We start from the raw sequence: 72,089 nt of genomic DNA on the forward strand, positions 1-72,089 counted from the left end.
TAATTAATTTCCTTGAAAATAAAGATAAAAATATGTCAGTGGCTTCGTGATTGTACAGTTTTTTTTGTGTCACAAGTTCCTTGTCAGCCAACTAAGATAATGTACATATTTATATTAGATACGAATTCAATATTTAAAATTATAATTTTTTAGAAAGCATTTAAGTTAATATTACAATAATAATAATTAATTTTGCAGTCACATGCATATTGTAGCCTCGGGTCAACATTATTAGGTTTACCGAGATTTACATCGATTTACTTTATATTTTTCGCTTGCAATAATTAGTTGAATGTCAAAAGAGAAAACAAACCGGTCTTTTCGTGTAACTTTTATTTGTTTAATATTGATTTAACATACTCCTAATAATAAAATGATAATTTTATTATATCACATTTGAATATATTAAATTTAATAAGTATTTTTGAAAAATATTTATAATAAATAATAAGAATAAATTAGGAATTAGGTGAGATCATCATACACAACATGTTGGCATAAATATATTATAAACAATAAAGACCAAAATCATTTTTTATTGTGGACTTTATTATATTGTTGTGTAATGTATAAGTTATACGTTACAAATGCCAAAATAATTTCTGGACCTGGTTTAAAATGTAAAAGAAAAAATCATAGAATCATATAATGAGTTTTTCAGTTTATGAAATCTTAATAGCTCAATTAACTTAGCCATTTAAACTTTCATCTTTGTTCGTGAGAGTTTCATTCCTCTCATTATGATCTTTTTTTCATGTTTCTTTCTCCTATCCCTAATTTTTTATTTAAAAAATAAAATAAAATCTTCTACCCCAATTACGAGACGTTGATAACAGAAAAACGTAACAGACTACAACAAAATACCACCAAACAACTATTGCTAATAGAATAATTAAATGTTACTTTTTCGAAAAGAACATTAGGGTAGGTGGATAATTAAAGAAATGCAACGTAAGTTGTGAGGTTTTGTAAACACTCTCCCATTTTAAAAATATTTATTGTAATTTTTCTTTTTAAGAATCTACCGATATGAATTTTGATTAATATTTAAAATGTATTATTTCATTGTATTAAAATATTTACAAACCTTTTGCTTATTAAGTTTAAAACATATTTTCAATATAAATATAAGATTAAATATAAGCTACTGAATAAATATTTTATTCAGAGAACGTTTCTCTTTTATATAAATCAAAATCACATGCAATACGAATATGAACTGTATTTTGCTTGATAAACTTTCAAGAAGTCAAAAAGCTTTTTTTTCTTTTATAATGATATTTATTTTAAAAAAAAATTGAGATCAGTTTTTTTTTGCGGAATAGCCAAAAACTATTTTTAGGTTTTCATTAGAAGTATTTTTGAAATCTTCACCAAACACAATTATACAAATTATTATTCTAATATCAACAAAATATTTTTTAAAAAAATAATTAGCCAAAATACAAACAACGAATTTCCAAAATAAGAAAATTTTAAAGCTTGACTCCCTTCTTCTCTAATTATCTATTATGATTTCTAAAAAAAGTTATTTTTAATTATTGTTACTTTAAAGGTTCATGACAATTAATTAATTTTTTTATTCTTAATAGGAATTGTTCTTAAATCTTACAAACTTCTCAATCGAATATTTAATGAAGTAAAATTACATAGTTAAAATATAAGCAAAAAATAAATTAATTAAAAATCCTCTTAGCTAGTAATTTAAGTAACGTGTAAAAAAATCCAACAAATAATTTAAGACAGAAAGAAGTATTGGTCAGAGAAAAAGTAGCATTTAGCAACCTCGTAGTGAAGGTATTGAACTTTGCCAAGTAATATTTGGAACAATATCTTTGTCAACATCAATTTTATTTTTAATATTGAAGCATAATTTGTTTGATTTGTGATATGTAGAGCCTATTTAGGAAAGTATTTTCTATCAAAAAATAATATATATATTCATAACTAAATATCAAAATCTTTGATTAAGGGGAAAATAATCTCATTTGATGCCCCCACATCTTTAATGACACCAATTTTTATTTTATTATTTAATTGTTTAATTCGGTATTTTTTATTTGTATTGAAACGTGATTAATTTAGATTTTTATTATGATTTTTTATTTAATTAATAATATATAAAGCAGGTGATATTTTAGTCATTTGCATCGAGCTCAAACTTCCTTTCAGAGTAACGGGTTGAGTACTCTAGGCTAAGCTTTTAGTGAAAAACGAAAGCATGATTTAACAATTCATTACGTTCAATCAGCCCCTAGCTACCTTCGGTTCTTCAAATTTACTTACTCGTGGTAATCTTTCAGCTACTAAAACCTATTTATGAAAGCATGTTCTATCAAATTTTTTATATTCATAACTTAAAATTAAAACTTCTAATTAAAAAAAAGCATAATCTCATTTGTTGTCCCGCATCCTTTTTTGTTGATCCTTGTCAACATCACTCATTTTCCCTTTGTATGGTTTGGACCTACATCCTTTTTCTATAACTTGAATTGCTACCGATATTTGTTAAGCAAACTTAGCTGTTAATAATTGTCCACGTTCAAACTTTCTACACCATTAAATAATCTATTTTTGTATTTTATTTAGTATATTCTCTTTTCGAAAGTCTTGACTTTTAATTAAGATCAACATCCCTAAAGTTATTTTTCTTTATTGAGAATTAAAGTTACTTTTCATTATTATTATTATTATTATTATTATTATTAAATGAAAAGATTCAAATTTATTGTTGTACTACTCAAAATCATTTTATTTTATTTATTATTTTACTTTATAACAAATTATATTCTTATTATCAGTAAATCACTCCATATTTGTTCCCTATCATAAACTTAGGTCCAAGATGGATTACACATGTCCAATTGAGAAAAATATATATGTAAATTTACCTTGCAATTTTTCCTATAGTTTAAAATTGTCTTTAAAGTACGAGCTCGATCAAGGGTTAAAGTAAAAAATGAGTCTACTTTAACGTCATGATAATATTAGATAAAAAATGTAATGAATATCAAAATTGCTTAATAGTTAATTGTAGTAGTATACTACACCAACCAGAGGTCTTGGTGGAGTGATACTCCTTAGTCCTTAATTTGAGATTTTCAGATTCAATTTTTAGTAGGCCTCAAATTCAGAGTGACATTATCAACACTTGTCATTAAAACATAATAGAAAGAGAACAATGAGGACCAACAAGGCCATCACACTCAATTATTGAAAGAAAATAACTGGATCGATGAGATCGCAATAATATAAATTACATAATCAAAAGACAAACAAGGACAACTTACCTGATAAAGATCTAGCAAGCCTACAAAGATACAACTGAAATCATATATATAAGAGCAACTTTCACATATTGCAAAAAAAAAAACCATATTTGTATGCTATAGCAAAGTTTGCATAATTGCGCTCCATAGCAAACATATATATGTATAATTCACTATACATATACAATTGAAAGCTGTCTATTTCGCTATACATGTATACAAAAAGAAGCAATTGTATAATTCGTTGGCTCTTCTTCAGAATTGTATAATTTCGCTGGCAGACCATTTGTATAAATTGTTGTTAGCCTCTCGTTTGTATAAATCGTTGACAAACATAAATTATACATTATACAAGCATAAAACTGGGCAGGGGAATATTTTTATTGTATAATTATAAGTGTATAGGACGAATATATATGTATTTGCATGTGTATATACAATTTTCTTGCGCTTTATACAAACAGAAACGCAATTTATACAATTCTGTTGTATAAAACGAGAAAGAGAGAAAGACAAAAGAGAACTGGGCAGGGGAATATTTTTATTGTATAATTATAAGTGTATAGGACGAATATATATGTATTTGCATGTGTATATACAATTTTCTCTCGCTTTATACAAACAGAAACACAATTTATACAGTTATGTTGTATAAAGCGAGAGAGGTGAGCACAGAGGGAGTGAGCGAGAGAGGAGAGTGGCGAGCGAGAGTTTGAGGGAGAGAGGCGCTGGCAAACAGTTTGCTACAGGACACAATTAAATCAAAGTGTGACTATACCATTTAATTTGAATTAATAGTTTGCCATTATGTACAATTTTCCCTATATATAATAAGTCGACAAGCTGGCTATAAATGAAAGTTGAGAAGACTCAACAAAGTTTATCCACAAGTTTCTACGAATACAATAACTCAAATGATTGGTAAAAATAGATATACAATTGTTTTTGTTAAGAAGCACTTTGTCGTCAATAAAAAAAATTTCCACGCGAATTTCAAATTAGTCCGACACAATATCGAATGAAAAATTTAAAATAAGAAGTTAGTACATGACAAATTTTTACCACTTACTCTTAATAGAAGTATATATTCAAAGTCATACGTCAAGTGTCACGCTGTTCCATTTATCCTAAAACTTCTGGAGGAGTCTTGTTCTTTGCATCAGGACCAATTAATAATTATTGACTATTAATTTTAAAAAATAATTTTTTTTTTCTGTGGCATGAAAGGCCACGATAGAAGAAAAAATAACAGGAAAAATTTGGTTACATAATTATTTATATATATATAAACGACATAATTTTAATAATTTGAGTAATGTATAAATCAGTCAAATTAAAATTTATTTAAAAGGTGAACTAGAACTCTATGGTATTGTTTGGATCTCATACGTGTAGAAATGAACGTTAGATTTTTTGATTTAATTTGTTTTTTCTATCTTTAATCTTTACTAATGCATATAGAATATGAAATCAAAATAATTAATTTGGTTCGATTTTTTTTAATTTAACTCGATTTGATACTTAGATATTAGTGTCCATCCCGTATTAAATGACATTTGGTATAATATCATGAAAATTAAGAAACAAATAATGACAAATTCAAAAGTAATCTGCATCTTCCATCTCAATTGGCAATATTTGACCATTCTCTTTTTACACTTTTTAATTTTGTTAAACTATTCCATTTTTAAAATTTAGGATTTTTATATCAAAATTATTTTCCATTATATTATAACTTAATACAAAGTACAACCTATTTAATATATGAATAATATTTGAAAGTTCGTGTTTAATCCATTTTTATATTTTTCCATCGATGTTCGAAGCTCGCATTGAAGCTCCGATTAAATCTGAATCATACACTATTGGGAGGCAATGTTACTGCTACATCACAACCTTTGTTGGTCTAAAAATTTAAATCATTTCTCAATTTGTGTGTTATCCTTGCGTATAGATCATGTTAATCTTCTTTTTATCATTTCAAATTTACCGAAAGTCCGGATTGGAACAATATCACCATATGTAAATAAAATGGAGACAGTTATCTTATATTTATTATATTTGCATCGATGACCCTTTAGGCCACACACGAAGATAAAAATATAAAGTGATTGAGTAATTTAATTGATTCCAAAATAACTCATAAAAAAATATGTCACTAAACGTTAAAGAGATCATGATATTTTTTTATATATTTTTTTAGAAGTGAGGTTTAGTGTTATTTTTCTTAAACATTTTTTTTAAAAAAATAAGTAATATATCCCCACAATAAAAAATAATCTTAAGCCACGTGTAATTAAATTATTGGAAGCTACATGAAATTTCCCTATAAGTTTTGTGTACGAACTTCAACAACCCAAAGCATTTTTCACTCCAGAGAATATTCGTTAAGCGCCCTTTTGAAGCAACTACTTTTTCTTATGACTAATTTACCCTTCAATTAATTTGAATTGATAGAAAGACATGACGTTCGTTTGGTACGATGCATGATAATAATAATAAAAAATGTAATATATTAGTAATGCTTATATTAGTTATACTATGATTTTTTATGCGGTGAATGATTTGATGGACCAAAATTAACATGTATTGCATAAATTTTTTTCAAATATTCGTTCACAAAAATATCCTCCACAAATATGATCGAAAGGATGTGAAAAAGATTTTGAGAAAATAATATTATTGTTATTACTCATAATATACAATACTATATTTTTATTAGTTTTAGACTTTACGTAGTACTACTATTTTATGATATTAGTAATATCAACCTTAAAGTCCTTAAAAAGTATTCATAATAAATAAAAACTAATCTCAACAATACTAACTCTAATATTACAATACACCATATTTAATACCAACATAATTAAAATTTTAAAATTCAAACTTCAAAATTTTAATCATAAATTAAAATATAAATCTTTAAGTTTTTCCTAAATAAAATTTATAAATATAAAAACTACATATAATCATCATAATTAACAATTTAAAATATTTTAAATTATAAAAAAAAATAACTCAACTACTTATTCCTTAAATTTTTTTTAAAAATTTCTTATATATCCTATCAAACGATCTCGAATTAATTTCGACTCGGGAAACAGCAGTCAAAAAGCTCGAGCCGCACGGCCAATAGAACAATCTGGAATCATAAATAGGTGAGCGCATACCTCATGCTTAAATAGGTCCTACACAAAACTTTCTCTCACTAAAAATCCCTCATTTTTATCATTTGTTTCTCTCACTAAAAAAGTTGGTTTAGTTTTCGCCGTCACCACTGAACAGATGCATTTTCATCTTCATCTTCATCATCCATAATATATACCAGCAAGCTCTATCTTCTGAGAAATGCCCAATTTAGCTCATACTAATTTCTTGTTCAATACGAAAATCTGAAAAAAAAAAGTTCCGGTGATGCTCGGAGTATTGTGTGCACGTCCTAAGCCTTGGCTATTCGCATCACTCTGCTTATCACACGCCCACGGCTCAACGCCTTCGGGTTATAGCAGACTTATTGCGACGAATACTGCTAACAAATCATCGTTATTGTTAATATCTGGAGGTGGAAGTGGAGGAGGAGGTGGAACGGGAGTAGATCAGAGGCGGAATCATTCGATTCATTGCCGTATTGCATCATCTGTAAATCGAGGTGGTGGTGCAGCGTCGATATGGCATGCGATTCTTCCTGCTGGGAGGAGGAATAAGAAGGATATAAATCGGAGGAATAATACGGTGTTTAAACATCATTATGAGCTTGCTAAGAAAGGGGAAGGGTCGTGGAATGTGAATTGGGATTCTAGGCCGGCGAGATGGTTACATAATCCTGATTCTGCTTGGTTGTTGTTTGGGGTTTGTTCGTGTTTAGCAGCGCCATCTCTTGATCTATTACCAGATGCTAATTTTGATGTAGCTGTACCGATTGATAAACAGTCTGTTGTAAATTCTTCAGATGAGGATGATCAAAACTCTGCCAACTATAGAGTCACTGGTATATCTATTATACTGTTATAATTGCTGAATTTATTTTGTACTCATTATTCTCTGTGCAAAGTCTATTGGAAACAGTCTCTCTACCTCCCGAGGTAGAAGTAGGGGTAAGGTCTGTGTACAGTTTGGCCTCCCTAGACAACACTAGTGGAATTACACTGGATATTATTGTTATTGTTGTATTCCTGTGAAAAATGGATATATGTGGATTAGAGGAGTGAATTGTTTGAATTGAGGAACTAATTTGGAATAGCGAAATTCGGAATTTGATTGATAGAAGAGTGGATTATTTGAATTGAATTGAGGAACTAGTTTGGTATAGCTAAATTTGGTATTTGATTGATAGAGGAGTGGATTATTAGAATTGAATTGAAGAGCAAATTTGGAATAAAGTAATTTGCGATTTGGTTGAGTTTTTCTGGGTGTTTAAGATTGCAAGTTGCTTGATGAATTAACAAATTGAATGGTGAATGTAACAGGGGTTCCAGCGGATGGAAGATGTCTATTTAGAGCGATAGCACATATGGCTTGTTTGAGAAATGGGGAGGAAGCTCCGGATGAAAATCGACAGAGAGAACTTGCTGATGAATTAAGAGCTCAGGTATCTTCATTTTCTTGCACTTTTGCTGTGTGTATTAAAAATATAGATATCGGAAATTATTTTTATTTTTTCATTTGCACAGGTGGTTGATGAGCTGTTAAAGAGGCGAAAAGAAGCTGAATGGTATATGTTGTTTACTTCTTTCATAGTCGGTTCCTCTCGATATTCAGTGTTAGATGTTTATGAATATGTGTTGTTTTATGTTACATAGGTTTATTGAAGGGGATTTTGATGCATACGTAGAAAGAATTGAAAAGCCATATGTGTGGGGAGGAGAACCAGAGCTACTAATGGCTTCTCATGTTCTCAAGTGAGTGATGTTTCTGTTTCATGATTGATCGTCTTGTCACTTTGCACTTATGAATCCAACTATACATGTTTTTTGAGGCGTTGATGTTTTGAAATTCACGATGAAACACAGTAATGCTAATGAGAAAAAGATGAAGAAAAGAAATAAACTTTTGTTTGAGAAGAGAAAGAGTTAAAGAGCATTTTAGTGTGATTCTAAGCTAGGTTAGTAATACAAGATAGCATGAAGTGACATAGTTTATGCATTTGACAAGATCGTTTCTGTTGTATGATGAGGAAAGAATTGGTCCTTCATATGTGTTTAGGAAGTATTAGTTATATATCCATCGACATTCACTTTCACTTTATCACTTTCAAGTCAAATCAAGTAGGAGAACTGCTTTTCTAAGAACTACTAGGATATCATATGGAACTACTTTGTCAATGTACTATGTGATCTCTGGATGACGCTGGTTAAGGCTTCGATTCTAGAATCTGTTGTCCGATTTTGTTGATATATTTCCTAATTTTTGGTTGCAGGTCCTCAATTTCTGTCTATATGGTAGATAGAAGCTCTGGAAGTTTAATAAACATATCAAATTATGGAGAAGAATATAGGAAGGAGGGAGAGAGTCCGATTAACGTATTGTTTCATGGTTATGGTCACTATGACATTTTGGAGACAATTCCAGAGAAGATTCACCAAAAGTTAGAAGAATAAAAGTAGGGTATGATGCCCTTAGAGACGTAGTCTTGATTTTAAATTTTCATAAAAGGTAGTTCGCAACGACGATCAAATTGATAAGAAGTTCAGCTATCCAGTTAACAAAACATCTTCTTTCAGGTCCAGTCAATTTGTTGAGATGATCTTTTCTCTAAAATAGTGAGCTTGTTTCAATTTTGTAGATTCTCTTGTTGCCTTGTCCAGGAAATTAGTCGAAGCTAATAGCATGATTCCTCCGTATTTGTTTATTACCAGATAATTCTGGATGTAGTTTTGTTCAGATGTTTCCTGGTTTGTTTTTTGGTGTCTGAATAGATCCAGTCTGAATATTGATTTATTAATAATGTGCAGCAACGGAAATGTGACACTGAACTCTCTAAATGTTGTTACTGAATCTGTGGTTGTCAAGTTATCACTGGAATGGATTATGGATATGTTTGTGCAGTCTGGATCTGCTTACATTAGATTTGGGACTTTGTTCTGGAGGGAGCTGTTGGCTAGTTAAGCTTCTCTCTCGAACACACTTCTCCCGGATAGTTCCATTGTCTTTAGTCTATAGCCTTTGTGAGCTTCCTTTATCCAGTAGCAGAGTTAGGTGGACGCGAGGAGTTCAACTGAATCCCCTTCATCAGAAGATAATACTGTCTAGGAAAAAATATGAATTTTCTTGCTTATATATAAATTGTTGAATCCCTTTGACATAAGGGAGGATTCTTGTGTACTGATAGTGGTTGTTCTAGTTTACAATTTTAAATCTTACTCGTGACGTTTTACATTTTTCGAGTCTTGTTAGAATTCCTGGCTTCGTCACTGCCTATTCGTGACTGCTCGAAATTTCAGTTAAGCTTGTGTTTCTTGATTAGTATGAGTTCCATCTTTATCTCTTTCGCATTTGAGTCTAGGAGTTTCTCATGACTTCCATGAATTGAATCATTTTGCTAGACATAGAGGCCTTTGATTTTCTTCAATAGATAAATTTAAATTCCCCCTAAGATGCTGTTTGTGTTGTTGAAATATGTTTTCTGTATTTTACTGATAAAAATGGCTGTAGGAATTGGACAAGTCCCAAATAAATGAAGTGTGAAATGTGCATTCATCATATTTGAAACTGCAGACCTTTTAATTAGGTTTTACGTTCGAGCCCTATTGGGTATGAGTTGTCTTGAAGCACGACTATCCGGTACGACTCCGGATCTAGTCGGATTTACTAGACACCGGGTCGGAAACCCAAAAAGATCTACTTGCTGTTGCATTTCAACATTTGCATGAGTGGCTGCATGAATGTTGATTTCGTGTATACGTTTATCGTAGGACCTTGGATTTCTCTTTACCAGACAAATGTATGAATATACAGACTATAGACTCTTCGGAAGCTGATTCAGGTTTTGAAGTTTATGGGTTCTGCGGTAACTTCAATCTAATATACAACAAAAACTTGGTTGACAATTCTATATTTATGAATATTCAGTGAATTTCTTAGTACAAATATATAGTTCAGGGCAAAAGCTATTAGGTTCACGTGAATCGACTGAGGTTTGTCTATGAAATTAATCAATTGTAGAACCAAAAGAACCAAAAGAAAAAATACAAATAAAGCATGATCTAAGCTGCTTATACACATTGTGGTATAAAAGAATATCTAGCTACTATTCATAATTTTACAAACTAGTAACTTAAAACCAAAATTTCACCAACAAAACAAGTCCTGAATTTGAATCAAGAATTTGGAACAAACACACCAACATAACCAAATCCAACAACGAAAAACGCCATAGCTTGGAGTAAGAGGTATACGTAGAACCTGTTCCTTCCAAACGAATAGTCGTACCACCCACAAAACAGCAGGTACAACCCAACGAAAAGCTCAAGAACATGTACCCTGCCATGTTAAACAATATAACAAATTAGTTCTACCAAAACTCTCTGTTTCACTTGTAAAGATTTGGAGAAGGTTTTACCTTTCTCCAACTCGAAACTGAAGTTTCTTCAGTGCTTTTGAGCCCTTTTTGGTCTTAAGAGCATCTCCGAGTTTCTCTGTCACGATCCATTCATTGACTCTCCCTGATTCGAAAAGGCCAATGAACGTTGCTTTTGTCCGATGAAGGGACATTACATTCTCAAATAGGATCCAATAAACCACCAATTGCATTGATCTGAATAAACGCGTACACATAAATAACAAAGAAACCAAAAATACATGTTAATACAAGTTAAACTCATCTTTTTTCTTTGCTCAACCTTGCGGAGCCAAGTATATTGAGAAGAGTGATAGCTGTAGGAATGTATATAGTTCCCCATCTAGGTACTTGGACTTCAGGGATGAAAATCGTTGCAGGAATAACAACGCAATATAAGATGAATGTCACGACGTGTGCTATGATCTTTCGTACAAAGAAGAAGCTGTAAATCAGGTAAAATTTCTTCCATACAGAAACTTTCTGCAATGAAAAAAACAGTTTGTTGTTTTAGTTGTTGAGTTTTTCCATTTTGTCATGTTTTAAGTGAATTTCATATAGCATACCTTGTTAGTTGCAATTTCCATTGCCATTTTTCTGAAAAGATTAGCAGGTCCACAAGACCATCTGTGTTGCTGATTGCGATAGGCCCTGAACGTGCTTGGCAATTCACTTTTCACCTAACACGGTAAAAAAAGTAGGGTAAGATCTGTGTTCACACTATCCTCCTCAGATCCCACTTGTGGGGTTACACTGGATATGTTGTTGTTGTATAGTACTTATGTTTGTCAGACTCTCCTAAAATGTTGTCGCACCAGAGTTAAAATCCTCCAAAAAATGCATTACTTTTGGATGATCAAACAGGTAGTTATTGTCATTTTTGAAGAGCTCGAGCAACATATAGGTAGTAACTCAAATGTAGAATAGTAGAACCATCATTTCATTTCCATTATCATGAAAAAATTCTTCCTATTGATGTGATAAGAAAGAACATTCCTTGACTATTTTTAGTCTATCCTTCAACTTCAAGTTTAAATTCCAATCATTTTGTCTTTCCCAATACTGTAGTTTTCACAATAAGTTAAAATATGTTGATACTTGTATTGTGTTTTTGCAACGTCAGTGTATATAACTTAAATCCTTAAATCGGTATATGTGTGATTGTGTACCTTAAGGTCATCAACATAGACGAATTTCCAGCCGTTCAGACCGGCTCGTACTGCTAGATCCATGTCTTCCACAGTTGTTCTGTCTTTCCATCCCCCTGCCTCATTAAGAGCTGACATTCTCCAAACCCCAGCAGTGCCTGCAGCAATTCTCTAGTTATGTGGGAACTACATATTGCATTAGAGTTGAAAGTAAAAGGGCAGTCTGGTGCACAAAACATCCCGTGTTCATGCAGAATCTAGGGAAGGGTTGTACCTCGGGGCGATGTGATATAGGCAGTCTATCCTGACCCAAGAAGTATGAAGAGAAAATACAGTAATGAAGAAATAAAACGTAACTAAAGCAAAGGAAACAACAAGTAATAAAATCGAAGACTAAGATAGTAGTAGGGAAAACTAGACAACACTCAGAAATCTACTAATCCTCGCCTTCCATACCCTCCTATCTAGGGTAATGTCCTCGGTAACAACATTAGTAATATCTTAATATTATTTTTGGGTGTGGATAGCCTACCATTGAAGCCAAAAAATGCATGAGCTGTAGATCCAACTTCTTGCTCCACTGTGAAATGGTAACCAAATGACATTTCTTGCATTTTTGTCATCAAGCACTCATCAGCATTCACTGCAAAAACCAAATTATCACCTCGGTATGCTGACTATTTGCTCGGTATAATTTTTCGACAAAAGGGATTCAATTGAATCCCCTTCATTGTACATAGCTCCACCCCTGAACTCGATGCACTAAGCTCGAGTTTGAGGTAGGGTCGTACACTAGACCACATTGAGTTTATTGTACGTAACCTTACCTTGCATTTCTGCAAGAGGCTATTTCCAACATGTGGCTCCCCTTCACTTTTCATAAATTAGAGATATTTACCAAATTCCCAACGAGCTTGAACGAGTCCGATTTCAGGATTGTGCACAAGAAACGGGATGCTACGCTCCAAGAAATCGGGCTCGGGTTGAAAATCAGCATCAAAGATGGCCACATGACTACAAAGCTTCACATAATTATGCTTCATTCCTTCTCTAAGAGCCCCAGCTTTGTATCCTTTCCTGTTATCTCTTATCTCATACTTAATGTTAACTCCTTTGCTTGCCCATTTCCTGCACTCTTGCTCCACCAACGCCTGTTGTTTTTTTACTATCAGCGTATTTTAACATGTTATAACAAATTACTAATATCACTTATTATGAACGGTTACATAACCTCTTTGTAGTAACCGTATAATGTTGTCATAGAGAACATAGAAATTGGTTCCAAAGAAAGGTTAGCTATTACAGTGAAATATTGTTATACAGAGATCTAACTGTATGATTGTAATCGCTAATATTACACGATGAGTATACAGAAATTGAACATATTTAGTATTGGACCTTAATTGTAGGGTCAGTAGAATCATCAAGAACTTGGATGAAAATTCTATTGGCTGGCCATGAAAGGTTACAAGCAGCTCCAATGGACAATTGATACACCTACAAAGCAACAATTCATCAAACACCATATAAGAATTTAACAATTAACCTGAATAGTCGTCTATCCAACTGCTTAAACAAAAAAATATAGTCCCCAAGTGTATAAATATGTGTATATTTTATGTATATCGACTATAAAAAGTTATTCTAAAATGAGTACCTCTTTTTCATTGCACATTGGTAATTGCACTAAAACCATAGGATATGAATAATTTCCCAATTCCAAATCACCCTTAAGTGGCTCCCACTTGTACTTCTTCTCTGGTTTTCTTCTAAACAACTTTACAAATGCTATGACAATTCCCATGTAAAGTCTTTCAACAAATAACATAAATGATAAGGCCAAGCAAACATATAAAATTATTCTTAGAAATTGTACAACCAAAGGAGTTCTAGGTTGTTGCCTAATGAATCCAACATGGCTAGTAATGCCACTATGAGCATTCAACAAAGCTTGAGAGGAAGAGAAGATCACGTCCATAAGGAAGGCGATTTGAATTGTCGCGTTTAAAGAGGTAATAACAAAGAGTTGAGAGTTTCAAGTATCAAGAATGAAACTTATGAGGTTTTATAAATGAGTGAGAGTGAATGTGCGTAAGGATATAAAAATGTTGCTTTAAGACAAGAAGAGCAATGATATATGCAATATGTGCTTTAAGTTTTAGTGGGAAGAAGCCTTTGATTTTTGCTTATTTGCCAAGCAAAAACTTGACTAAGAGGAAACAAAGTAAAGAGCCTTTGAGAAAAAACTTACCCCACATAATGATCATTGATTTAAATTGAAAACTTGAACTTTATATACACACAAAATATACTTCTAATTGGTTGTGTTGATACTAGGAATTAAGTTTCTCTAAAAAATCATTTTCAATTTGATGGATCAAGACTCAAAGCCTCATGTATTGTAGGCCAAAAGAAAGGGGAGGGGGGAGGAGGGGGAAAGGGGAATTCTTTATTACTCTAGCGTTTCAATTTATGTCACATAATTTTACCGGACATAAATACTTTTGGAATCAAACGTGTATCCAAGATTATTTAAGCTTTACGAGATTCAAATTTTAAGTTCTTAGCATTGAACTCATTGTATTTTTATAATTATGAGTTTATATCTACTACCTAGATGGAGGATCTTAGTATAGTTCAGTTGATTGATTATCTAAACTTTCACCTTATTTGTGAGGGTTCAATTCCTCACTTTGGAATCCCTCCCCCATTTTCCTCCCCTTTCCCCTAATTTTTGAAAAAAATAAATATACCACTTAGATCGCGGGCGGGTTTGGATGTGATTCATCCGGACCCCCTTCAATGTAAAATAACATTATGTATATGTGATTAAATTGTTTATGTATATATATAATAAATATTGAATCCCTTTTGACTTTTTCATGTATTTGCTTTTTATATTTTGAATTCCTTTAACGAAAAGCATGATTCCGAAACTGAAAATTATAACCTAATAATAATATAAAAAAATTATATATATTGTTAGTGCACAAAAAGTAAATTCAATTACGTATAGCCAAAGTAAGTCAAAATTAACTTCTACAGTCATATTCCAGTGGAATTTTCAGTGTGCCAACTTACTTTATTTATTTGTTTAATTTTTAATGTTTTTTCTTATAATTCTTGTGGTTGTAAGCCAAAAATCATATTATAAATTTCTCAGAAAAATTAATTCTGATTTTGCTGATTTTGCTTTCTTTAATTCTGTTGAAGGTGCCTTTCAAACGTTTAATTGACATTCTTAGTGCAACTTTCATTTGTTTAAGTTTAATGAAAATCCTAATTTTAGTAATTTAAATTTCGATCATTAAAGTCATTTAATTTTTAGATTTGAATCTTACTTGTTCATCTTAACTATTAAGTGTGCTTGTTTCGTATGTTAAAATCACTTACTGAATTTTAATGATTAAGATATGTAACGTCTTAATATCTTTAATATCTTTATTAAAAAACAACAAATACATCTACGTATCGCTCTCGACACTAGTATGAACTATTCTTGCCGCCAACCAGTATTATCAACAACCACCAAACACCGTCTTGGGCCATATATAGCCATCACCAAATTAATTAGCCTACATTACCACTAGCTATTATTTACACACGTCACCATCAATCACCAATATCATTACTACTATCAATCACTATCGACAATCACCATCATTAATCGCCATTATATATTACTAATCATGTCATTATTCACTTCCATTGTTAACTATCACATCATTCACCATAGATATCAATCACTATCATCAACTATCACCATCAATCATTACTGTCAGCTATCATCATCATTGACAATTAATCTATTATTCACAACACGACAATTAGCCAATACCATCCCCAATCGACACATACAATCACTACCTCTAACCATCACCAACACCATAAAAAAAATCATAAGTATTTCGTTGATATAATATTTATTAATTAGGTTCAACTCGTCAAAATTTTGTTAGCCGTCACTGAGTTATGAATAACTTATTTTATGATTACTTTTTTTTTTTTTTAAAAAAAGCAAAGTCAAAAACTAGAGAAAAATCACCTTGTTAGCTTAGAATATAATTTAAAGAATTTATCAATCTTTGAATCAAAAAGACTATTAATAACTTTATTAAAAAATATTATACCCTTTTCAAAAACAAGAGGTTGTAAAATTAAATATACATCTTAATTGGGATAGTAAGCGCAAATAATTAGAATTAATAATTCACCCACTTGCTAATTTTTGTCTTTATACTAATATTATTAGGGAATGCTTTAGTATCTACACGGCTATAAAAAAAATATTAATAAAAATGAGTAATTTGTCTAATCTATTCCTTATATATTCTTTATTTTTTTGTCTATTTACGTGTCTCTCATACCTAAAATAACAAGTATTTAAAAATGAAGAGAACATATGTCAACTATAGACAACTTATTGATTCTCTGACCTTCTATTGAATATCACCTGTTACACCAACTCAGTCACTTTTATAGGTTCCTCCTCTTCTTAAATATCGTACACACTTCTTTTTATGTTAAAATATGACTAAAAATAATTTAAAACTAAAACGACAGTTAAAATTAATGGTACGGAGGAGTAACAACTTTATATTAAAATTAAAAATTAATGTACGACTTGAGAAGTCTTGGTCTTTTCATTTCACGAGATTCTTGTTAATAATGTTCACGAGGTCTCCCTCTTCTATAACTTTAAAATACAAGAAATATCTAACCAAATTATAGATATATGAGAAATGAAAATTATTGCATCGTAACCTAGTTTAAGAAATCGTTAATGTTAAAAGACTAAAATCTCAAATTCATAACACCATTCTCTCAGTAGATTGAGCCTCCTTCAATGGATTGATCTAACCATGATGCTCGTGGATAGCTTATGGCCAATCGTATTTCATTCAACTTTACTAAGGAAATAAATTTTAAAAACCATACTACCCCTAACTAGTCATTATTGCTACAATTATTTTAGTTGAAAGTTGGTTAGAGATTGCAAAATATGATAATATTGTTATTTAAAATAATACATAGGAAAAATATGAAGAACGTAAAGAATTTAAATGATAAAACTCAAAAAATCTTAAGAATATAAATATGTATCTTCAAGACATGTGAACAATATTTGTGAAAAAATGAGAATAATTCATTTGTCTGTAAATTGTAATCCATTAGTCTGATCAATTTATATTCACACTTTCTTATTTCTGTATGTTCTAAAAATAATATCGGATTTACATTTATTCTCATTTTAATCTTAATAAAAGAAGTTATCACCTCGTAAATATCTAAAACTTATTTTATATTATTAAAAATAAATTGATTTCGTGTGACTTTTGGGTGCACTTTGGAGTGCTTCATGCCACAACAAATAGTAACACATTTATCCACATATTGTCACAAGATTCATTTGCATCAAACTTTTTTTTTTAATATAGTCAAAATAAAATACTCAAAATATTAAAGTTTAACTTATTAAAACAAAAGGTAGTACTAGTACTTTTGGCAATTCGTTTTTCCTTATGGTCTGGAATGAAAATGAAATTCAATTGCCAAGAAGATATCTGTACACCTCGACCCGTTCCATGGGATACCTGTCATCTCCCACTAGCAACAGGTACCAAGTGACACTGTCGATCGAGGCTAGGACAAAATCACCTTGTATTTTTATCTCCGCTGAGTTTTGATTAAGTCTAACTTCCTAAACTCCTTGAGCCTGAAGTTTGATCCCGAGTCTGCTAAACTTTTTAAATTTCGATGCTACACGAAAACGCTTGAAGATTAACAAGAAATGATTTATAACGTAAAACATTGTCCATGGAAAACATTTACGTTCCCCCATGAACAAGCTCGAGCAAATAGACGAAAAAAGAGATGATATAAGAAACTAACAAATGATTTCAAATAGTAAAATGGTTATATGCATCTCTTGCAATTCTCCAGTTAGGCTATTCCCAGAACACAACACACCATTGTTACAATTGACTTCCGCTCCAAACACAACATTAAGAACCTTCCATCTAAGATATCTCGAATACATCTACTCTATAACAAAGAATTTTGCAGACGAATGTGAAAAGAAGCAGCACCGTGATGTGGAAGAAGTTTACTATTATAGAACTTCCTTCTATCAAGTTAAATGACACCAGAGGATCTGTAACGATGATGAGTTTGAACTACTTCCGCAAGAAGCTGTGTAATCAACTGCAAGGACAACATGCCCCGTTTGTCTGTGGAAAGAAGTGGGGAGGCAAATATTAGACTATATGAATGAGAAGTTGAACATAAAAAGGAGCACATTCGTCAAAAGTATGGAAAATTTACTCGTAACTCACTCGTAACTCAAAGTACTTTAAAAGCTAACAAGAAAGATCTAATATAGACAACTGGTCAATACCTACAACTACTGTTTTTGTCGATCCATCAGCATATTTATGTTCTGCTTGCATAGCACGATCGTAAAATAGATTACACTAGTCTATATAGCTGCTTCCACCTTGAACTAGACTATTTTTGGGGCAAAGGAGCTGCTATATTGTGAAGCCAAAAGATCAGTACTGCTTGTCTGCTTGACTAGTGGCGAGTGCAGGAGCTGCTATATTTTAACCATCTCTCTTTTAATTTCCTTTTCCCCTTGCATTTGTCCTTTCCTTATTAATTTTAATCCCATTTATCTTACCAGTTATCCTCTGTTAAGGTTCAAATATAACTCGTAGTGAACCAATATCACAACTCACAAACCATTCATTAAGACAACTACAACAAAAACAAAAACATACCCAGTACAGTCCCACATGTGGGATCTGAGGAGGGGATTTACAGACCTTATCCCTACCTTGGGGGTAGAGAAGTTGTTTCCGATGTACCCTCGGTCATTAAGACAGATAGCTTAGGTAATTAGGCAGATCTGGGAACAATATAGAGCAAACTCAATTTTTCAAAAGTTATGTTAAGTTAGATGGGCATAGAGGACTATAAAGTTGCTACAATCCAAATTCTCATTAAGTTAGAAATTATAAGTAGATAACTTCTTGCACATAAAGATCACGGTAAAAAGAGTCTTTGCAAAATTAAACAAACCAAAACGACAACTTATATCTTAACTGACTAATGTATTCCACTCTAAAATGTGAAGTGCAGAATTTACGTTTCAGAGATAAAGACATACCTTTGACAACTTAGAAGCACAAATATCTCAAGCCATGTTATGACCATTTACTGGATCATCAAGCGGTATTCTACAGATTGATTCTCCAACACTCTTCTTCATAAGAAAATTGGATGAAGAATTTGAGCAATCACTGAAAGCCAGTATTTGTGGCTTTCCAGAAATAGATTTTGCAATGGATTCAACCGCATCAACATAACCTGTCTCAGTAAGAGGTCCATCGATGACCTGAAATCCAAAGACTACCATGAGTAATCTCCGAATGGGAACACGTAATGCTAGTGACGTAAATGCCATATATACATCTTGATATCCATCTCAGAGATCATGAATATAACCTCCAAACACCAGTCTGACTGGACCATATAATCAAATAAGAGAATACATGATAGTGGCATAACTGCCAAAAGTATAACATCCTAAATCTCTCTACAAGAGATAACAATGAATAATCTCAATTACAAGGCAAGATTCAACTTTTTTTTAAAATCAGTATACAAGGCAGGACCCAAATTCTCTGTCCACAATTAGAAAAGGGAAAAATCAAGCGAAAATGTTGAAAACCCTGAATGGATCATAACAAGAAAACGTCAAAGTTTAACAGAAAGAGGAAACCAGAGTAATGCCAACCATAGAATTGGAAATAAACCAAACGAGAGAGGAGAGAGAGACCTACAGAAATTTTTTGTTTTTCGATATTTTATCATGTAGGGGACTGGAAAGGAGAAGAGGAATTGTGGGAGTCAAATCTATGCCTATCGTTTGGAGACTGCCACCATAATACTAGCCTTTAACCTGGATAGTCCTCGAGGGATATTAAGTTCCCAATGAAGAGCCTGTTTGGTTTGGATGTAAATTTGATTCTGATTATTGAAACAAGTGATTGTAGAATGACTAATTTAATATCAATTACTTTCACCTAAAAATTATGTGGTTAACTGAAAATGTAACTTAAATGGAATCAGGCAGGCTCACCAAATCAAAGAGGCCCTTAAATCTGGTTGGTGTTGTTTAGAAAAACTTTCAAAACCTTCATTTTCTCCATGCACTAAAAATGGAAAATATGTATTGTATGCTTATATTAGTTTCCTTTACTCGTTTTCCGCAGAGCAATACATAATTTGAGTGCCAGTTTGTCTCGCTATTTACAGGGAAAACCTTATCCAAATTCTGCTTTCTATCTAGATCCGTTCTATTTTAGCTATATGCCAGTTTGTGGTTCTTGCACAAGGTGTTCACTTACCTGTTCTTATTTCAATTTGTTTCTGCAATTCCTTTTGCTTTCTTGAAGCTTACCCCATTGTGAGAATAAATTGTTTCTCTTTTTTCCCCTTACAGAGAAGACAATAAGAAAATTGCTAGGCACTCAAACTAACTTTTGCCAAAATAACAAAACAATTTTTTTTAAATTAGAAATTGTGTGGAAATGGAAAAAAGAGAAGTTCTTGTGTTAACTAGAGAGCACAGTAAACCAGTTTCCACCTTTCACTCCTATTACCTAAATACGAAAACAGTGATAGAAGGACAAAAGATCCAAGATAAAATCAATACATAAGTAAAATGCAAAATAATCAAAATTACCAGGAAAGAAACATCAGAAGCTTTAATGGCACCATGTGAGAGGAGTTCTTGAAGTCTTTCAGGAGTAGAAATAAGAAACTCGGGCTCACAGTTCTTCAGGCTGTCAACAAAAAGTGTAATCATATAAAAACAGGGAAGATAGTGAATTTCTTCAAAAGAAAACAGAAGGCTGGAAAGCACACAAGTACAAAACTCAGCATGTGTAAAAGCAAATGGGAATAAAAAAGTAGTAAGCAGTAGTTACTAATTGCAACTAGAGCCAATACAATAAGGAAAAGAAATTTAGAAACCAAGGTAGGTTACTTTTACAGATCAAGCAAGTAGAAACACATAGCCACATGTAAAGTCACCCAACCAGAAGTTGTTGCAATGAGGGCTAATGGCACATGCACACAATTATTTATCGACCATAATAATAACTACATCTTATTATTAACAGAACAAATCATATGCTAATCAGGGGAAAGTTGGCAATAAGTCAAGATTCTGAAAAAAATATTTTTCATCTTTCAAGCAATAGACAAATAAATCAACCTTGAGGACTAATAGCCTCAACTATATAGAAGTTACAGGGAAATCATACCCCTGAATTTGGTGGTCTATAGAAGCACCAGGATGCAGACTCACTGTATGTATTCCAAGAGCTTTCAGAGGCTTGCATATTTTCCGCACCTAAGGAACGATTGAAATGTCTATTAAGATACCACAAGGCATAGAAGGATACATGTAGATATCCATATAAATTTTCACACATGAACTTACAGCTTAGTGAACATCTACCTAAATTATAATGTAAGCACAGGAAGAATACATGCATGGAGAAGGATAAACTGCTCTGGATAATAAATCTTAATCATTTTACTAAAAGAAGTAGGAGATGCATAAAGAAATTCTGTACAACACAAGATTTTCTAAGGACCTTTTATCCAAAAATCAAGACTTTCTGCTGAAATACTTGCTATCAAAAGTCCAACTAGCTTAAGAAAATAGCTACGTAGTATTTAGCAACCATACCATTAGAAATCAATACAACTTTCACAATGTTGTGTTGAACATATAACAAACAATGGAAGCAAAGAAAATTTGGAGAATATTGCACCAACCTTGACAGCTTTCTCTTGGGAGGGAACAAGGAATAAAAGGAAGGGGTTGCTAATTGATAGACCTTCTTTCTCCTTTCTTGATATGGCATCAGCAGTTGTTGCTGCAACCCAAGCAATTTGCTCAGTTGTAGCATGGGCTTGATTTGTACCAATTATATCTTTGCCACTGGTAAAATATTTCCAGAATTCAATTCCCCATGTATGGACGAAGAAAGGCTTTTCCTCTCCACCATTGAAGGCTCCATCCTGCTGAAGGCCATCCTGAATGGTTTTCAAACAGAGAATTAAGAACTTAGATGGAGCATGCATGTGGAACTCTTCCTTTAATTTGTCAGAATTTTGTGGTAAACTAGTCTTCTTAATAGGGTTCTTGCCCTTCTTCGACAGGTTCTGCTTCTTCTTCTTTTTCGTCACAAGATCAACTTTCCCATGCCTCTCATTGAATGGATCCTCAGGTGTAGGCAAACTATAGCACATTCCCTGTCGATGGAAAGGTAAGAAAAAACAGCAAAATTAACACAACATAAATTAGCACCATTGGGCTGGTTGTGACAAATTAAAATAGGAATCATATATTTATAAATGTGTAGATCCATTCCAGTACCACTTAATCTAAGTCCAGAATTTTCCTCTTGGCAGTTTCACATGACGAAAAAGAAGTGCAAAACTTCGATTGTAACTGGCATGAACATACATGAATGAAAGAGACATGGAGTATTCAATAATCAAACAAATGCAGATACACCACCAACAAGATCACACTAAGTAAATGAATTCCAAGACATTTCTCAATTCCTAACCAATCAAGAAAACAATTCTTTAGAACTTTCTTCCTCAAAGTCCTCACATTTAACAGCTTCACAAAAAGAACTACTCAAGACACTAATTTTGCACACAAATAAAGAATACCCAACTCCTTAAAACTCCATTTGAATATACCAAATAAAAATCTTCCTCTTTCATCCTCAAAGTCCACTCTTTTATCATTAACAGCTTCACAAAAAAGCTACTCAAAACACTACTTTTGCATACAAATAAAGAAAACCCAGCTCCTCAAAACACCATTACAACACTACAAAACCTTAATCTTCCTCTTTCTTCCTCAAATCCCTCTCTTTTCGCATCAACAGCTTTACAAAAGAACTCCTCAAAACACACAACTTCCATAATCTTTTCTCGACACCCATTTGTCAATACAACATTCCCAGATACTTAACGAAATATCACATTAAAAATCAACAAACCCAACACCCAAATGGACAAAGTGAGTTCATATAACATGAAATTTACCTCACACATACGGCGTTTGCCGGAGAGTCGACGTTTCTTAGCAGCAATAATTCCGGCGATACGATTAGAGACCTTGTCATCTTGCTTCTTTCTAGTCTTCTTATTCTTCCTTCTCTGAATGGAATCATCGCTTTTCCCCATAGCTTGCTCTGGCTGCTGCTGTTGTTCAAGTGAGAGAGGCGGTTTTTGCAGTTTTGTGTAGTGGCGCTTTTCTCTTTGGTGATTTATGGGTAGGTTTGATAATAAATCAACAAATCGTGGGTGTAACTGTAATTAAGCAAGCACCATCAAAATAAATACTCCCTCCCTTCCATATTAACTTAAGTTTTAATTCATTTTTTATTTTTCAAATTAACTTAAGTTTTCAATCTTCCAGACTATTTTTAAAATATTCTTTCAATTTTACCCTCAAGTTAGTATTGAAATTAGTTATTAGAATTAATGTTTTGTTATTTTTGACAATAATTAATAAAGGTAAAAATGGAAAATTATGTTTAATTTATGTCCTAACCTACTTTTTTTAAAGGACGTGAAACACTTCAAAGCTTAAATTAATATGGAATGGAGGGAGTACTATTATTAGTAGAAGAAAAAAAGATTAATTTGGAATTATTTTATTTGCACATAGAAAAGGAAGTTAATATTCATGTACAATTTTATTTTCAATCAGTATATATATCATCTACGGTACTATATCCTCAAATATGAAATTCCAGTGGTATGTTTGAATAGTTTTGATATACTACCAAAAGAGTTGTTCTTTCCTTAACTAGGAGGTTTTACTCGGCGCGAATCCAGAATAGTTGGACTTCAATGTGGGTATCGATCTCCGAGTAAAAAATAAAATAAAATAAAATAAAATTTTATATTATATTTTTTTAATCTTGGTATTCGATTTGTAGTTTAAATAATTTTATATTTTATTATAGATTTTAATTTAAGTTCGTTAGTATTATAAGCAGAATATTTTTTTTATTGATTTATTATAAGTTCTAATGTTATTATTTCATGATTGTTGTTTTAATATACACAGATTAAGTAGGCGTTTGACCATGCAATACCATATCATGATCGTGAGATGGAATCAGCGTTTGGACATGCGATTTCTCACTGATTTCATCTCATGATTTCATATCATGAGATGGAATCCCATATTCTTCAAAAATCATGATTTGGGAATTTCATATCATGATTTGAGATTTTTTAAATACAAAAATTGACCCAGAAATTTATATTTTGTTAGAACAACACCACATTTTTATCTACGGACCATTTATTGTATATGTAAATAAAATTTATAACCACATCATTACTTTTTAAAATTTATTATTCTCACAAACATAAAATTTATTATTACTTTAAATTTGGTGAATATAAATGATAAAGTAGGAATTAATTTGGTGAATATAAATAAGAACAGAGGGAGTAATACTTTTTTTATTTTTCATAATAAAAAAAACTTCTCTTTCAGCTACATATGAAAATGTTTAAAGCAATTCAATATGAAACTGATGTATGTTTGATAATCACTACTTCCAATATGTTTGAGTTAAGCACGAAATTAATGCACGAACCATTATGATATTGACACAACATTGTCATAGCTTGTACAATATTACATAATTATTTGGAGAATATCAAAGGAGTGATGAAATTTGTATGGTCTATGAGCATGAAAATATAGTTGCGAATGATATTGACCAACAAATAGCTCAAAGTAACAATGTTGGTTTGTCTTCTCGGTCATAAGATCGAGAAATGCAAGTTCAACGTGTGGAGATTGTCCGTACTATGTAGGTGACTTTATTAAAGACTAGTACACTACAATTTATGTTCAATTTTTTGATTGAATTTAAGTTTGATGAATTAAAGTTAGATGAAAGAATTACTTAAGTGGAGAACAAATAGTTTTGTAATAATTTATTATGCGATTTTATATATAAAATATTTCATGATAAGATTGAATAAACAATTGAGGCATTTTAAAATAGTTTTACAACTTATGAAATTCTTATGTTTATAAGAAAATATACAACACAAAAATTACATATCGCATGTCCAAACAAAACTTCAATTTCATCTCATGATTTCATATTATGATATTATATCATGATTCCATCTCGTATGGCCAAACGGGCCCTAAGTAAAAATATATGTACGTGTGTGCATATGCTTGTATATTTAAATATCACTTTTCTCTTATTTTCTATTGCTTATATAGATACTAGATCGATATGACCCGTGCTGAAGTTGGTGCATATTTGAAATTTTTATTCAAAAAGATGAAATAATGCAAAGAAAATTCAAATTATTGGATAAACTCAGCCATACATGTATAAGAAGCAGTTATGTTTGATCAAATATACTATGATATGAGAAGCTAAGAGAATAGTAATTTTCCAACTCAATTAGATGAACTATGGCAGGAAATGATCAAACTTAAAAGTGTAAATTTTCTGAATATGCTTAGAAAGAAAAACGTTTGCTGCCAAAATATTCAGGAACAAGTCACCAAATAAAAAAGTACTAAAGTCCCATCCAAATATGAAATATAAGTTCTCCATAAATAAATAAAAAAGGTGAAGAAAATTGAAGTCTTTAGATTTAGATTAATAAAAGAACAATCTAACATCAACAATACTCGTGGTTTCTATTTCCTCACCAATCGTGAAACATAGAAGAAACAATCTAACATCAATGATACTCGTGGTTTCTATTTCCTCATCATGGTTGCTACAGTGAATCTTCTCAATGATTTTAGCATTATCATTAGCACTTACAACTTTCACTCCCTTGTAGTTCTCTTCATTAAATATGCACATAGAAGAATCAGAAAGAAATGTACAAAATTTTTAGAAGCAACATTAAAAAAGCCACTGGGATGTGCGAACCTCGACAGTCCAACTATTGTTAACTTTCACTTTCATACTCAGCTCCAAGATCTAAGTGTCTTGCGCACCAAACTTGTATTCTTGGAAGTACCATGTATTTAAGAAATATTGTTATGAAATAAACTATGACATCTTATTTCCTCAATTAAGTAGATATCCAAGGCAAAGGTTTAATTAGCAACTAATACCACATTAAAGAGAACAAAAATGATCTTCTCCATGAAATTATTGTTACAGCAGATAGAGGAAGCAATTTTAGTCTCAAGTCCATGTCATATGATGGGCAAATTAACTTGCAACACTCTTATCTCCTTTTCATCTTGAAAGTAATCAAATTTGTGCCAAAGGTGGTTTCATTATTGATCGACTCTCTGAATATAGAAACTGAAGTACATTTGTAAAGGGAATGATTCTTTATTTAGGATCTGCACAATGTGATATCAAACAAACACTACCATACAAAGTATTAAATAGTACCAAAGCTAATACATGCACTATTTTCTCTAATACCTTTTACCAAACAATCCTTAAATATCATCTCTATTTATTTAGCCATCAATATGCTCAATAGATACTTCAATCTATAATATGTGCAGAATACCTAAATACATTGTCTATTAGAACTATTCATATTTAAATACTTTTAGAGAAAGTATAACCAAAACAAATATTTGTATCGAAGGAGACATCACAAGTACACCTAAATTCATTGTTCCAGCTGACAAGGAGTTATAGTCCCAAGCCCAACCTTTTCCATTTCAAACAAACAATATATGGAGAGGGTTCAGGGTACCTTCAAAAAGCAAGTGAATCACATTCAACTAAATAAACTGAAATTAGCAAGTCATAAAGCAGAAATTAGAGTGATTTCACCTATTGCACAAATATTCCTTATTTCAGGAAAAAAATTAACAAATGAATAGTCTCGAGTCTCAATTTCAACGTTTAAGATCAATAATGGAGACAATGAAGAGATTCTATCTTGGTATGATCATAACACAAAGTTAAAGGGAACTAAGATAATGATACATTCATTATATAAGGCTAGGCACCATTCACTGTTTCTAGTTGTTAGCCTTAGGCTGGGATTTTGCACCAGAACCAATATGTTTTTCAAGTTGCACTGATTTAAGAGACTGTGGAAACGTTTAGTAATCTAATTAACTACACTTAGTTCCGTATTTTTCTTGGTGAAAGCATATGCTATAGAAAGACAAATCACATTAAATGAGTGAAAAGCAAGAGTTTGAAATCAAGAGAAGAAAATGATATAATTAGAACACATATGACAGAATGAAGGATCTTAGAATTACAATTGAATGAAACTTCCCTTGTTTTCCAGATTTCATTTTTGTATGTTCTTAAATATCACTCTAATGTTGTGAATCTTAAAGGAGAATTGTACTCAAAAGATCTCTATGGTTAGTTATTCATCATTTTCACAATGGAAAGATAAAAACCTGCCATCATAAACAAAGTTCAACATTTACATCAATTATCTAATTTTATTGATTTCTAAGTATCATCATACAAACTTACCTTTACATGTACCAAAATAAGAACTTAAACAGTTTAATCTTTCAAACATATTAATCCACGGGCAAACTAAGAAAATATAAATGTAACAAAAACACTGAATAATCATAGAAAAATAAAGGTCATATTAATACAAAAGTTCAGAAAATAAAAACAAAAGAGATTTATATGGCAGTAACTAACTTCTTATATCCAATTACCTCAGACAAAAATTCTTTTTTTATACTGACGGAAGTGTTTCTCTGTAATTCACCAGAAAACATAATTTGGTATTCTGATTTTTAATTTTTTTTTTTATACTGACGGAAGTGTTTCTCTGTAATTCACCGGAAAACATAATTTGGTATTCTGATTTTGATTTTTGAGCCCCCAATTACACTCCAATAGTCTCTTGCAAGGAACCACTCACCTTCAAGATACTTTCTCCAACTTGCATGAAAATTTCTAAACAAAAAATACATTAAAAGTAAATTAAAACAGTACCTCAAGGGAAAAAACAAATAAACCCAAAAACTTGAAGGAAAAGGCCAGAAATGTATGATCTGAACAAAAATTATCTCCAAAGTTGTCAAATGTGAAATTTCACCACCTCAAATCATCCTTCTCGACACACTCCTGAACCTGAATCATGGAGAATGAGAGAGAGACAGAGATTGGGACAGCATAAGAATAGAAACATTGCAAATATTTTTTGCCGATCAATAATGAGTGTGCTTCTCTATCTACCCTTCACTTAAATACCCAGCTTTTATTCACATTAGGGTCTAAAGTCATGACACGCACTTAACTCACACATTACATATGTTGCGCTCTTTTGCAACTACACCAAAGTGTTAGGGGTAACTTCGAGACATGAACTGAGCCAATAAAAATAGAAACAAAGAATTAACTAAAAAAAATAGGACAAACTTGATTTGTTTGCTTGGGAATACACAGACATAATACAATGCAACAGCCACTTCAAATGCAAAACCCATAGAATATAACTTTTTATTACTCTATAGATAAAATGATCACATGAGGCCATAAAAAATAGCTCTTGTGCTGTAAATTGAAGGGCAAAGTGAACTTTCTAAGCCCTCCCATTACAGTACCAAAGGCAAAGGGTATAATATCCATGTTTCCACAAGAAAAACGATCAAACTTTCACCCGTCTAGCTCTAGGCCATCTCATAGCACACAACTACATGTTAATCTAGAACAACAATGTCATGTCATCTTATACAAAACAATATTACATTCGCTACACATAACTATATGTCCATTCATTGCCGAAGAGATCTCATATTCCCATCTTGATTAAAAGCAAACTAAGGTCCAGTTGCAAAATATTTCTTGAATTTATAATTCAACTACTACGTATTACACCCCAGTCTTCTCACAAGCAAGTTCAAGGTTAACTACATAGATGCTCACTGGCCATATTGCTCCATTTAAGCATGTCTGCTACTTGAACTTACAAATTAAACCACATCAGAACAGGTTTAGAAATTAAGTTGCGTGTCACCCAAACCACAAAAACACGTTTCAAACTCACTTAGCATGAAAATGCCTCTGGTAAAAAACTGGACTTCACTAAAATTTCAGTTCAAACTTCAAATAATATCCAAGTTTTGTAGCATCTCTAATAGGAACTTCAAACAAGTTTTCATTGTGGCATGGAAGCAAATTTAAATTGCCATCTAAAATGGACCGTACAGTATCAGCATAAAGCATGTTGATGCACCAAGTTTTTTTTTTTTTTATCAAACAACCTAAGCAATGTGTGCATTTCGAAAATGATCAAACAGCGATCAATTTAACTCTTAATTGGACAAACAATCTAGTCCAAAGCGGACAAAAGATTGGCACATGATATAAAGAACTAAAATGAATAACATAAATAATACTATAATATAAATAACTCATGAGCGAGTTTCCAAAAGAGGCTTAAGCTCAAATAAAACATATTTTCACAAATATATAAATGCAAACAATTCAAAGCAAAGTACATTATAAAGAGGAATGACAAAATATACGAATAATAAGAAGCATAAATTCATATATAGCCAAAATTGGATACCAAAATTGGAATTCGGTGCGATTAGAACAAAATCAAAACTCAAATGTTAATGAAATTTTCAAACTAAAACTTAAACAACATAAGCTTAAAGAATACGATAAGCAAAGATATACCGTTGAGAACTGCAGAATGTGCTTCTACTTCAATCTCTATCTCATCTTTCGGCGCTTCCTCTTCAACCTCAGCATACACTTTTCTTGCGCCGTAAGGAAAAAAAAATACTAAACAAAATGACGAAATTGACCATAAAAGACTTACGGAATGGGTGAAAATGGACAAATACGGTGCTACAAAATTCATGTTATCTTAGCTCTCACTCTGAATTGGTGATGATCGGGAATTATTTCTAATCCTCCAAAAAATTACCATAGAGATCAATTATTTTTGCTTACCTGATAAAATATGGTACACTTTTTTTAATGAAGAATAAAGTAGTACATGTGTGAGTAATGATAATAGAGTAGTAAATGTGTTTCTAAGGAAATAATCTTGTACCAATTTACCCCCAAATCCATCAACTTTAAGAACAATTTGATTTGTTTTCGATACATTTACAAAGTACCATGCATGTTTATCCCTTTTTTGTAATTTCTCTATTGCAATTTGAAGAATGTATCAGAAAATTAGGATAAAATCATCTGCATGCATATGGAATAAGTGGAAACCCACCCAAAAAAACTTAATAGTACAAATAAATTAACAGATATCCAAAAGACAAAGCAATATATATATACCTTGAAGATGGTGGCATATTATTCAAGAATGATACTAATTTTGATTGAAACTTGCGGCTGTAGCTTGAAGATGGTGGCATATTATTCAAGAATGATACCAATTTTGATTGAAACTCGCGGCTGTAGCTTGAAGATGGTGGCATATTATTCAAGAATGATACCAATTTTGATTGAAACTCGCGGCTGTAGCTTGAAGATGGTGGCATATTATTCAAGAATGATACCAATTTTGATTGAAACTCGCGGCTGTAGCTTGAAGATGGTGGCATATTATTCAAGAATGATACCAATTTTGATTGAAACTCGCGGCTGTAGCTTGAAGATGGTGGCATATTATTCAAGAATGATACCAATTTTGATTGAAACTCGCGGCTGTAGCTTGAAGATGGTGGCATATTATTCAAGAATGATACCAATTTTGATTGAAACTCGCGGCTGTAGCTTGAAGATGGTGGCATATTATTCAAGAATGATACCAATTTTGATTGAAACTCGCGGCTGTAGCTTGAAGATGGTGGCATATTATTCAAGAATGATACCAATTTTGATTGAAACTCGCGGCTGTAGCTTGAAGATGGTGGCATATTATTCAAGAATGATACCAATTTTGATTGAAACTCGCGGCTGTAGCTTGAAGATGGTGGCATATTATTCAAGAATGATACCAATTTTGATTGAAACTCGCGGCTGTAGCTTGAAGATGGTGGCATATTATTCAAGAATGATACCAATTTTGATTGAAACTCGCGGCTGTAGCTTGAAGATGGTGGCATATTATTCAAGAATGATACCAATTTTGATTGAAACTCGCGGCTGTAGCTTGAAGATGGTGGCATATTATTCAAGAATGATACCAATTTTGATTGAAACTCGCGGCTGTCTTTGACCAACGGAGACTCCACGATGACCGTTTTTTAGCGGCGCTTTGGTGTCCCAGTTTATCGATTAAATTTTGAACACCAACCTTATTATTCTATTTTGACCAGAGCCGTGAAAGACGAAACAATGTTGTGGACATTACTGTCTCTTCCAATGTGAAGACTGAAAGAAGGAAGAAATGGGTATGAAAGATAGTAGAAATTAATTAAGCAGCGAAGGTGGAATCCACATGTCACTGAAAGAGGAGAGGGTTTGATTATGGGTAGTGCACACGTGTAAACAATAGTCCAAGTAAAAGTACCACTCACATTATATTTTGTACAATTTGTAGTGCTGAGCACGGGTCCAACATTTAACATTTTAATGTGATGGATGCTTTGTAACACAGGGTAAAGTTGAAAAGGAAAACATAAAGCCACCACTACTACACTAATGTAAAAGTACATTGAATAAGTACTTAAGTTAGAATGTCTTCGTAGGTAATAATAGGCATTCCACATATCCAAAACAAAATTACATAAGTAGTACCTATTAAAATTGAACTTATCCAATCAGATTCAACAGAAATACTTCCACTGTTCCATATCTTAAACGAAAAGTGGAAATTGATAAATGAAAGTAGCACTCACAATTGCAGCAAAACTACAAAGGCAAACACCTTTTGCTCATATAAATTCGATTTTGATTTGGTAATAATTGGATCTTCTCTAACGAAAAAACATGAAACTAAAGTGAGGTGACGCAATCACTCTCAAAAGGAAACATAGAGATGTCCATTGTTCTTGAATTTCTCATCTGGTGTCTAATATCTAGTGAAGTGACAGATGTCGAGAAGAGTCGGTTGCATTCTCTGTCCTAGTTAATAAATTCAATTTGTCGTAATGTGATAAATGAATCATATATCATGACTTGATAATAACACAACAGAGGAATTCCTATAAAAGCAAAGCTAAGAGAAACAATCAATATAAGTTACAAAATCATAAAACATTACACATATCATGTATCATATTATTAATTTTTGCTTCCGTCATCTCATAATCATTCATGTACTATTATTTCTTACCCTATCACCAACCTATAACGTATAAACTTCAGAAGTGTAACTTTGACTCTTTGGTCCTAGAACATATAAACTACACAAATAGCTATGTTCTATACAAAGAGCACAAAATAAGCACCAAACAAAATGAAAATCGTAAAGTATACTCATGGCAGAACTTCTTATTGTAGCTTAAAAGGAGTTGAATTAGGTTAACTATAGTATAGGTTGCATGTAAATTAGCACATGAAATGGAGGAGCCGAAATATAACATAAGTAAGTTGTTTCATCACTCCTACAGAACTCAAGTATCAAACTTACCAGTAAAGAGTGTAGCAATCAAACTGCTCTCTTTTCATGTGCCTTAGGTGACATCACCAGTTATAATGTACTGTATTGTTGAGAAGCTAAAAAGATTTTGAGATATTGCTAGAAAAAAATACTCTCAAATGAAGATTGAATATAACTTTATAAAAATTTCATCATGTTGTTAAAACATCGGTTAGGCTAGATAAAAATATTTGTCTATTTAAAAGACATGTAACTTGTAGCTAATATATTGTTAGAAACATGTGATAAAAGGTATCCTATTTGAGAAGAGATAGGGAGAAACATACATCAAATAATCGAAGGAATCCAAGGCGATTTATGTTGGCATTGCCAAAGAAAGCTTCAAACGAAATATTATAAATGTCTTAGAAAACACAAATGTATCGGGGAGATTCTTAAGAAAACTAAGCTCATACTGCAGAGGTGTTTTCATCAGCATGTTCTTTCCTCTATGTTATTGCTACATTTTTCACATCAACTCCACGAAAATTCAAATGACCTTAAATGCAATTATGGATGAATGATTTTGTAGAAATAAAAGCAGAGCATATCATATCACCTGTCAATGTGAAAATACTGAATCAAGATGAATAAAAAGCAGATTAAAATGTAAGCTTTGTATCACCATAGAATACAAAAATGACCAACTATATCCAATTATGTCTTTCTAGTTTCTATTCTAGGGAACATGAACCTAACGTGGAAACTTGAGGGTAGAACTTCCACAGAGGACAAACAACATGGAAGCCCACTCACCGATCTTACACAACAATTCCGGACTTAAATAATAGTAAATTTTTGACCTTTTCTTCCCTTATTTATTTTTTTAACAATTGGAACATTTCAAGAGTTAATTGAATCAGTTAGAAAAGTTGCCAAGAGTATGCTTAAAGATTCAAGCTTTTCAAAGAGTTATATTTTTTTCCTCTTTTTGTGTTACCACGTCTCTATATATTAGAAATAAGATGTCAAATTTTATCACAATAATTTCTTCCTCTTCCATAAAAAGCACTCAGATATCCAATGTAAAATTTTTTCACAATAATTTCTTCCTCTTCCATAAAAAGCACTCAGATATCCAAAAAATATTATCTCGACTATCATCATCATCATTTTATAAATTCTTTTGTTCAATCTGTAAGCCTATTGGTAACAAAATAACTAAAGTTACGATTCCTCTCTAAATTAGAGTAACTTTATGAAATCTCCCTTATGCTTCATGCCTCTTTACCATCAAATAAATAACATAACAGTTATTAATACATAAGTGATACTTACAAAGAAGAATTGCTCCATCCGGTAGAATTTATTTGTCTTACTTTCCTTTTAGTCCCAAAAAGAATGTCTCTTTCCTTTTTTAAGCAACTCTTCAATTTCAATTTTTTACATGAAATGTTTAAAAACACAAGATTAGATGACATTTTGGTCCATTTGACATAACTTTTAATTTAAGACCACAAGACTCAAAATTCTTTTATATTTTTTAAACTTCATGTCAAGTCAAAATAGGACAAACAAATTGAAACAGGGGGAGTATTATATAAACAGCGAGACAGAAAACGTGAGCTATTGTTACAAGTAAATAGATGTATTTTCAGCTAAGACAAACACTATTGAATACCTTGTAATAGCGAATCAACTGTGACCTTTTAAGTTAGAATATATGGTATCTAATATACTGTTTCGATCATCCCTATTATCAACATTAATTATAGTTTTTGTGTTTAAAACAAATTACCAACTTGTTCAGGTAATTGTTTAAGACTTTTAAGATGATTGAAGTGTATATTCATTGTTGTAAATTACTATCTAGCGATTACATTAGTGAAATTAGAGAGACCAATTAAAAGTCTTAGGGCTCTCAAGCCATAAACTACCATCAGATATCCGTCAACAGGATATTTGACACTTTGAAAAAGTGAGAAAAACAGGGAGAAGTCATGAAGATAGTTCAGAAACTAACCCAAACAGTGGGAACCAAACTTTTTAGCAAAAAGGATAGAACCTGTGACCTTCCTTCAAGGCATGCAACACTCTCAATTTTTTTGTCAACATTCCTGTTGCAAGTAGTTCTCAATTTGTTAAAGTAATAGTCACAATTTTTTTTTTCTAAAAGTCACATTATATTCTACTTTTTTGCTGGACACAAAGTCAAGACAAACAATATCAAACTGTAGTTGAACTACATTCATACAAAGTATACACATCTCAAGTGAACTTTTTGGACATAACCATAAATAACACACATATTGCTCTCTAATCTTGTCCAATAAAACTAAGTAATGTAACATTCAGATTGATGATTGGTAGAGGAGTATGTTACAGTAAACCTGATGAGAAAAAGAAGAAAATTTGAAATAGTGTAGTGCTTTGTCATACTATCGAACACCTTAGGTGCATCAACATTTAAAAAAGGAGCAGCCAAAATGTTCACCATTAGAGACATGCTCCATTAGTGAGTTTATACATTTTTGAGAACATCGAAAATTAATTGAGATGTATACAAACTTACAACAGAGGAAGAAGCAACCCAATTTTTTTTTTGGGTTATTATAAACAATGAGAGTACAGTCTCACCAATACAAAGAGCTAAGATAAACACCAAGATAGAGAAATGTAGTAACTTCTAAAATGTTTGATACAGAAAAAAACCTGATGAAATTGAGAGCCACAAAAGCAAAAAAGATTGTAATAGAATTATGGATAGTACACATAATTTGATTATGGACAGAGTCGGATATGAGCAAGTATAATGTTATGCTAAGGAAAAAGTAAAACAAACTCTTACAATCAAATTACAGAAGATGAAACACAGTTTAAGAGTGTAATTTGTTTTCCAATATTGAAATCGTAGACCAAGAAATCAGCAACTTACCCTATGAGAAATGGAGAAATTGGGAAGATATTTTGAATATGAAGTTCCTACGCTTCATCCCTGCAAAATACGAAGGATCAAAACAACATCAAATTAAATCTAAATTCAGTGCATGAAACATAACTACAACACAGAAACCGAATAGATCAACAAATTGAATGAAAAATCAAACCATTCGAATAATAAGTGGACAAAATAAGACCTAAAATCAAAACGAAAAATAAAATCAAAGTACCACTTAAATTTTCGAGACAAAACTTATGAGGATAGTGGAAAAAAACCTAAACATCAACGATTGAAAGAAGAAGGTGGAAGAATGACTAAAGTTTCACCGGACATCCAAGGCCTTCTGTGAAGATGAAGATGCACAATTAGGTCCGTCAGTACAAAGTACTTTTTTATTAATAAATGGGATGGAAAAGATGACCAGAATTCAGTACACGTGATTTGCTTACAAAAGTACACGTATTAGCAGATGGGTCCAATGTAAATGAAAAATGAGGTGATAACAGTTGTATCCCACATTAGCTAGTAAAAAGACAAAAACACATGTCTAGAAAAGGTGCATACACGTCGTGACGTGATTGTGGGAAATTGCTAGTACAAGTACTATTTCCTTGGGTACAATAACATGATGCACTGTTCGTCCTTTAGAAGTGTCATTTCTAAATAAGGGTAATAATAATAATAAATGAGTTTTGCTTGTCGTTAATGAAATAACTTTTAAATTATAATTTAAAATTCATTTACTGTATAAATAAATAATATCTTAGGAATTATTATAAAATATATCATTCCCTTTGTTTTAATTGATTTATGTGATTTTGACTTGGTAGCAAGTTTTTAAAAATGGAGAAAACTTTTGAATCTTATAGTATTAAACTAAAGATACATAGTTGGGTACAAAATCTCAATACCACTTGTATTTTGTTCTTTATTGGAGATAAAAAGTAAATTAAAGGGGAATAACATTATGAAATAAGACTCCCATAAATATACTTTTGGTCTAAATTATTAACTGCAGTGATATTTTTGGACTTAATTATTAACTTGGGACAATTTTATTCAATTCCACATAATTTAAGACGTTTTTTACCCTTTATTGTTGCTTAAATAATGAAAAATTTGGAAACAATAGACTTACAGGCAATAAGGATTGCATAGATGTATGACTAATGTTTTACTCACTAAAGATGTCTCGAACTAGGTGATTAGACAAGACATAACTCTATAACTTATCGAAGACATAACTTCTTTTGTCTCGAAGTAGGTGATTAGACAAAACATAACTCTATAACTTATCGAAGACATAACTTCAAATAGAAAAATATGACGGTCGAGAATAAGGATAGAAAGTTAGTAACTAATCATCTTATTCCCTTATCAGTATTATTGCTATCAATCTTCTATGATCATTCCAATTTCATTGGACGTATTACCAAAACATGTGTATAATCATATCATCTAAAAATATAAGTTGTTAAAAGGACACTATTATTTACTCAACAAGTTGAGCTAAAATAGATTCAAACGGAAAAACTAACATTACCAGAAAGTATAAAAACTTTTCGACAATGCTACCAACACAACTAAAAACACCATTTGATAACTTAAAAACTCACACTAAAATTAGGATATTGCCCGGAAACTCTTATAATAAACACCATTTCCTACACTTCTGCGTCTTGAAAATATGTACGAAATACTGATAAATGACAAGAAAAATACACAACAAATATCGTCTATAAGGTAATATTAGTGAGATACGACTAATTGCGTGATTGAACCTCATCAAATTGAAATAAATATATACATTATTACATTTAACTTGAAAATTTTATCATTGACCATCTCCATAGCTTAGCGTGAGTGAATAAGAGATATATATGATGATCCACATTGAACATTCACAAAAGAATCTGCAATATTATTTTGTGCAAGGCAAATTATTCAAATTTTCGCTTAAAAAGCAATACTATTATAAGATATATTTTCTTAATTGTAATCGCACGTGTCGAAAAACTAATTACAAAATAAGCACGGACCGAAAACATACATAGAGAAGGATAAACGACTGTTCTGCATAACAAATCTTAACACAAGATTTTCTAAGGACCTTTTATCCAAAAATCAAGACTTTGAGCTGAAATACTTGCTATCAAAAGTCCACCTAGCTTAAGAAAATAGTTAGGTAGTATTTAGCAACCATACCATTAGAAATCAATACAACTTTCAGAATGTTGTGTTGAACATTTACAAACAAAGGAAGCAAAGAAAATTTGGATAATATTGCACCAACCTTGACAGCTTGAACGGATCCTCAGGATAGGTAAGAAAAAACAGCAAACTTAACACTACATAAATTAGAACCATAAGGCCGGTTGCGACCACGTATACAATAATATACATATATAGTCCGGCATTTGACTCTTGGCAGTTTCACATTATGAAAAAGAAGTGCAAAACTTTGATGGTAACTGAATATGAATTTACATGAATGAAAGAGATTAGGAGTATTCAAAACACACTAGCTAAAAGGTATCGTAAAAAAAAGGAACAATTGCTAAGTTTCTCTATAATGAAGTCCTGGAATTCATATGAACTTAGCTAAAGTCATTTGTTTTCAATATATGATAATTACAACCAGAAAGGACTAGTTTTTATGTCGTAGGATTAGGCAGAAATTCATGGCTTTAGCTTCACTTCAGCTTCATTAACACTGCAGACAAATATGGCATCCAGCTCATGACTGCAGGTGGTCCAGTAAAAACAATCAGCATATATATCAGTCAGTTAGATACAGAGTGATAGAGATCAAAGGCATGTCCTGATACAATCAGCATATTAGTTTACCATTTTGTCGCTATATCAAATATAAATACTATTAATCATCTAATATATTGTTAATTAAATATTAAATAGTAAATTTTAGTTACTACAAGGGAGAGTTACACATTAAGCCAATATCAAATTTATCAAAATTCTTTCGGTTACAATTTATTCATGAATTAATATTACATTGTTATAAGTAATTATTATCAAGAAGACAAAAAGACACCTAATTATATTGTTCAATGAATTAAAGGTGAAAATCAAAGGTTACATAATTAAGTAGGAAACTGATGGACCTCTTTTATTTTTTCCTTTCATCTCCCCTCACCTAAGGTTTTCCTATTTAAAGTCACCTAGAAAGGGAAATGAACTTGCAAATCTCATATCTGATCTTCTTACTAAAGTATGTTATTGTCAAATATCTCGTATAAATTAAGATCCATTTTCTCATCTTTGATATATCATTTCTTTCTTCTTTTCTTGATTTCCTTTCTGGTCATATTCATATGCTCATAAGGCAAACTCCTAAGCGAGCAAGTCGGTGAACATCCTTCGCTAATTCCTTCCTTTCTTCCATAACATGTGCTACACTACCCATAGATAGACTGCTAAGAGCATCAGCACCACATTAGCTTTGCCAAGAAGGTAAAGCACATTCATATCATAGTCTTTGAGGAATTCAAGTCATCTCCTCTGGCAAAGATTCAACTCTTTCTGGGTGAACGCATACTGAAGGCTCTTGTGGTCTGTGAACACATCCACGTGCACACCATACAAGTAATGTCTCTAAATCTTTACGACAAATACTAGGGCTGCGAGCTCAAGGTCATGAGTCAGATAGTTCTTCTCATGCAACTTAAGCTGTCTAGAAGCATAAGCTATAACCTTACCTCGTTACATCAACACACAACCTAGGCCGACTCTGGATGCATCACAATAGATCACATAACCGTCTGAACTCTCTGGTAGAGTCAAATCAGGAATTGTAGTCAATCTAGTTTGCAGTTCTAAGAAACTCTTCTCACAATCATCTAACCACTGAAACTTAACATTTTTCTGAGTCAACTTAGTCAATGGAGAAGCTATGGATGAGAATCCTTCCACGAACCTTCTGTAATAACCAGCAAAACCCAAGAAGCTTTTGATATCTGTAGGAGAGATAGGTCTGGGCCATTGTTTCACTACCTCTATTTTCTAAGAATCCACTCGGATCCCTTCGCTAGATACTATATATATGACCAAGAAAAGCAACTGATTGCAACCAAAACTCACATTCTCTACACTTAGCGAATAATTGGCGATCTTTGAGAGTTTGCAGGAAAACCCTCAAATGAGTCGCATGTTCTTCCTCAAATAAGTTTCATCTTACTTAGCTTAAAAATTAAACTTCATCTTATTTAGCTTAAAAATAAAACTTGCATTTTAAGTTTATCAAAGTAAAAGAAATTTAATTATTAAAGTTATCTACATTTTAATGGATACATAGAATATAATTTTTAAGTGAGTAATAAACTATGTAATTCAAAATATGTAATTTAGTAGTGGAGTGAATATTTTAAGAGAAATCAAAAATATAAATAAATATAAAATTAGGCAAAAAAATCAACTTATAATGTATTCATAAATAAAAATTGTATTTATAAGATGTAATTTTTTAATAGAAAATATATTATGAGAAAAACAATGATTAAGTAAGTTTGTGAATGTTATTATAGTTGTTTAAAATTATATTAATATACATGAATGTATTAGTGGTGTATAAAAGAGAGTTTAAGGGGTAATTTTGCTAATTTACATACTTTATCCCATGATAAGTTATTCTGGTATTACTATTCCACCTTCAGAGAGGGATAACTTATCCTAGTACTATTTGTTAATCCTGGAATAAGTTATCCCATCCTGTCCAACCAAACAACGGATTAAGAGACACTAAATTTTTATCCCAGGATAACTTTCTCTTATCCATCACATCAAACGATCCCTTAGTGATGGTATAAGTTATCCTATATACCTGGTGCTTATCCCAAGATAATTAATCCCGGATAACTTGTTCCCAACTAAACAACCCCTCAAGCTATATGACTTCACTAATAGAAGGTTTATTCTTTAAGTAACCTTGAATTCTTGATGATTTCACTTTCTCCTTGACCAAATGTTTGACAATCTTCCTATGAAGAGTTTGTTATTACAACATAAACTAGTAAGCATTACTTACAGAGGATTTACATCTATCAAGAGCAATTATTACAGACATGGATCAACCTGGTTTTATAGCTCCATTGGATGGTTTACATGCATTCTGTTAACTTGAGAGTGCTCTGATGTTGAACAGCCAAGTGAAACATACAAAGATGTACTAGCCTAATTTTCAAGCTCAATGATCTTCACCACAGATAGTCGCCAACTTTCTGGAAAACAACAACTCGGTCATGCGGCCTTATAACACCAGCTGTTTTCCCATGGTCTAGTGCAACCTTCAATATTGACTCATCGGTTGCATTTGTGGACTCAACCTGAAGAAGGAAAGAACAAAGTCAATATTCTCGCCAAGCCACACCAAACATTCTAACAAGAAGAAAGAAGGTTACAGTAACTATGAAGTTAAGAAGGCCAGAAGGACGATAATGCACTTCCCAAAGTTCTTTTCCCTTTCTGATTAAATGTAAGTTGATATATGACATTTTTATCTTGTATGCTTATCAACTTATTTATACATCATCTTAAATTATCTTTCCTCTTTATACTTTTTTATATTACTCACATGGTACAAAGGCTCTACAATCTTAACAGCAGCATGAGAAACTTCCATTCCATTCACCTTGTTTTTTCTTTCTTTAATCTTAGCATTTTAAGAAAGCCCGTTCTTGTAGCTTCACTCTTATATAACTGATCCAGCGATACCTGTCTCTTTTCGTGACTCTTCCAGCAGCACATACACCCCTTTCCAGTCAATTTTTCGGCAAGTTTATGGAAATTGGAACTTTCCTGACGAGATGTCCATGACTAAGGATTTTCTGACAAGATTCCAATGACCAGAACTTAGTCAACTAGATTTTGATTATGACTTTATGGCAAGTTTTATGTTGACTATATAACTGTATATGTCTTCAGAAAAGGCAAACTCGAGCAAGACAAAACACAATGAAAAAAAATTCATGTGGCCAATATATACTAACTAGATGACATTAAGTCTTACCCAAGTAATTGCATACGCATTAGGTCTAATGTTTTTAGAAAATTTTAGTGTTGGAGAACCTGAATTATTTAATGTTGGCATAAAACGAGTCAACAATGGAGCAAAATATATACTCCCTCTGTTCCACTTTGTTTGTCATAGTTCGACTCGGCACGAAGGTTTAAGGGAAAAAGGAAGACTTAAAAGCTTGTCGTCTAAACCATGCCATAACAAGTGTGTAGCTATAAAAGCAGCGTGTTATTCTTTTTTAAACGGAGTAATAAAGAAGTAGTGTCAAATAAAGCGAACAGAGGGGTAATAAGGATACATATAGTCAACCACAACGAGCTTGAATGATGTGTAGTTGTCATTGTATTCTCTTACCTTTAATATTTTGCTCATAAAATAATACAGAAGAACTAATACAAGATGAGGTCAAGTGACATTGTTAATCACACACTTCACAATTCCATGTTGGTTAACATAATCTTTTAATCAGAATACAAAACTACAGTAGCTCTAGAAAGAAATCACTTATTTAGGGAGGAACAGATGAAAATCCCTCTAACAATAAGAGACTGCCTAGCCTGTCATTTAAGTCATCAATGCAAAAATCTGTGTTTGATTAAGATCACCCAGCTTAGATAGACATTCACGAGCCTGAACAAGAACATGAAGAACCACAAGATTGTTACAAGATATGCTTATTCACTTCTGAAGTGATCACATAGGAGAAGTCCAGATCTTACATAGGTGAGGGAAATGTTGAAATTAATAAAGTGGAAAGTAGAATTCTGTAGAACGGCCTTACATGTCGAACATCTTCAGCATTTCGTGTGTATGACAGTGAAAGGATATCTATTTTGTTTCGAACAGCCCAACTGCTTATAACCTAAAATAATTACAAGATGTACAGTGAAAAATTTACTGTTAGAGAGAATATCATAGTTCTAAACGAACTTTGACCAATAAGTTCTGCAGAGTTGTTTTTAAACTGTACAATGTGACCCTTAATGAGCAAGCAAATTTTCATTCCCAAAATAACCATAAGTATTTAGTTTTTCGTACTGCCTACACAAAATACTTGGAGTTTCTCAGACCAATATGATGTGGCATAAACTTAGAGAGAGTGAAAGACTGATTGCAAAATGATAGTCTTCGATATTAGGTAACAACAAACCTTCGTATCTTTGTCAGTGAGAGTTGACAACTCAATACGGATCTGGGAGACATGTAATGTGTACAATGGTCCGGCCAAGGTGGCAGAACTTTTAATAAAGCAAACCACATCCTCTCCTTTCACCTCTGTAACCTGCATTGTGGAGAACTCTTGAGATTGGAAATTTAACTAGTATAACATTGACCACATGCTGCACTTCTTTTTCAAATTGATTTCCTGCATCAACAGAAAGTCTAAACGGAAGGCCCATGTAACTCTAAGAGTACCTACACTATGCTGTCACAAGTGAGAGCAAAGTGCCATACTCTAGCTTTGGCTCTCTCTCCCTCTCACACACACACACACAGACAGACACGCATGAGCGTGCACACACACATTATTTTGGTGTCGTTGTGTGTTGTGGGAAGGGGTAGAGGGACTGCACAGTGATGGTGTACAAAGTTTTCTCACATTTCTGAAATGAAATAAAAACGATCATCTCGCTGGTCCAAACATTTAAATTATTTGTTTCCCAATGCTGCCTCACCCTAGCCACACAGAGGTAGTCTCACTTCCCGTGAACGAGTACTGACCGATGAAAATAGTGTCTCCTTTCTTCACTGACTGCAAAATCATGAAAATCTAGCATCAGAACATGTCATGGTTCATGCAAAGATGGGAACTAAAATCAGTATGCTTCTACAATTACACTCTCGGATGTAATTTTCCAGCTATCACTCTAACTTTTGAGATTGGTTTTTTTTTTTTTTTGGATACACTTGTCATCACTTGATTCCCCAGTTCTGCAGAAGCCTTGGCTTCCTTAAGCCCATACGTCTCTTGTTTACCAACCCCTATGGATAATACTGCAACCTTGTTTTAGTGTTCACAATCTTAACAGCCATGCAAATTAATAGCTATTGTTTGCTGATGATGAAGTAAGGGATTGACTGACTTAAATTTCCCTGGACAAAAGTAAGAAGGTCCAATTTGAGAACTAACATGATGCAAATAGCACACCAGTCTAAAATCTCCTCCTCCTGCTACTGTTTCCCTGATGAGAGTAAATTCAACCTCAAAATGTACTTTTATGCATGTTATTCTATGGGTAGCCTGGAGGTGCAGTTCCAATAAACTTCCAGAAAATACATACTTTTGCCTTAGGAAAATTACCTTTGATAGGCCACTAAAATTTATTGGCAGATGATTTGGTGTAACCTCTTTATCTTGATCAGGGGTCAGAACAACTAAGGAATCTGCTTGGAGTGAAATTGGGTGTTCGCTCTTATTGACAACTTGTAATTCAGGACCACCAGTGTCTAGCATAACCTGAAAAGAGAAGGAGAAAAGTTGGCCATAACCAATTTCAGAGGTTATATATTCAGACTTTTATAAACAGAGAAGTTCAACTTGGTATGAATAGCAGGAGCAACCATGCTTACAGCACAGAGCTTCTTTGATTTTTTGACGTCTGTCCTTAGATTTTCCAATGTCTCTTGGTGAAATTCGGCATCTCCCCATGAAAGTCAAATCGTGCCACTAATAGACACAACAAGGAAAGTATTGGCTCAGAGGTGTCAATGTTCTTGATCAGCTTAGTTCCAGCCATTCAGCATCTTTCAAAACAAAGGAGCACACAGAAGGCTACTAACAAGCTTTTGATCGAAAAATACCATTTTAAAGTGTTATGGACTGAAGTCGTAAAACATACTTACACAACCAAGCTACTTATTAGGTAATTACAAGTAAATCTCTTGACAAGTATTAATTGGTAAACTGATTAAAATGGTAACTGACCTGCGCAGGTTAAAATTCATTAAACCATTATACAAACAGTATATATAACTTAAACCTATTCCTAAATCCTACCAATACCATATTCTACCACTCAGTTAAGCCTGGTCTATTTGTCTAGTTCATTTCCCATCCTGAATTATATCAAACCTTACTTGGTAGGATGCAAGTATCAGTTTTGTTTACAAATGTAAAACAGGTAAATTACTTGTGAGAAATTTTTTTCCACAGTTCTACTTACATTACATAGACATTCTTTTATTTGGAAAAGAAAAAAAGTAACAACAAAAAATCTCTCTATATACACAAGTATATAAAATGCAGATGTCTTAGTGTAAGTCTCCCCTTGTTCGATGTCCATTAGTTGCTTTTTTGTTAGTTTTCTGAAGTTCCCCTTTTTTCTTATTGACATGTGACAACATTTAGAGCCTCGGCGAATGGTAAAAGCTGCTGCAGTGTATCACGAGGTCACAGTTTCACGCTACGAGCTGAAACAGTATCTTGTAAAAATGCAAGATACGACCCAATCTGGTCGCCCCAACTTGCACATAATGCAAGGTAAGTACTCCAGGTTTCCCTTAACAGTAATTTCAAAAAAGTAAAATCAAACATATTCATTTTAGTTACTCAAATGACCAATTTAACACTACACAGACATCAACTCTGCCCCCATAGCTAGTTCTAAAATATGATACCATACCAGGCATTCCCAATTCGAGGCAACTAGAGATAATCTCCACAGAACGGGATTTTGGACCCAGCGTGCCGACAATCTTCATCATTGCTGGAAAAAACGTCTGCAAAATCATCATTTAACAGATCAACAACATAACCATCCTATAGATCCTCAGCTAAAAAAAAACACATAACAAAGCAGTTCGGTAAAAGGAATACCGGAAGTGAAAAGGCCACGATAAAATACTAAAAATAGCATGACATGGAAAAAAACAATATCTACAACAAAATAATACTTTAATCGAAGTACATAAAACAACATGTAATAACAGAAATCGAAGAATAAAAAACTACAAGAGTAATGCTACAATTACTAGTAAATTTAACACATCATAAACCAACACTTCAAGCTCATAGCATCTGCAAGCACATAACGAAAACAATTCTCCCAAAAAAACACAAATTCCTCAACCTAAATTGACCAGAATTATGAATCTACAGAGAATCAAACAAAGTCAAATTCAAGTAGTAGAATTTTACTCACAGGCTTTGATGGATCGAGAATCGAAGCCATCCGAATCGGTTCTTCGAGGAGCAAGTTCACCGAGTGCATTTTTCCGGTTGCCGATCGTCACTGCAACTGCGGTGAGTGAGCTCAGTTCAGAGAGAAATAGTAGAATAATGGAGATAGCAAAACTGCTAAAAATAGTAGAATACTGTAGCATAAATGCATTTGGTGAGTGAGGCCGGGAAATAGATTATATTTTAAATAACTTTTTGATTTCTCAAAAGCCGTTTCTTTATCCTTTTCTTCCTTATTTGTCCGAATATATGTGGCAAAAATTGTGGATGATACTATCTTATTCACTGCAGCTGATAAGAGATCTATGAAACTTATGATTAAAGTGCTGAAAACATATGAAGCTGCCTCTGGCCAACTGATAAATCTAGAGAAGAGTGCTTTTTATGTCCTTGAAAAAGTAGCTCCAAGGGTGATTTCTAATATAAAAAAGGTGACTCAGATTATGAAAGGATTTTTCCCTTTTACCTATTATGATAATATCATACAGAAAGTAGGTTGCAGAATTCAATCTTGGCAAGGGAAAATGCTCTCTTATGGAGGAAGAGCTGTATTGATCAGTCATGTGCTTCAAACTATGCCTATTCATTTGTTATCTGGCCTAAACCCTCCATTGGAGTAATAAGGCATTTGCACAAAATGTTTGCTAGTTTCTTTTGGAAAAACACAGAAAATAAAAAAGCCAAGCATTGGGTGAATTGGGAGACTTTGTGTTTACCAAAAGCTGAAGGAGGATTGGGTTTCGGATCATTATTTGATGTCTCTAATGCCCTTGTTCTGTAAACTGTGGTGGAATTTGAGGAGGAAACCATCTATGTGGGGATCTTTTATGGTCAACAAGTATTGTAAGAAACTACATCCTGTGATAGCAAAAGGCAAAGGTGCATCTACAATTTGGAAGAAAATGATCATAGTAAGGGAGTTGATTGAACATCAAATCTAGTGGAAAATGGGAATGGGTAACTCTAGCTTCAGGTTTGATAATTGGACTGGTCTAGGAGCTTTATATCATATTCTACCAGAAGCAGAGGAGGAGGAAATAGAGGTAAGTAACTGCGTTAATACGGAAGGCTGGAGTACTCAGGATCTGAGGGACAATATTCCAGAGGAGTATATTCAGCATGTTCTTAGGAATATATCTCCTCCTAACAACTATAATGACATTGATCAGGCAAAGTGGATGTTAGAAACAAATGGGAAATTCTCTGTGAAGAGCTCTTGGGACTATATAAGGCAGTAAGACGAGAAGGAAGAGATCTTCAAATTCATGTGGAGTAAAAAGGTGTCATTCAAGATGTCTTTCTTTCTATGGAGGGCCTGGAAATACAGAATTCATATTGATGAAGTCTTGCAGTCTATTGGAATCCAACTAGTGTCACAGTGTTGGTGTTGCCTAATCCACATCAGGACACCATGTCTTACCTTTTTCTAACCTCTTCCATAGTTGAAAAGCTATGGAGGCTGTTTGCTAATTTTGCAGGGATTCATCTCGATGGACTCCAACTTTCACAGGTGATCCCAAATTGGTGGACTACCCCAATCTGTCCAAAGCTGAAGCCAATTTTGATTGCAATTCCAACCATAATTATATGGCATCTTTGGAAGAGGAGAAATTTCATAAAAAAATGAGTACAACATCAGAATATCTTGGGCTATATTTATACTACAAGAGGAGAACACAACAATTTGCACAGAAAAAGAGGAAGTTGAGGAAACAAATATCAGTCGGAGCTCATTGTCTCACTTTCTTAGATCAAGGGGAATAGTCATGGATATGAAATAACAATCAGAGATGAATGCAAAACATGCCATCAGTTCTGCCACAGATCTATTTTTCATAACAAATCAGCAATTAAAGATGATTTTGCTTTTCTACAATGATGAGAAAGAAAAATACCTAGAAAATGCATGGAGATCTGGAGCTTCAAAGTCACGATGACAGCTGAAAAAGAGGGAAACGATCACTGGTGCAACATACAAATTGATAAAATGGAGAAATAGGGAAGCAAGGAAACAGAAGAATGGCGTACTACATACCTCAAAGAAGAGGCAGTTCTCAAAGCAACAAAATCATGAACACTGGTGAGAGCTAACAAAGCTACGGAAATGCATGAAACCAACATATCAAGAGCAAAGACGAAGAAATAGCATTTCAAAAAGAACTGGTAAGTGGTTACCTGGAGAAGAACATCAACTCTGACTAATTCACAACGCCTAAGCCATGACTCAAGAAATGCATGGAGAAATGGCTGGATCAGTGAAGATGAGCAAGAGAACAGCAACATCATAGATGGATGGTCCTTTGAGCTTGGACAACAAAAGTCTGAGGAAGATTCATGTCCTCACGCTCAAATTATTATTTTTATTTTTTTGTTTTTTGTTTACTTTCCTTTTTAGTAGATTTTTTAGCTTTAGGACCTGTTTCCATTTGGATGGGTTCACTGTCTGGACCTCTTTGGGCTTTTCTCATAAATAAAAAAGGCCACCTGGCCATATTTGACCAAAAAAAATCCATGAATTATCTCATGACAGCACAAATGGTAGGATAACAGAGAACACTTATACATCTTCTGATAACTAAAGACAAAAGTCTTCACTGTTCAAAATCAACAATGGACATTGATCCCCCTAAAAAGTTCAACACCATTAACACCTAGAAAGAGCTAATATGAAAGTTTCATCATCGGTATACAAAACCAGAATTTAATTGAAAGCAGTAAAACATAAAAGCTACTGAACAAGAGTGTAATTAGCAATGGACTTCAGCAATTACTCAGATTCCTTCACTGGTGAGCAGCCCAACCAGACATTGCCATAAGGATCAATCAGCTTCGCCCCAAGACGACCACCATCAGCACCACCGTCTTCTGCTTTAATTTCAGCAATTGCACCAGCAGAGAAAACTTACACTTCTTTAGATAACTACAGAAAAAGTCTTCACTGTTCAAAATCAACGATGGACATCGATCCCCAAAAAAGTTCAACACCATTAACACCTAGCAAGAGCTGATATGAAAGTTTCAACATCGGTATACAAAACCGGAATTTAATTGAAAGCAGTAAAACAAAAAAGCAACTGAACAAGAGAGTGTAATTAGCAATGGACTTCAGCAATTACTCAGATTCCTTCACTGGTGAGCAGCCCAACCAGACATTGCCATAAGGATCAATCAGCTTTGCCCCAACTCAACCACCATCAGCACTACCGTCTTCTGCTTTAATTTCAGCAATTGCACCAGCAGAGAAAACTTACACTTCTTTAGATAACTACAGAAAAAGTCTTCACTGTTCAAAATCAACGATGGACATCGATCCCCAAAAAAGTTCAACACCATTAACACCTAGCAAGAGCTGATATGAAAGTTTCAACATCGGTATACAAAACCGGAATTTAATTGAAAGCAGTAAAACAAAAAAGCAACTGAACAAGAGAGTGTAATTAGCAATGGACTTCAGCAATTACTCAGATTCCTTCACTGGTGAGCAGACCAACCAGACATTGCCATAAGGATCAATCAGCTTCGCCCCAAGACGACCACCATCAGCACCACCGTCTTCTGCTTTAATTTCAGCAATTGCACCAGCAGCGATAGCCTTGGCCGTAGCAGAATTAACATCCACAGTCTCCAAGTAGAAAACATATCCAGTCAAAGAAGTCTTCACAGGAGCAGTAGAGTCCTCATCAGTAAGGTCAGAGACAACGAAGATAGATGAACCAATCTTGAGTTCAACAGAGAGGATGAGTGGTGTCTCCTGCTCGGCCTTCCTCTTAGGGTGGTTCACACGTCCCACCTCCTCAGCACCGAAAGCATGTTTGTAGAACTGCACTGTGTCTTTAGCCTTTGGCGCTTTCACAAACAGCTGCGGCTTCACCGCCATGAAGACGACGGCATTCTGAGTTGCTTCCTTCTCAGCTCCTGCTCCATTATGTGCCTCTTCAGCCATTGTTTCACTGCAAAATTCTAAGAGAGACAAAACAAAAATGAAAATGGAGAAGAAGAACAAAGAGAAAAAGTGAAAATGTCAAATGAGTTTTGTATCAATATGTATCAGATAATGCTTATACTTTTATGCATTCTTGTAATCAAGAATCTCAAAGCATTTTTCAATGACTGCCTAGTTCATCCATCTACAATGTGGTGGTATGGTGCGATGTGTATACCTGTGTGTAAGAATCCAGAATCAAAACTAGATAAGCAAGGACCACCTTCCTGAAATTTCAATTAAAATAAGCAAATTCAAGAACAGACCCACACATTCAAGGATTTCATCAGTATTGACAAAAAAAAGATAATGAATATAGCATGTAAGTCAAGAGTTGAACTTTCATACCATGATTGGGGCCAAAACCGGCATATCAATATCCAAATGAGGAGCAAGTTCAACTGAGCTGATACCCGTGACTGGACAGAATTGTGGAACCCTGTCTCCCAAAGATACCTGATATCTAACCTCTGATGCAACATCAACAGTAGCAGGGACATTTTGTGTGGCATTATAATTAAACATGTATGCCTGCAATCAATCAACTTAAGGTTCAAAAAATCCAGCAATACATTTACTTAATCCGTAAATTCAACTGTTCAACTCGGTAACTTACTAATTCTCCAGGTAATGGCATCATAGGGTTTGTACACCCTAAAGCAGCAACACCTGTAAAACAAATGTTTATCATTGACACGTATATAACACGGTTAATGCAATCTAAGTTACCAAATTCACTTAAGAGAGGACATGAAAATGACTTACGGCAATATGTGAAGTAAGCAACGCAACATATGCCAGCGCCATTGATTATTACACAGGTGATGGCAGCCCAGATGAAGAGCCTATTATACCTTTCAAACCTACACAAATAGTTTTTAGGATCCATTATCATGCTACAACGTGTAATCACTGTATCACATCGGACTTCAGCATGTAGACGATCATTATTAACCATTCCCTCTTGATTATTCTTTCTTGCCTCCTCTGATTTTTTAATCACATCGGCTTCTTCGGCCAACTCTTTTCCTTCTAGATCCAAATTCTCAATAGCAGGAATCATTCTTTTCAATTCTTCTCTTGCTGCCCAAATAGCAATGGCCAATCCTCCGAATAAGCTGAGGAGGGATACGAACGTGATCCATCCAGCAACTGCGCATGATAGATGAATGTGCTCATAGAATATCCATGCTCCTGAATTAGAGAGGATAAATCCAACTTTGCTCCCTAAGGACTCTATGACCTTATTTGCATCTTGTTCAAAATAAGCCATTTTCGAATCCACCTTCTTCATTTTCTTTTCAATGACTTTTAGGATGACAACGTTATCATCCAAAGCTAGAGGAGATACTGAAGCAGAAGAGACAGTAGTTGTTAAATGCCAATATTTTTTTTCAATTCTTTTCTAAAACACACTTCAAGAAGTCAAATCAATAGGAAAAAAGGAAGGAAATCTAAAGTACGAATTGTTACCTTCCGGATCTTGAGCTGCATTTTCCACAATTTGAGCTAGAATTTTAAAGGAAAAAGCATACTCAGTTTTTTCTCTGTTTAAGCATTACCCACAAATCAACATATCCAAAATACATAGATGCACGTATTTAATGATATCAAATGTTACTTGGCTAAACACTAGACTCGAACAACATTTTCAGAAAACATGAATCCAAACTTAATGATAAATCGTTTTGGCCTTCATCCTAAAGCCTATATAAAGTTTTCAAGTCCTAAATTACCCACTTAAACATCCATTCCCCTATTTCCCAAAAACCTAACCAAATTCACTCCCCAATTTCTCTCTCAACCTAAGGAAGAATAAGAAGCTAGGGTTCATTCAAGGACATCAATTCACCATTCATCTTAGGCTTTGAGTATCAAGGTATGTGGGTATTCACCCATGGAATCCATTCCTCCATATGGTCCCTAAAGTTACCAATTTCTCAATTTCAAATTCAATGGATCAAATCAGGGTTCTTTTAGTTCTTTATGGGTTTTCTACCTATTATGACTTTTATTGTGGATTATGTCTTCTAATGCATGATTCAATGTTAACTCTGTGCTCCCGTAGGATTGTCTTACATCCTACCTATATTTAGTTTAAGAATACAAAGATTCAAAGGTCATGTTGAATACACTAAGATTAAAGGACATTTTGGTACATTCTACCTATCTTTAACTTAAGAATACAAGATTCAAAGGTCTTCTTTACTTTAATAAACTATGTGTCAAGTCAAAACCAAACAAACAAATGGAAATGGGCAGCAGGGGGGGGGGGGGGTTATGTTAAGTTTTATACAAGGTACAAAGACAATGTAATATGGTGTGCATCAGCTTGAAAGGGTCTATGAAATATTACCTTCTAAGTCAGGATCCAAAAGTGGAACATGAGGGTCAACTGGAATCAAAAGGAAAAAACAAACAAACTCAGGTTATATAGATGCAACTTCTCGTTTTTTTTTTTTTATGAAGTAAGTTGTTTCATTACCGGCATCAAGAAGATGCAAAGAGTACAAAAGTAGATATGCTAGCTCCATTACATGATAGCAGTCAAGACACGGGAGCTAGCCACAAATTAAAAAAATCTAGAGGAGACTTAAACACGACTATGTCTGGTCCAGAGTTAAAGAGCTAACAAAGTCTAAGAAAGCAGTAGAACTATTCACATAAGAGTGGTTGGACCAACAAAATAGACTGAACAAACATTTAGCTTTGAGTGAATAGTTAGGAGTTGAAATTCCATCAGAACACCGACGATTCCTTTCTGTTCATAGGCACCAAAAAATACATGCTGGAATCATTCTCCAGGTGTTCCTGATGGCCCTATCAACTCTCCAGGGGCCCCAACTCACAACAACTTCTCTGATAGTTTGAGGCATCACCCAGTTCAAACTGAAAAGGGAAAGGAACATAACAACTTCTCGCTTTTCTCTCTTTAATACATATGCAACTTCTGGTTTTCTCTCTACAAAAAAATTGAATGTTGAATGCAATTTTATAACTTACACCCAACTTATGCAAAAACGAAGAGTTGTGCAAACAACCAACAGTTACATCCACATATCCAAACGTATTTCTTCTCCTGTGTGTTAATCGCCCTTCTTCTACTGTGTGTAATTCGTTTTCCCTTTATGCACAGATTTTCCCGGTTAACAGTGTTTTATTCTCCCGCAAAACACAAACAACCATTGGAATAAGGTTCTGTTACATTGCTCGCCACCATAACTGAGTTGTAAGTTTCTACCTAATTATGTTTTGCTCCTTTTCATCTACAATGTATATCTGTTCACTCATCTTTACCGCCAATTAAGATACACACTCCATCATCGCTACAATACTATATAATTTAACAACCGAACTGATGAAAAACTTATGTCACGACATCTTCCACACCTCTTCTCTGTTTTACTTAGTACGTTTTCAGCTTTGCCCTTCTTCCATTAATATTGATACATGGCCCATTAAAATGTTCCACTTTAACAAAAAATTGGACAAGATGATTACCATGACCAGTAAAGAACATGCAGAGAAATTGCCAAATGGCACTATATTCAGTAACTCTTAACACGGATATCAGTGTATTATGAAGAGTCCCACTGCAAAAACATCGCTGCTCCCCTGTTTTGACTTGCATCCCCTGTGAAACACTGCACTCCCTCATATCTCCTAGCGTCCCTATTCAAACGTTGCCACCGATACATTACAGCCTCTTCAAAAAATAAATTTTCAGATGGAAATTCCCAAACTTATCTTCTCCGGAAACGTCTAGGTTTGAATTAATTCTTAACGTTCCTTCACAAGACTACCATCTTCAAATTTAACAGTTACACACACTTGCGATTTAACGACGGATTTTCATTCTCACCTATTTCGGTTTATGTAAGTGGTTCGTTACGCCACATCTTTTACGATCATATGTTCTACTTCCTTACTCGTGTCCACCAGTTCTACATTCACAATTTTCTGCGATATCAACCTCCGGCAAAATCAAATCATAACCTCGATTTCTCTTGCTTTATGAACTTCATCCCTATAATGTTAGCCTCTGACTCCTCTCACTCAATCAATTTAATTAATTTCTTCATATCCCTATTCAGACATTCGATAAAGTTATAGTTATTGTTCCATGTTTAGGCTTATATGATCCCTCTCTGGCACTGCCATACATGGAAAATATATCAATTTACTTTCTTAAACTTTAACTGTTACATTTATCATGATTTAGTAGGTCATTAACGTGTGAGTTCTGCTTGACATGGAAAACTAAACCAAAGAAACAAATCTTTCTATTTGTCTGTGGTGAAGAAACGAGAGTCATTGATTCTTAGTTTTGTGCGCGCTTACTTTTTTTTTTTTTTTTTGAAACGGGTAACTTGTATTCCTCAGCATTAAGGGCTATGCTGGCCACCTCCAAAAGGTATTAACAAATAAGAGAGAGAAAAAAGAAGAAAAAAGAAACAGAAATACTTACAAAGAACCTACGAAATCAACTAATTGGATCTTAAAGAAATACTCGCCAAATCATGAATAGAAAGAAGAAGGTCATCATTGTTTGTTGTGCATAGGACTGGGCAAAACCACATCCTATCTCATAAACATGGCCTACAAAATAATAATCCTTATGGTTGCGAAATATCTATAGAACATTATTACTATTTCCTGCCCATGGATAAACGGACCTAAGTGTTACGAAGGTGCGCACATACTCTTAAGGGAGTAAAACACAAAAAAAAAAAAAATGAATTGGAGCTAAAGGATATATAATACAGAGAAGAAGAACCCAATTGAAGACCACGGACAAACGAACCTAAATGTTAAGAAGGTACGCACATACTCTTAAGAGAGTAAAACACAAAAAAATAATGAATTGGAGCAAAAGAATATATAATACACAGAAGAAGAACCCAATTGAAGATGTAATATGAACTCAGAACATATAGTTATGAATGAGCTCTCAGGGGTGCTATTACTAAATATTTAGACGCCATCTTATATTCTTAATTAAATTCCTCATTTTTATACTGTACAATATTAATCTTTATAGTAAAATTGTCCAGCATCTTTGTCATTAACAAGTAGTTTTCTATGCCCCTTGTATTTATGTTTCTACATTCAAACGTTCACCCATGGACAGTGTCTAAACTAATTTGTATGATTCATATTTGTCTCGCTAGAAATGTTTGCTAAACATTGTGTAACACTTCTCTATTGTCTGCGATCCCATTTCCCCATATTAAATTGTTTTTCTGTTGTAATGTGCATAAGTCAACATACTGGAATGATTCTCCTCATGTTATTTTGTTAAAATAATAGGTCACTTGAATTACTATGCACACCACTTGGTAATATTACGCCTTTCAACATATTGAAATTACAATACGTAGCACACTAACTGAACTCATAAAAAGTTATTGTCAGCACAAGAGTCTCTGTTGTTGCCAAAAGAATTTAGCCACCACCGTTACTTATAATAAAATGTATGTTATGTTACTAATCTATTTTAGCCTTCCGTCCTAACCATGCCATGTTTAATAAGAAATGACAACTGCAGAAGAATTAGCAAAATAATGTATGCCAATTAGCAAGCAAGCTTCAAAAGTATCCATTTTAAAAGTCATGGTAATTCAGTCAAGGCCTCTAACAAAAGGACAATGATCTGAAGTATGAAGGTGTTTACTGGAGGATTATATTAGTTGATGAAGAAGTAAATCTATTTCAAATTGTATGTAGTATTTATTAATTACACTTCCGTTAAGTAAAATATAAAGAAATTGCAATAATACCAAGCATGACATTGAAAGAGCTAAGGGAGTGATGTTGGCTGCTATTCTGGATGGTAAGTATAAATAATTTCGAATTCTAACTAAATGTGGAATGTTCATCTATATTGGTATATACGATATGACTATCTTGACATTGGCAAACATGTCACGACTCAACGATCAACGTGGATGATTCAAAAAAATGATTACTCCATTCATTCATGTATAATTTTAAGGCCAATTAATTAACTTAACAACATTGATATTGAATCTAGTAAGAACTGATGCACACTACAATGACCTGAGAAATACACTCATGTTATCGTCATATCTCCAGAACCACGTGCAACGCACTTGCCGCGAGACTAGTTATCGAAATAGTCTACAAAATCAATAGATTTTAGGTAAGGGTTCACCGTTCAAGTGATATCGAAAGGAAGGGTATTAGCATTTGTTGGTCCCAGCTAAACTATTTTTTTTCAAATTGAGGAGATAAAAATAAAAATGATAACTACAATATTTAACAAACAATTAAAATAATCGAAACAACTAAAGGTAAATGACAAAGCAATCAAAATAACAACAAAGGTTGCTGGAACATTTTTAAAAATGCATAAAATAAATTTAAATAAATTAAAAGCAACTGAATATGAACAAAAATACCAACAACGACCAAACTAAAATAATAGAGAATCAAGATCATTTTTAAAAATAACAATCACATACCCAAATGATACAGTTAACCACAAACACATATTTATAGTATCGAAACTAAAATAGCATATACCTGACTGGGGACTGGTTGTTCTGAGGCATAAAAAGGGACTGGTGAGCAGCTTCCGCACATCGGCTCTTGTTGACCGGTCCATAGAGTTTATGCGATATCGGAGCTCAGTATTCGTCGGAGCTAAATAGCTTGGTTCGCCGGAGTTCTACGTGAGTACGGTTCGCTTCATTGTTGTTCTGACGGAGCTTAGAGTTCACTGGTTGAGTTCTGTTTTGGAAGTAGTGGGATGGGGTTTTGTTAGTGACTGATTTCGGAGATGGAGTAGTGGGCTGGGATTTTGCTAGTGACTGATTTTGGAGCTAAATAGCTTGCTTATACGTCGGGGTTTGCGTCACACCGACGTGGTGAAAGCTTTATTGTTGTTCGACGGAGCTTAGAGCTCACTGGTTGGGTCGTGGTGAAAGCTTCATTATTGTTCGACGGAGTTTAGAGCTCACTGGTTGGGTTCTGTTTTCGTCGGAGTAGTGGGCTGGGGTTTTGTTTGCTAGTGACTGGTTCTGGAAGGTGATCAGAGCTTCAGTGAGCTTCCCCGGAAAACCAACGAACAGTCATTTTTTGAATTTAAAAAAAATCTAAAAATTACCCAGCTCTTTACTTACTTTGGCACCAAGTAAATGTTCATGTACCCAAATTAAAATTATATTTTAAATTGTAAATACAAAAATAAATATGAACAAATGTAACAAGTGTAAATGTAAATTAATTCCAACATCGGTGCTGGTACACTGGTGGAACTGTTTCACCATTAACCAGAGGTCTTGAGTTCGAGTCTTGAATTTCAAATGGGCCTAGTGCACAATTTGAATTTAGTCGGAGCTGCAATGTAGGTTGCAGACACTGGGTGGGAAACAAAAAAAAAAACGAATGTACATTAATGGCATGTAAAAAAGATGTACATTAACAAAAAATGATAGATTTAATAAAATTGAAAGGGAAAAGGTACAAGTACCCCTAGACTATGACTGAAATCTCAGAGACACACCTTAACTAAACTAAGGTCCTATTACCTCCTGAACCCATTTTTTTTGTTGTAATTTTGTGCACCCTCAATTGCGTGGAGTCACAAAGTGTGCCACTTAAGACAAAGATGTATAAAATTACAAAAAGAATAAGTTCAGGAGGGTAATAGGATCTTAGTTTAGTTAAGTTGTGTTTTTGAGATTTCGGTCATAGTAGGGGGTTATAGTGATATTTATCTGAAATTTCATATTATTATTTTGATATTATTTTTTTGCCATATATTTTACAACAATCTTAAAAACTATGATAAATAATACTACTTTAAAACTTATTTTCAACACTATCAGTGTCGATATTATTCCTGTTTCTCCTGTCATGCCAAATCATTTTTGGACGTGTTAAATATTGAAATATCCGCTAATGAAAAATTTAAAATGTGGCAAGAACGCATGTTTTTCATTGATTGAAATACATGATGTTGCACATGCATTATTACACCCATAATCTGGGGCAGACATTTATAACAAAATTCTGAAATTATGGCAATATGCCAATAAGATTTGTCTTAATACTATATTACAAACTATTTTTAACGAACTGTTTGACGTATAGCTATTTGGAAAACCTCTATTATAAAGTTCACTGCTGAAAATGCTATCAAATAAAAGTTTAGTCAGATTATTTTACCGATAGCAGATGAGTAACAAAAAGGAAATTCAAATTCAAATTAACGAATATCAAAAATTGCTTGAAGATTTGAAAGCCGGGGATCTACCTTGTTGTTGAAATGTTGATTGAAAAATTGTCCTAGTCATGGAATGATTACAAAAATAACTTAAAACATAATTAAGCAGATAAATTTCACTATTGAGAAAATAGTGATTCGCATTTTAATTAAAGACACCAACAGAAAGGAGTCGTTCAAAGCAAAAAAGATGTTGTTGAAAGCAAATTTAGTACAAGGTCAAAGTTATAATAACAAAATATCATCATATCATCATCATATATTACTATAAGCATGAACAAAAAAAGTTGAAAGTTGAATTACGGTTTTACCCCTTCTATTAATTAAATTGTTATAAAATATTTAAATATTTAATTGTATAAGTTTAATTAAAATGTTAAATGACTTTTAGACTTCCTAAGATTAATTCCTAATTAAATATCTAATTTATTAAATATTTATCATCTATAATCTATATGTATATAATAATTATAATTTTTTTTAAAAAAATTCCTCTTCTCATAACTTTTTCCTTTAATATAATTTATGTGGATAAAGTATTATCCTTTATGATAACTAACGAAATTTAATAATTTGAAGGGTGCAAATCTGCAAAATGGAGACGCACACATTGATAATGTCCTCTTGATTATTATTAAAGAATGACTCTAGCTTCACAAATTTAAATTCATTGATGCTTAATTACGTGATAAGAACTTTAGTTGTTTTTTCTACATAGTTTGCTAACTTCAATTTTCTTTTTCATATTCTTTATTTATTTACTATTATTTTCTAATTACTTATTCAACTTTTATACTCTTAATATTCATAACTCTCATCTTTTCATATTCATAACCTCTAAATATTTAAACTAGCACTTTAAGATATCTTTTGATATTCCTTCTATTCTATCTATATAACTTCAACTTCTTTATCTCATGAAATCCCTACCAAGATTATTAAGCTATTATTATTTTTTATTCTATAGTTAAAGTAGATGAAGAAGACTCTTGAATTTTGATAGGATATGGAAGGAATCGATAAGAACTTGGAGAGTTATGTACTAATTTTTTACTTATTTTTTCATCTATATATGTATCAGTCTTATAAGAATAAAGTCTACCTTGTATTTTTTCTTAAATCTGTTTCTTTTTGTCTTTTTTTCTCTCTCTATTAGACTTCTTAATTTAGTTTTCTATGAATGTTTTACTGTCGTAAGTCTTTATACTTATTTTGTAATTGTTGCATTTTATTGTTCATTACAATTTACATATATATATTTTCATGAAATTTTAGTCATTCTAACGTATCTATAAAAATTCACATGAAACACACGTGCGAAGCACGTGCTTAGAAACTAGTATCTTACTAAAAGTGAGAAGTTTTAAAGATGAAAAGTTGGATTACCATTTTGCCCTCATACTAAATTAAACATCTAATTAATTAAATAATATTATTTTAATTACTTTTTGAATTGTAAGTTATTTATTAGAAAGGGAATATGGAAGAACAAGAGCCAATTAGGATTTCTAGAATTTTAATAAGTACATGAATCAAGGTTTTCCCCCTTTTAATCTTAAATTAAAAATATGAAAAAGATAAGTACCACCCTAGACTATGACCAAAATCTCAGAGACACCTTAATAAAACTAAGGTCTTATTACCCTCCGAACCCATTTTCTTGGTAACTTTGTGCACCTTTTTGCCTTACGTGGCATCCAAATATCTCTCACGCGCCTCAAATGCGTGAAGTCACGGAGTGTGCCACGTAAGAAAAAAGGTGCACAAAATTACAAAAAAATAAGTTCAGGGGGGTAATAGGACTTTAGTTTAGTTAAGGTGTGTCTCTGAGATTTTGGTCATAGTCTAGGGGGTACTTGTGCCTTATCCCTAAAGAATATGAAGAGTTGTAGCTAAGTCAATATATATCATACCAAATACAAATTTGTCATCTTAAATTCTTCCTCTAGCATTTCTACATACTCCTGGTAAAGTTCCTTCTTTTTCCATCTTCTATTGTTTGTTTGTAAGATTTTTATTTTTTATAGATTTTTTTCAAATTACAAAGGGAAAATACATAAGTACCCCCAACCTATGCCCGAAATCTCAGAGACATACTTATACTATACTAAGGTCTTATTACCCTCGAACTTATTTTATAAATAATTTTCTATCCCTTTTCGGCCTACGTGGCACTATCATTGAAAAAATTGTCAACACGCAATAGGCCCAGAAGATAGTGCCACATAGACCGAAAAGGAGTAGAAAATTATTTATAAAATAAGTTCGAGGGGGGAGGGGTAATAAGACCTTAGTATAGTATAAGTGTGTCTCTGAAATTTCGGGCATAGGTTGGGGGTACTTATGCATTTTTCCAATTACAAATGATTGTTTCAGTTCTAATTCTTTATTTATGATTGTTTCTCTTTCTGAAATTCTTGTTACTATTTTGTGTAGAAATGTAAAATCACTATACATATTGCCTTGCAATGTATCCAGTGCTATTTGGCTTGGAGTAATTTTGATATTCTCAACTAATTACTAATAATTATACTTATTATGTTCACAATTACAATGTTTTGGTAATACAAATGGACACAAGATATGATTTTGTTTTTTAATTTTATTTTACTTTTTCTAAAACTAATCAATAGTTGATGTGTCTATATTCATGAATTCAAATGAAGAGAAAAGAGATAAAAACAGAAAAATTTAGGATGGAGTTCTAGGTACAAACAACTACATAATCTCTTTCAATGCTATGAAATTATTTGGTGAATTAAAATAAACCTTTTTTACTTAATGCATACTAATTGAACATTTTTTTAAAAAAATTGTGTTATACTCTGAACTATTTTATTTTATTCATCTAAATGATTGTTTTGCTTTTAAAATTAACAATGATATTCTTTGCATTTAATTTCTAAAGCTGGTATGAATTTTTTTTATAAACCAACTAAATTAATTTATAATCTTAAACAATAAATTGTATAGCAAGTTTGACATCTTCACATAAAAACACCTAAAAGAATTTGGAGGAAGATGAATTCATAAAGTTAGAAATATCAAGTATGACTTCTACATTTTCCTATAATGATTAAGTTTGATTATCTTATATTTACATGAACCAAATTCATTTGATTCGATATTTTCGTGGTTTTTTTTATAAATTATACATGCAAGGTTTGGTTCATTGCTTTTAAGTTATGCATAGGATTGATCTATTATTATAATATTATAATTTCACCCTTATTTTTAAAGAAAGCAAATAGTAAGATGAATTGGTTGAGGTTAAGTTGGCATTACATTATAAAATATAATATATATCTTGCTTTATAAGAGTTTTTAATTATTGAGGTATGGGACACACACATAACATGCATGCCCAGAGACTAGTAGTATTAGAAGTGTGAAGAAATTTAGGCAAAAGTTAGATTACTATTTTACCCCTATATTAAACTAAAATATTATAAAATATCTAATTAATTAAATATTCTATCAATAATTAAGAAAATCATATTAAGTTTTACAACAATTAATCATGTATTTGAGTATACATACAAATGGATAAATTTTCTTGTCAGTAACTATGTCGTTTGGTAGAGTGTATAAGAATAATGTTAAAAAGAGTGTTAGTAATGTTTGCATTAGCAATGCATGTATTAGTTATGCTTGCATTAATTATACATAGATTATTTTAATGCATTATTGGTTTGATGAATTAAAAATAGTATGTATTGCATTAAAAAAATTATTTACAAAGATACCCTTCACTTTTATGGTTGAAAAGATGTAAAAAGGGTTTTGAGGGGCAATTGGGTCTTTTGTCATGTTAATGCACTAAAACCATTGCATTGCTAATACCTAGAAATCCATGGTATTAGCAATGCACACCTTAATACACAATAAAGTGTATAACTAATGCAAGCATTAGTTATACAAAGGTTAAAAAAGAGTGCCAAACAAGGTAATAGTAATACACAAGGCTAATACATGCATTATTTTTCTTAATATGCTCTACCAAACGACCGCATTGCACCCTATTCAATACTCTAGAATGACTTGTCATCTTCTTATATCAATTCAATGTTTTGAAGTTCTTTTCAACTTCTAACAGTAAGCGAATTTTATAAATGGCCAGGAACCGTTTCCCCCCTTAACTTTGTTCTATTCTATTTGTCTTCTCCTTAATTTTCATAAACTCGGCTAGCTCTTTTGCTAACGACTCTACGACCAATCTTTTCTTTCAGAATCGTGATCAAAAGCTTGGGCGGACTCTTTCAGACAATCATGGTAGATATAGTGATGTCCTCCTCTTTTTTCATTAATGTGTCTGTTAAGAGTTTCATTGATATTTCTCATATATTGGCTTTCTTAACCATCTATTAACTTATTATTAGAGAAAATGGTCTAAAACCCCTCTAATCTATTACTCAATTCTCAATTACACACTTATTCTTTAAGGGGGTCCTATTACCCCCTTGAACATTTTAAAAGTATAATATATTCCTCCTTAAAAACACACACAAATTTATATAAAATAGTGAATTTCATGCGCCCTGCCAAGTAATATTACCTTTTCTTTAAAAAAAAATAATTCTTTATTCTGCAATTATTTTTCATTTATATTTCCATCTTTCTCTTTCACTTTCCTTTTCTCATCCCTCTTTTTCTTTGATTCACTTTCCTTTTTCTTTGATCTTGACAATTGATTTTACAGATTTGGGGATACATTCTATAACTGCCACCATCTTCTTCGAGCTTCATCGGAGTTATGAACACTAACAATTTTTTGATGCTCTCTATTGAAGCTAGAATTTAACAATGTTGAGCAACTCATTTCGATTATTGAATCTTTTCCATTAATGGATTTGTTACCTAATGTTTTAATTGATGAATTCTTCTCCATTGATGGATCTGTTACTTAATGAAATTTTATCCATTAATGACTCTAAAGTTCGATCCTCTTGACTTTCGATTTTGAGTTCTTGTCATTTTTTCACAACGATGAGAAGTGAATTTACTGTGAGAAATTTGTGATTTGAGAATAAAAATTAATTTAATGATTAGAGGTTGGTGAGGGCGGCAACCTGGTGGTGGAGTAGAGCTGCCTCCGATGACTTTCGATTTTGATTTTGAGTTATTGTCAATTTGTCACACTGATGAGAAGTGATTTATTGTGAGAAATTTGTGATTTGAGAATGAAAGTTAACTTAATGATGAAATGTTGGTGTGGGCGGCGATCAGGTGGTGGAGCAGAGCCGCCGGTCAATGTTGCTTTGGTGAAGAGAAGAAGAAAGACGATAAAAAGAATTTTTTTTAAAAGGAAACATAAAGATTTTTGATGAATCAAAAAATTATAATATAAAATTTTAGAAATACTTTTAAAATTAAAGTTTTAATTATTATTTTTACCCCTCACTCTCTTTGAGAGAGTGAATTACACTTTCTTTGCCACCTATCATTTAGGGAGCAAATAAATCTACTTTAAAATAGTGCAAAGGGGTAATAAGACTCCCGTAATGAATATGTGCAGGGGCGGACGCAATATATACTTAGGGGGTTCATCCGAACCTGCTCGGCGGAAAATATTACTATTTATACATGGTTAAAATTATTTTTTAGGTAGGTATAATAGATGTTGAACCCCCTTTCACTAGTTCGTGTGTTTACTTTTCAGATTTTGAACCTCTTATTAAAAATCCTAACACCGCCACTAAATATGTGTGTAGTTGAAATTTCGGGTATAGATTGGAAGGGTTTTAGACCATTTTCTCCTTATTATTATGATTGATTATGAACTATTCTTGGGCTGCTAATAATTATGTCGCGACAGAAGGGGCAGCAGATGCAGTTAACAATGCTAACAGAGGCGTATGTATGTGAAGGGGAGGGGGTTCACATGCACCCATCCTCCCCTTCCTAACCCCTATATAATACTACTATTTTTCTAATTATCTTTTTAAATTTGTATTGGTGAACCCAAGGTTAAAAAGAATACTATAGTATATTGATAAGTAAGTACAAATAGGGGGTGCATAACTTATAGATTTGTGGTTCAAATTTTTCTATCCACATTAACATTTTTAATTTTTAATTAATATAACAAAATGTGCCACTTTTCATAGATCTTTTTAATAATTTATAAATAAAAAGAGGTTCAAATACCCATATTTTTAGGTTGCATTAGCTATGTCTAGACCTTAAGCTAGAAGTGTCAATAAAGTCAAATTATATTTTTTACTTTCTTTTTCTCCTTTCCTTCTTTATTTAGACGTTTTTCTTATTTATTTATTTTAACTTTTTCTTTTGACTTTTCAAAGCCCTAAACTAAAAGGTAAAAAGGAGTAAAAGGCATCATATTGTTCTTCTTTTGGCTTCATTCCACATTTCCACTTTGTTGTTCATGGTGAAGGAGAAGTGAGATTTGAGAACAAGTAACAAGGTATGTTATCTAAAAAAAATAATTATTTATTAATGTACTTTATTTGTTTTATATGTTTTTCTTGATTTATGAAGTGGTTCCATTATTTGATTGCTTGAATATTTAAATTTATAAGAATTTCTTGATTTCTAATAGTTATCTAATAATTGTGATTCTTTTATTAGTAAACTTGTTATTTGTGCTAATATTTTTTAAAAATTATTTTGTTTTTATAAGATTGAATAGAAGTGTGAATATTTAATTTTGTAGGTAAAATAATTCTTACAATCAATTCATCAAATCATAAATGGATAAGTTTCTCATCAAGTTACCAAAGCCAAAAGATGGCCAACCAAGTTCTAGCTCTAATCAACCATTTGTGAGTTCACAAGTTGCTCCGGAAGTTCAAAGACATACAAATTCTTTTCCACTTTCAAATATGGATAATATACTTGATTTTAAATCTCTGGAAGCAGATCCCAAAGATCGAATGCCTATTTCATCTTATGGTCCTAATATTCGAGATGCGGTACATTAAAAAAAAGCCATGTCAACCTGTTGATCATATCTTCCCTAAAACTAAGTTTGGAGATAAAATGCGTCAATTTCGACCAACTTGGTTTAAGAGAAGATCTCAATGGTTGGAATATAGCATTAAAGCAGACACAACATTTTGTTTGTGTTGTTTTTTGTTCAAGAATGAACTTGAAAGTCGTGGAAATGCCGGAGATTCATTTACAAGAGATGGTTTTAGGTGTTGGAACAAAGCTTTAGAAAGATTCAAAAAACATGTTGGTAAGGTAAATAGTATCCATCATAAATGTTTCAATAGGATGCAAGATTTGAAAAACCAACGGCAATCGATCCAATCTTCTTTTGACAAGCAAAGTGAAAAGGCAAGAAGTGATTATCGGATGCGTTTAAATGCCTCAATTGATGTAGCAAGATTTCTCTTGACATCGGGATTTCCATTTCGTGGACATGATGAAAGTGAAGGTTCCGAATATAAGGGTGCTTTTCTTGAACTTTTGAAATGGTATGGGGATAGAAGTTTTGATGTGGGAAGAGTAATATTAGGTAATGCTCCACAAAATGATATGATGATTTGTCCGACAATTCAAAAAGATATTGTGGAGGCTTGTGCTAAAGAAACAACTAAGGCTATCATTGAAGACTTGGACGGTGATTATTTTGGAATATTAGTTGATGAATCAAAGGATGTTTCTCATAAGGAGCAAATGGCTCTAATTTTGAGATATGTCAACAAAAGTGGAATGGTGATAGAGCGATTCTTGGGTATTGTCCACGTAAATGATACATCTTCTCAATCATTAAAAAAGGCAATTTATTCTTTGCTTTTGGATCACTCATTATGTACATCCAAAATACGTGGTCAAGGTTATGATGGGGCTAGTAATATGCAAGGGGAAATAAATGGTCTCAAGTCTTTGATTTTACAAGATACGTCATCTGCATATTCTATTCACTGTTTTGCTCACCAATTGCAATTGGCACTTGTAGGTCTTTCCAAAAAGAATTCGGATGTGGATAATTTTTTTTATGTTCTCACTAATATTTTGAATACTATTGGAGCTTCATTTAAACGCAGAGATTCACTTCGACAACATCAAGAAGATAAGTTGGAAGAGTTGCTTAAATTTGGAGAAGTTCATACAGGGCAAGGCTTGAATCAAGAACGTGGCCTCCAACGACCGGGTGATACTTGTTGGGGGTCTCATTTTAAAACCTTGGACAATTTCCTGATTCTTTTTTCTTCAATTGTTAATGTGCTTAAGGATATGAAACGTGATTGTCCATATCATCTTGATAGATTTGCGGCGGAAAATCTTTTGAGCAAGATTCATGAATTTGAATTTGTCTTTATGTTGCACTTGATGTTTAAGGTGTTGCTATTGACGAATGAGTTGAATAAAGTTTTACAAAAGAAAGATCAAGATATCGTTAATGCTATGGGATTGCTTGACCTTTCAAAGAAACGATTGCAAATGATGAGAGAGGATGAATGGGACTCTATGATGGATGAGGTTAGCTTATTTTGTGGTAAACATGGAATTTCAATTCCCAAAATGAATGAAGACTACTCTAATGGGAAGTCGAAGCGTAAGAGGTCCAATATTTCATATTTGCATCACTTTCGTGTGGAAGTATTTTATGCCGTCATTGATTTGGCACTTCAAGAACTCAATAATCGTTTTGATGTGGTGACTAGTGACTTGCTCCTCGGTATGGCTAGTTTGAGTCCGGTTGATTCATTTGCTAATTTTCACAAGGATAGGATAATGAAACTAGCCGAGTACTACCCAAGTGAGTTTGGTGATAAAGAGCTTCGGGAACTCAATTTTCAACTTGATGATTTTATTGTCTATGCTCAAAAGTGTGATAGCAAGTTTCTCAACTTGAAGGGAATCAAGGATCTTGCAAAAGTGATGATAGAGACAAAACTAGATCAAACTTGGTCACTTGTGTATCTACTTGTGAAGCTAACTTTGATTATTCCTGTTGCTACCGCAAGCGTGGAAAGAGCATTCTCATCAATGAAGTACATAAAGAATGATTTGCGTAATAGGATGGATGAAGATCTTTTGAATGGTTGTTTAGTTTGCTATATAGAGCGTAGTATATTTAAAAATGTAAGTAATGATGCCATTATTGACCGTTTTCAAAATATGAAAACTCGTCGAGGACAATTGTAAGTGAATGATGTTTTTTGCTAATATATTACTATATAAAGATTGCTACTACCTACTTGCTCGTCAACTTGTTCTCACCGTAAAATTTATATAATTGAATTAATTGCCTATTTTGAAGATAATGGTGCCCCCATGTTCTTGAGATCCTGGATACGCCTCTGAATGCTAAGAGCATGAACAAATGAAAAATATACATTATCTCACATCATGGACTTTCTATTCAACATTTAGGTTGCTATCTCTATCTTTATTTTGTTTTATTTTAATTTAGCATTTAGTTGCTTAGGTTTGATTATTATTAAGATGTTTTATGTTTCTGATTTGAAGAAGAGGAGTATGCTATTTTAATCGCATAATATTATGACTTGCTAACTTCTTTGATTTTATCTAATAATAATATTTTATGCTCCTTAATTGCCCAACTTGTTTATTTCAGTAACGTTATGATCTGTGTCCACATGACTTCATACAAAAAGAAAATTGAAAGAATGATGCATGCCCTTGCTTGGTATGAAATTTAACATGGGTAAATTATCTTGTCATTTTAGTTGAAAAAAAGAAGTTGCAAGGATTCCAAACTCTCCGAAACATTACTTTACACTTTGAGATACTATATTTTTTTTTGGTTCTCTCAATAATTATCTTTTTAATGTCAGTAATGTAATTGCATACACCTCTAATTGGTACAGATAAGTTATTGTTTAAGTAGTGAATTGATGCTTTAGAAAACATATTTTAATGTGAAACTTTTGTACTTCCGAAGGAATATGATTTGAGTTTTATTTAATGATATTATTATTGGATAAACTACTTTATAAGACATACATTACTATCATATATATTAATTTTATCTCTACTTTCAAATAGTTACATGTATTACCATTTTTAATATTTTATACCATATATTATTGAAGATACAATAAATACACACTTCCCTTAAAACTAAGATTGATTAATTATCTTTACATTTAAACTCTAAAATTAGGTTTTAATTAAAAACATATATTTTTCTTTGAGAGAGTATGAGTTAGGGTAAAACTCTAACTCTTCCTCTTCCTCTTCCTCTTCCTCTTCCTCTTCCTCTGATCATTCGAACTTTATTGAGAAGAAACACTCCATTAAAACGGATATTCTACAGCTTGTCAACACACACATCAAATTTTTAGCCTTTGATTTTCTCACTCTCAAATCAACCCCCATGAATCCACCATTTTTTCTCGCAAGGGGAGACACCTCTTGTTGTGTCATTGTAAGTAAAGATTACAAGTCCAACAAATTTATCAAATTCGACATTGACGATGGTACTGATTGCATACCTTGTATACTATGGATCAACCAAGAAACTTCGTGTCACTTCTCCCGTTGGATCTAGGCGCAATGAGAAACACCGAATCAAAGGGTGAAGCAAATACTGCCGCAGTAAGATGTCTTGACCAGCCACGAACGTAAAAATTTCAATAAAGCGGAGATTTACGCATGTATCTGACACATTATTGATGTATCTAATACATTATTGAGATACGATTATATGTCTCTAGTTTTTATCAGTGTGTCCTATTAACTGTGTATGTATCTAATGAATATATTGAAGATTTACGTATTTTTGGAAATTTACGCATGTATTTGACACAATTTGTTCTGTTATGTATCCGAGTCTTATCATATGTACTATCTGGTCTTCTATCATGTATCTTAATATTATCATATATATTTGTTATGTTATTACAATATATCTAACTATTTTCGTATTTATCTGATATATATGTTTTTGGATATAACGTATGAAAATTGATACTTGATACATGAAATTATACATATAAAAGATACATGAAATAATATTAGATCATATAAACAGATACATGAAATTATACATATAAAAGATACATGAAATAATATTAGATCATATAAACAGATACATGAAATTATACATATAAAAGATACATGAAATAATATTAGATCATATAAACAGATACATGAAATTAATATTAGATTATTATATAGATAGACATGAAATTAATACTAGATACTTCTATGATACTCATGTATCTAAGAGTAATAAAATGAAACTAATCAAATTACATGATCCAGATATACATGTTTTGTCTTTTATTAATAATATTAATTGATTTATTAATTTAAATGAAATTAATTAAACATAGATACACACCTTGATTTCCGCCTTATATTAAGAGATTTAATTAATTTAAATTTTCAGAATTAATTGTTCATGTATTGTGAAAATCCTCAATTACTCCTCTAATTAAGGAAATTTGTTACAACCAATTAATTTAAATAAATAAAATATGTATCTCGATTTTAAAATTCGACAGATGCATGTATCTCGCGGATTCAGACTTATGTATCCTAAGCACGAAATATGGTAGAGAAAGTAATATTTGAAACTAACGGGAGTCTTAGGGCCAGTTTGGCCATGCGATATGGAATCGTGATATGGAATCATGATATAATATCATAATAAGAAATCATGAGATGAAATTGATGTTTTGTTTGGACGTGCGATATGGTACTTTTTATTGTATATTTTCTCATAAACATAAGAATCTCATAAGTTGTAAACTATTAAAATAGCCCCAGTTATTTATTCAATCTTATCAAATAAGCAAAAATTTATAAAATCGCATAAAAATTATCACAAAGCTATTTGTTCTCCACTTAAGTAACTGTTTCATCTAACTTTAATTGATCAAACTTTAATTCAATAAAAAATTGAACATAAATTGTAGTGTACTAGTCTTTAATATAATTCTCCACATAGTACAGACAATCTCCTCACGTTGAACTTGCATTTTTTGATCATATGACCGAGAAGATCAACTAACATCGTTACTTTGAGTCATTTGTTGGTCAATATCATTCACAACTATATTTTCATAGACCATAAATATTTCAATACTCCTTTGGTATTCTCACAAATAATTATGTAACAATGTACAACCTATGACAATTTTCACTTGTGTATCAATATCATAATGGTTCATGTTTTGCTTCACTTGTGTGCAATTACACATTTTCAGTGTATTAATTTCGTGCTAAAATCAAACATATTGGAAGTAACGATTATCAAACATACATCACCAATTTTTTCCTTTTTCATAATAAATTACTTTAAACACTTTCATATGTAGCCGAAAGAGAAGTTTTTCTTATTATGAAAAACTAAAAAAGTATCACTCCCTCCGTTCTTATTTATATTCATCAAATAAATTCCCACTTTATCATTTATATTCATCAAATTTAAAGTAATAACAAATTTTATGTTGATAAGAATAATAAATTTTTAAAAGTAATGATGTATACTATTAATTTCATTTACATATGAAATAAATGTTTAGTAGATATAATGTGGTTTTTTTTTTAACAAAACATAAACTTGTGGATCAACTTTTGTATTTAAAAAATCTCAAATCATGATATGAAATTCTCATATCATGGTTTTTTAGAGAGTATAGTATTCTATCTCATGATATGAAATCAGCGTGAAATCGCATTCCAAATGTTAATTCTACGATATGGTATCGCATGACCAAACGCATACTTAGTAATTAGGACCTAAACTAGTGGGATTTATGTAGTTTGCCCATTATTATTCTATTGTCTTTGCACGATTCACACAAGATAATATGTGCAATACACTTAATTGTCCTAAAAAATTTCGACTGGACCCTGTAATTGTCCTTTTTCCTGATATGACAATATGTTTAGCTTAGCTTGCCACTTGCAAGTTTCAAAATCCCTCTCCCTCTCTTTCTCCCTCCACTCTATCACTTCATGTGAAGCTTATGGAATCTGGGAAGAATCCATAGTCAAAACTCAACTCGAGTTAAGTACACACAAAGCAACACAGATTAAGCAAGAAGAACATTTAACTTCATTGATTATTTCTCAATCTGAGATGTACATTATATACAACATGTTGTTAATGTTGTGATCTAATCTAACAGACTCAAAATGCTAACTATTTTGAACTAACTGTAATAACTTATTGTAACTAACTTTGCCTAGCTATACAATCAAGTGTGTGATCCACACCATAATGTATGATGCACACTAATACATCTTCAGTGCACATCAATGCATTTGTTCAACTCTTTTACACCCTCCATCAAGCTAGGAGCTATGAAGATGTTCTTCATTCCTAGCTTGGACACAAGTTATGTATGAGGATCTCTTCTAAGAGCCTTAGTGAAAACATCAGCAGGTTGTTCAAATGAAGGCAAATAGGCTGTGACAATCAGCCCTTCTTGGATCTTTTCCCTCACAAACTGGCAATATGTGCTTTGTCCTCTCATGGAAGACTGGATTAGCTGCTATCTGCAATGCAGAAGTGCTGTCTGAATATAATGGTATAGGAAGATTAATCTTGACTCCAAGTTCTTCAAATAAACCAAAAATCCAAACTATTTCAGCAGTTGTAGAAGCCATGGCTCTATATTATGCTTCTGCTGAGCTTCTAGACACTATCACATGTTTCTTAGACTTCCAAGATATAGGTGAACCTCCATATTGTATCAGGTACCCTGTGATTGATCTTCTACTATTAATGCATGCACCCCAATCTACATCACAAAACACTTGCAGCTCATTTCCCCCTACAGATGACATCAGAATACATAGACCTGGTGCTGACTTCAAATATCTCACTAATCTGAGTGCAGCCTCCATATGTGAAGCCTTTAGAGAATGCATAAATTAGCTTAAACATTGCACAACAAATGATAGATCTGGTCTGGTGATGGTGAGGTACAACAACCTCCCAATTAACCTTTGATAGCTAGTAGGATCCTTCAACACTTCATCAGGATGTGTAGGTGGTATGTTGTTATCAAATTCCACTGTAGTAAGCTTTTGATTCAATTCCATTGGAGTTGAAACTGGTTTAGCACCTGCTAACCCCATGTCTGATATGAGTTCTAAGGTATACTTCCTCTGGTGTATTAAAATTCCAGCATCACTCCTAGCAAATTCCAAACCAAAGAAATATCTGAGTTCTCCTAAATCCTTGATCTTAAAAGCATGTTGTAAAACCTCCTTAGTATGTTGA

At 32.6% G+C, this 72,089-nt stretch overlaps 5 protein-coding genes and 3 long non-coding RNA genes across 14 annotated transcripts; 2 read left to right on the top strand and 6 right to left on the bottom strand.

The window, feature by feature from the left end:
• The first annotated feature begins 6,439 nt into the window (after positions 1–6,439).
• On the top strand, positions 6,440–9,644 carry LOC102606023 (uncharacterized). Of its 2 annotated transcripts, XR_368349.2 has the most exons (6): positions 6,440–7,257; positions 7,736–7,857; positions 7,940–7,980; positions 8,069–8,167; positions 8,686–8,989; positions 9,221–9,644. XR_368349.2 is itself a non-coding variant. In XM_006360424.2 (5 exons), the coding sequence occupies exons 1-5, from the start codon at positions 6,684–6,686 to the stop codon at positions 8,864–8,866; spliced, it is 1,017 nt and encodes a 338-aa protein (XP_006360486.1). In that variant the 5' UTR covers positions 6,440–6,683; the 3' UTR covers positions 8,867–9,206. The 2 variants fall into 2 exon arrangements, 1 of the variants encoding a protein (XP_006360486.1); XM_006360424.2 differs by lacking the exon at positions 9,221–9,644 and having other exon boundaries at positions 8,686–9,206.
• An 806-nt stretch (positions 9,645–10,450) lies between these two features.
• LOC102578162 (glucomannan 4-beta-mannosyltransferase 9-like) lies at positions 10,451–14,268 on the bottom strand. The gene is made up of 9 exons (XM_006360425.2): positions 13,630–14,268; positions 13,371–13,469; positions 12,871–13,123; positions 12,505–12,615; positions 11,994–12,130; positions 11,391–11,504; positions 11,108–11,307; positions 10,828–11,022; positions 10,451–10,748 (listed from the first exon to the last, which is right to left on the bottom strand). Exons 1-9 carry the CDS (start codon positions 13,948–13,950, stop codon positions 10,586–10,588), a joined length of 1,593 nt encoding a protein of 530 aa, XP_006360487.1. The 5' UTR covers positions 13,951–14,268; the 3' UTR covers positions 10,451–10,585.
• Positions 14,269–17,847: 3,579 nt separating this feature from the next.
• On the bottom strand, positions 17,848–23,352 carry LOC102578489 (uncharacterized). 2 transcript variants are annotated; one of them, XR_001475169.1, is made up of 7 exons: positions 23,115–23,352; positions 21,825–22,304; positions 21,305–21,393; positions 20,722–20,821; positions 19,141–19,368; positions 18,797–18,879; positions 17,848–18,202 (listed from the first exon to the last, which is right to left on the bottom strand). XR_001475169.1 is itself a non-coding variant. In XM_006360426.2 (6 exons), exons 1-5 carry the CDS (start codon positions 23,253–23,255, stop codon positions 19,168–19,170), a joined length of 1,011 nt encoding a protein of 336 aa, XP_006360488.1. In that variant the 5' UTR covers positions 23,256–23,352; the 3' UTR covers positions 17,848–18,202; positions 19,141–19,167. The 2 variants fall into 2 exon arrangements, 1 of the variants encoding a protein (XP_006360488.1); XM_006360426.2 differs by lacking the exon at positions 18,797–18,879.
• Positions 23,353–26,532: 3,180 nt separating this feature from the next.
• LOC102580807 (uncharacterized) lies at positions 26,533–27,824 on the bottom strand. The gene is made up of 2 exons (XR_368350.2): positions 27,742–27,824; positions 26,533–26,798 (listed from the first exon to the last, which is right to left on the bottom strand). It is a non-coding gene; the product is annotated as an uncharacterized lncRNA (long non-coding RNA).
• Positions 27,825–27,847: 23 nt separating this feature from the next.
• Positions 27,848–33,967, bottom strand: LOC107063241 (uncharacterized). 5 transcript variants are annotated; one of them, XR_001475166.1, is made up of 5 exons: positions 33,867–33,967; positions 32,580–32,649; positions 31,192–31,378; positions 29,717–29,799; positions 27,848–27,985 (listed from the first exon to the last, which is right to left on the bottom strand). It is a non-coding gene; the product is annotated as an uncharacterized lncRNA (long non-coding RNA). The 5 variants fall into 5 exon arrangements; XR_001475165.1 differs by having other exon boundaries at positions 29,717–29,794; positions 32,580–32,665; XR_001475163.1 differs by having other exon boundaries at positions 32,580–32,665.
• Positions 33,968–34,549: 582 nt separating this feature from the next.
• Positions 34,550–35,974, bottom strand: LOC102581014 (uncharacterized). The gene is made up of 3 exons (XR_368351.2): positions 35,745–35,974; positions 35,464–35,523; positions 34,550–34,645 (listed from the first exon to the last, which is right to left on the bottom strand). It is a non-coding gene; the product is annotated as an uncharacterized lncRNA (long non-coding RNA).
• Positions 35,975–49,137: 13,163 nt separating this feature from the next.
• LOC102581252 (uncharacterized protein At5g48480-like) lies at positions 49,138–49,630 on the bottom strand. Its single transcript, XM_006360427.1, has one exon. The coding sequence runs from the start codon at positions 49,621–49,623 to the stop codon at positions 49,138–49,140; it is 486 nt and encodes a 161-aa protein (XP_006360489.1). The 5' UTR covers positions 49,624–49,630.
• A 15,282-nt stretch (positions 49,631–64,912) lies between these two features.
• LOC107063237 (zinc finger MYM-type protein 1-like) lies at positions 64,913–67,110 on the top strand. Its single transcript, XM_015314849.1, has 2 exons — positions 64,913–66,967; positions 67,069–67,110. The coding sequence occupies exons 1-2, from the start codon at positions 64,913–64,915 to the stop codon at positions 67,108–67,110; spliced, it is 2,097 nt and encodes a 698-aa protein (XP_015170335.1).
• The last annotated feature ends 4,979 nt before the right edge of the window (positions 67,111–72,089 follow it).

The sequence above is a fragment of the Solanum tuberosum genome, unplaced genomic scaffold (genome assembly GCF_000226075.1).
Source record: "Solanum tuberosum cultivar DM 1-3 516 R44 unplaced genomic scaffold, SolTub_3.0 scf00324, whole genome shotgun sequence".
NCBI lineage: Eukaryota > Viridiplantae > Streptophyta > Magnoliopsida > Solanales > Solanaceae > Solanum > Solanum tuberosum.

Bases quoted from the DNA above. Each gene is read 5' to 3' on its own strand.
- LOC107063237 (XM_015314849.1), top strand. From the start codon at position 64,913: ATGCGTCAATTTCGACCAACTTGGTTTAAGAGAAGATCTCAATGGTTG. The intron at 66,968-67,068 runs GTAAGTAATGAT...TACTATATAAAG, and splicing joins AGCGTAGTATATTTAAAAAT to ATTGCTACTACCTACTTGCT.
- LOC102578489 (XM_006360426.2), bottom strand. From the start codon at position 23,255: ATGGGGAAAAGCGATGATTCCATTCAGAGAAGGAAGAATAAGAAGACT. The intron at 20,822-21,304 runs GTATGATTTCCC...TTTTGTTGACAG, and splicing joins ATAGACCACCAAATTCAGGG to CCTGAAGAACTGTGAGCCCG. The intron at 19,369-20,721 runs GTAATTTTGATT...TTTGGATTTCAG, and splicing joins CTTCTGATGTTTCTTTCCTG to GTCATCGATGGACCTCTTAC.
- LOC102581252 (XM_006360427.1), bottom strand. From the start codon at position 49,623: ATGGCTGAAGAGGCACATAATGGAGCAGGAGCTGAGAAGGAAGCAACT.
- LOC102578162 (XM_006360425.2), bottom strand. From the start codon at position 13,950: ATGGACGTGATCTTCTCTTCCTCTCAAGCTTTGTTGAATGCTCATAGT. The intron at 13,124-13,370 runs GTCCAATACTAA...AAAAAACAACAG, and splicing joins CTACTGACCCTACAATTAAG to GCGTTGGTGGAGCAAGAGTG. The intron at 11,023-11,107 runs GTTGAGCAAAGA...GCGTTTATTCAG, and splicing joins AATATACTTGGCTCCGCAAG to ATCAATGCAATTGGTGGTTT.
- LOC102606023 (XM_006360424.2), top strand. From the start codon at position 6,684: ATGCTCGGAGTATTGTGTGCACGTCCTAAGCCTTGGCTATTCGCATCA. The intron at 7,258-7,735 runs GTATATCTATTA...TGAATGTAACAG, and splicing joins TGCCAACTATAGAGTCACTG to GGGTTCCAGCGGATGGAAGA. The intron at 7,981-8,068 runs GTATATGTTGTT...TATGTTACATAG, and splicing joins AGGCGAAAAGAAGCTGAATG to GTTTATTGAAGGGGATTTTG.